This window comes from Leiobunum rupestre, chromosome 1 (genome assembly GCF_980474605.1).
Source record: "Leiobunum rupestre chromosome 1, qqLeiRupe1.1.hap1, whole genome shotgun sequence".
In the NCBI taxonomy this organism is placed as follows: domain Eukaryota; kingdom Metazoa; phylum Arthropoda; class Arachnida; order Opiliones; family Sclerosomatidae; genus Leiobunum; species Leiobunum rupestre.
Genome location: NC_143384.1, coordinates 39974740 through 40046828, shown reverse-complemented (window position 1 = coordinate 40046828; position 72089 = coordinate 39974740). Strand labels below are relative to the sequence as shown.

At 35.1% G+C, this 72089-nt stretch overlaps 2 protein-coding genes and 1 long non-coding RNA gene across 3 annotated transcripts; 1 reads left to right on the top strand and 2 right to left on the bottom strand.

The window, feature by feature from the left end:
• Positions 1 to 20199: 20199 nt before the first annotated feature.
• LOC149962886 (uncharacterized) lies at positions 20200 to 37624 on the bottom strand. The gene is made up of 16 exons (XR_016481640.1): positions 37532 to 37624; positions 37427 to 37445; positions 36887 to 36937; positions 29344 to 29417; positions 29036 to 29069; positions 28809 to 28970; positions 28593 to 28710; positions 26175 to 26643; positions 25991 to 26107; positions 25789 to 25914; positions 25664 to 25705; positions 25077 to 25584; positions 24962 to 25010; positions 24694 to 24897; positions 24497 to 24620; positions 20200 to 21406 (listed from the first exon to the last, which is right to left on the bottom strand). It is a non-coding gene; the product is annotated as an uncharacterized LOC149962886 (long non-coding RNA).
• On the top strand, positions 30674 to 34871 carry LOC149962887 (uncharacterized). The gene is made up of 5 exons (XM_090180233.1): positions 30674 to 30754; positions 31321 to 31364; positions 32028 to 32117; positions 34432 to 34530; positions 34746 to 34871. The coding sequence occupies exons 1-5, from the start codon at positions 30700 to 30702 to the stop codon at positions 34800 to 34802; spliced, it is 345 nt and encodes a 114-aa protein (XP_090036359.1). The 5' UTR covers positions 30674 to 30699; the 3' UTR covers positions 34803 to 34871.
• Positions 37625 to 37750: 126 nt separating the features above from the next.
• Positions 37751 to 52006, bottom strand: LOC149962885 (THAP domain-containing protein 1-like). Its single transcript, XM_090180232.1, has 5 exons — positions 51853 to 52006; positions 43087 to 43219; positions 38010 to 41781; positions 37851 to 37941; positions 37751 to 37782 (listed from the first exon to the last, which is right to left on the bottom strand). The coding sequence occupies exons 3-4, from the start codon at positions 38448 to 38450 to the stop codon at positions 37936 to 37938; spliced, it is 447 nt and encodes a 148-aa protein (XP_090036358.1). The 5' UTR covers positions 38451 to 41781; positions 43087 to 43219; positions 51853 to 52006; the 3' UTR covers positions 37751 to 37782; positions 37851 to 37935.
• Between the last annotated feature and the right edge of the window lie 20083 nt (positions 52007 to 72089).

Here is a 72089-nt window from a genome sequence, read left to right as displayed (position 1 = left end):
TAGACTGCGGGGAAGGAATTCTTTCTTTTCCGATTGACTCATAGATAGGCAACGAACTAGTAACAAATGGTTTCTGGCCTCATTAAGGCGATTAGACTTCTTTAGCCTTAACACATTTTTCACTACAGAATGTATCCTTTTTAGAGAAGCGCCTCCCAACTGTAACATGCGAGAATCCACAATATTGTCAGCAGCATTAGAAAACTCAGGTTGACTAGGTGCAATTTTAGGCTGGGTTTTTTTACGTCATCTGTCCAAAGCCTTGATATAAGAGCAGAAAGAACTCCCTTGGCAATTGTGATAATTAACGTGGAGAATATATCCAGTTTGTTCTATAAATTATAAATAAAAACAGTTAATTATGTTTGTATTTAAGTAGGATAAATATATATATATTTACCATAGATAATCCCTTATTTTCTATTTCCAAAGAATGTAGCCACATATCACTCATCAATGACTGCCTTTCAAATATTTATGAGCCTACGTTAACTATATCTTCACACTCATTCTCGTGTAAATACTATTATCAGTTCCCTCCATGAATCCCTAAGATTTAAATTATTAACTTCAGAACCCTTTTTTTCGATGTAACTCTGTCCAAATAGTGAAATGCATTCTCGCCATAAGGAAAAAGCAAAAGAATTGAAAAACGATTCAGGTACAATATCACCATCACAGCTAAGCCTTCTCGTTTCACGCCAACTTATCAAAATATCTTTATAACCATTAAAATCTAGAAACTTTTCTTCAACAAAAAACTCATTTAACTGACTTAGTATATCTTGTTCTTTAATTTCTCGCAGCTGTCTCACGGTATTTTCAATAATATCTTTAGATTTATTATTTTTCTTCACGAACCGACCATTTCCATCATAGAGACCCTCCATTTTTAAAATCACCAATAATTAAATCGCATGAATGACCGTTAGATGGCGAGCGCTAGTGTGCTTAAAGTTTGCCACGCCTTTCAAAAGCTAGGAAGTCGTCGAAGACGTTGAGAGAATTCACCTCCCTCAAAGTTCTTAGAGGCGTCAATTAGTTCTTGGTAACACCTTTTACTTTTAAATTTATCCTTTAGCCATTTTGGCGTTTAAAAACGTATTTAGCCCCTCTGCTTGAAAGATGGTTGAACTGCTTACCCTCTAAGTACCCTAGATACATCTAGAGATACAAATATGATACCGGAAACGAAGGTTTCGGGGGTCCAAATCCGTTTTAATCATTAGACTCAGGCGCCATCTAGCTATTGCAACAAATGAAATTTTATTGATCCCTTCATAGTGAAATCTTTCCGCTAAACCAGATTTCCACACCCGAGACGTAGCCTGGAACTCTAGTGGTGAGACTCTATACTACATCTATAATCTATAATATATTTCGCAAGCTTTGTCCTTCTGTCTGTTTGTATGTTTTTCCCATTAATAACTTTTATACTCCGCTAGGTAGCATGTCGAAATTTTGACCGCGTGCTCAGCTTCCTTTTTACACACAATCCTTAGGGATTTGTGTGTATTACGTTTACCTACTGTGTAGCCGCCGCCACCGCCGCCGCCGCCGCTGCCGTACACACGATTGCTCGCGGTACGTTAGTGGTACAAAGGCGATTGATATCTCAATCGATAGGCACTATTATAGCCACGACGGGATTTTCGTAATTTTAACGCCCTTTTTACGCACGTCGTACGACAGGAAGTAGGTAAGTAAGATTTGATCAAAAATCACCAGTTTTGTTACTTCTAGGCCTATTCCAGCTTAGGTTGCAGCCGCGTTGGAAAAAGTTAATTTTAAGTGAGTTAATTAGCCATTTCGCGTCATACCTGAATTCTTTACGCGCTGAAGCTATATTCGCATTCCATTGAAAGCCTGCTTACAATAAGAATAACGTATGAACAGGCACGTAAAAAATAAGTGTGACCCTAAATATTTGTTAAGCCCAGAAGTTAAGCATAAGTTTGCCACTAAATATTTTTTTGACCAGCTGCCGTACACACGATTGCTCGCGGTACGTTAGTGGTACAAAGGCGATTGATATCTCAATCGGTAGGCACTATTATAGCCTCGATGGGATTTTCGTAATTTTTGGGATCGGAGCCCGAGAAGTGGGGAATTTGCCCACTTTAGTGTTTTTGGTCGATTTTCAATTAAATGTACCCCACCACCCGCGTAGGCACTATTGCCATATTTGAATTTCGTGCCAATTGATACAGGTGCCATCTAACTCGTTCGCGTTTCACCACCTTATTTCCAAAACCAGGTAACTCGAAAAACTTGGTTTTTATAAAAAATTAATTTAAATGAACGTGTTCGCGTTTCGCCACCTTATTTCCAAAACCAGGTAACTCGAAAAACTTGGTTTTTATAAAAATTAATTTAAATGAACGTGTTCGTGTTTCACCACCTTATTTCCAAAACCAGGTAACTCGAAAAACTTGGTTTTTATAAAAATTAATTTAATTGAACGTGTTCGTGTTTCACCACCTTATTTCCAAAACCAGGTAACTCGAAAAACTTGGTTTTTATAAAAATTAATTTAAATGATCGTGTTCGTGTTTCACCACCTTATTTCCAAAACCAGGTAACTCGAAAAACTTGGTTTTTATAAAAATTAATTTAAATAAACGTGTTCACGTTTCGCCACCTTATTTCCAAAACCAGGTAACTCGAAAAACTTGGTTTTTATAAAAATTAATTTACATTAAAGTGTTCGCTTTCGCCACCTTATTTTCAAAACCAGGTATCTCGAATAATTCTTTTCCGATAACATTCCTCTTGGGTTTATTAAGTTAATACATCAGTGCGATTGTGTGTACTTAAATGTCCGTGACATCTTGTTCTAGCTCAACGGCCCTATTATGACAGCGCTGTGGCCTTCTGTGCCCAGGCTGCAAGTTACTTTTTACCGTTACAACGTCCACAATTTAAATTACACGAGACTCTCCCCGAAACCAGGTACAAAAGCCTAGTAATACATATTTAATGAAATATTTGTTAAAAACATTATATGAATAACATAAGTATATAATAAAGAACCCTCTAAGTTAGAATCCACCCATAGGCTAATGTTATCGGTGATTTCCCCCAAGTCGTCGATTGCGCCATCTGATAGCGGGGAAACGAAATACTGGGTTTACCGCTTATGAGCGCGGGCCGGGGTTTTGAAATCGTTAAAACTCTCGAAGCTCGTTCAGCCTAATAGGGGACTTAGCGCTTTAATATATCAGTTTAAAACTTCAAGAATTACCATCATAGACTTTCGGTCAAATTTTTAACTGAAAGCATAAGGAACACACGTCTCATTTCAGGGTAAATAAAGAAAGCGTAGTGAATGTCGGTTGTTAGTGTTGCTTCAATTACAAACTAGCTTGTAATTTCTTTTTAATTATTAGATTTAATGGTCCATCCCTTAACCATTATACCCCAAAATTGAACGATTCTATATTATTCTATATTCAATAGTCGCTATCCATCGAAATCGCTTCTTCCTTCGCGTCGCGTTCGCTTCTGCTTTCGAAGGGAAGCTAAGCTATGTAAAAATTGCTTTTCATAGCGAAGTGGTATTTCCTTCGTCTTACGATCGCATTTACAGTCAACAAAGACCTCAGATATAAAGTAATCGCTTTCCATCGCGAAGCGCTACGTCGTCCACGTCGCGATAGTTTCTACACTCACTAAAGATCTAAAATATGCACAAATCGCTTTGCACCACGAAGCAGTATCTCCTTCATCTCGCGATCGCTTCTTCCTTGGAAGTAGAGCCAACATACTCTACAATCGCCTTTGGTGGCGAATCCATCCCTCCTTCGGCTTACGATCGCTTCTTCGTTCCAAGTCAACCTCCAATTGCTTTAAATCGCTTTCTTTTATAAACACAGAGCCCTGTCTCGCGATAAAGCATTCGACAATTGAAATAAGCAATTGTTTTCTACGTAAAACATTTTATGATTAAATAATTTTTTCGTTAGTTTCCTTAATCATGAACTGCGATCTTTAACGAAAAAGATAGCTTCACTATGCGAAAATATTCAAAAAGGCGAAGATGCGATAAGTCCCACCACTGCGTAGATGTCAGCAAGGGGAGACCAAAAGGTACGATTTCGGTCACCACGCCGTGGTTGATGGAAATCGGGGTTCGAGGTCTCCCCGGTGGGTGTTGAAGGAGTTTCGGATACGTAACCCCCAACCTAAAGTATACTAACAGCTGACAGATCAAATCTAAGTTTTAAAGATTTTTTCGAAGAATCTTTATAGGTTTGAGACGATTGATTCATCCATTACGAATCAAAACATTTGTTTCGTTATATTGTTTCTTATTTAAATTTATGTAGCAATACCAATTGGCGCGGTAAAGCCACACACTGCGCACGGTATAATATTAGTTGACTTGATTGTATAATGGGGTAATTAGTTAAAACACATGTGAAATAACACAATGTTAGGTATTTGTTAGAATGTGCTCGAAGCACATTTCTAAATTAGATCCAGAAATTGCCACATAAGGTTAAACGATAAGGTAAATGCCTAATTCACATGATGGAAGAGCTTTAGTTAAAAACTAAAATTAAAACAATAATTTTATAAATCAACAAGGAAATAGTTTTGTGCACACGCGTTAAAAAGTTTATTAAAAACAACTAATTCGTTGTAGATTTTTAAAATTTTCAATTTAACTTTCAGTTATAAACTATAATTAGCGCAAGATAAACGATTGATTTTAAACAAAACGATCATCTACTGAATGAAATTAGGGTTTTAAGTCAAAACAATAAATTAGGTTTCTATATAATATATGAACTTTCAACACTTGAAAAAGTTTTTAAAGTATATAGATTCTTATTTTCCTTTTATTAAAGATAATTTAATTAATCTTAACTTCTCAATATAGCCATAAGTAAATAAATATTCATAGGGTTTTAAACGAGGGGCAGATCACTTTTTGACAGGGTGTCCTAATAATCCTGATTAAAAATGTAATCATGATTTACTCATTTTTAATCTTTGTACAGCCAAAGCTACAGATTCAATTTTAATCTAATCTAATCATGATTTAATCATACGAGGGTGTCCTAATAATCATTGGAGTGAGCTGCCCCTCGGTTTTACCTTAAGAAGAACTGACTCAAACTTAATTTTATTTAATAAGTTGACGATAACGGACAACCAATGGTGCTAAAAACATACGAAAACTTGCTTGTCGATGAAGCCACTGCACCAACACGACGTCAGAGCGATGATACCTCCGAAGTCAAACAAGTTCGAAAGTCTCCCCAGAATAAAGACGCTAAATCCGAAGTTTTACGAGGAGAAAGGTCGCAACTGCAAGATGAAAGCCCCTCCGAAGTTCCAAAAGGAAAAGGGTTTATTTCGTACGACAACACTACACCCGAGGTTCAACCAGGAAAAAAGTCTTCTCTGCACGACGACGCTACATCCGAAGTTCAAGATGGTAGAAAGTCTCCTCTGCACGACGACACTATATCCAAAGTTCAAGATGGTAGAAAGTCTTATCTGCACGACGACACTATATCCAAAGTTCAAGATGGTAGAAAGTCTTATCTGCACGACGACACTATATCCAAAGTTCAAGATGGTAGAAAGTCTTATCTGCACGACGACACTATATCCAAAGTTCAAGATGGTAGAAAGTCTTATCTGCACGACGACACTATATCCAAAGTTCAAGATGGTAGAAAGTCTTATCTGCACGACGACACTATATCCAAAGTTCAAGATGGTAGAAAGTCTTATCTGCACGACGACACTATATCCAAAGTTCAAGATGGTAGAAGATCTCCTCTGCACAGCCAAGTTACGTCAGAAGCTCAACAAGGAAGAAAATTGCATCTGCTTGATGGCGCTACTTACGTTGTTCAACAACTAAAAAGTTCACCTCTGCACGATGACGATAGATCCGAAGTTCAACAAGGAAAAAGGTCTCATCTGCACGATGAAAGCACACCGGAAGGCCAACAAGGAGGAAGATCTACACAGCTCGACAAACTCACCTCCGAAGATGAATGTTGGGTATGGTCTCCTCTGCACGAAAACTTTACGTCCTATTTCCCGCCTGAAGAAAGGTCTCCTCTGCACGATGACGCTACATCCGAATTTCAACAAGGTAGTAGGTCTCCTCTGCACGTCTACGCTGCGTCCGAAGTCCAACATGAAGAAAGGCCTACTCCTCACAACGACGCTGTATCCGAAGTTCAACAAAGAAGAGACTATCCTCTGCAGGACGTCGTTGAGTCTGAAGTCCGACAAGAAGAAACCCTTACCAAAATCGAAGCTGTATTTTTTAACATAAAATCAAAATCTTTTTAAACTGCCACAGTCCCAAATACATTCTTGATTCAGACATAATTAATTCTTGTTTGGAGTGAAAATCGAGACTTATTCAAGGTTGCTATATTTTGGTTTGTTTGAGTTTCAAATAAGTTAGCAAAATAAAACTTGTCTATGACTTTTTGAAACTGCTACAGGCAGTGATGGTGATACCGTGGGGGCTCAGGGGCTCGGGCCCCCACAGGGAAAACCAAACGAGGGCAGAGAAGTAAAATTGAGGAAAAATAGCATTCAGGGGAAAATTTATAATCTCACGGCCTTTATTTGGGTCCGAATGCAGTCTTTTTACAGAAGTGATTTTGAGATTGCAGATGCGAGTTGCATTAAGATAATATAACCGTAAAATGATTTCGATAGATTCGTCCAAACAGATAATCGCCTCGTCGTGTACCCTGTTTTACCTAAAATGCCTTCGTAAAGTATGTGGCCAATAAAGGCTTAATTATCTAGCCATGTACGGAGATATTTTTCTAAAGATATCGACTTAACTTATGTTATCAATGTATTCATTGACGGATGAGATATAAGAAAGTACACTTAAAAAAATATATATATTAATAAAAATTTTGAGCTGAACATTTTTACCTCTCCGAGGGGACTTTGTACCCTAGGAGAGGTTATACAACCAGCGTGTCAGTCTGTGTGTGTGTGTGTGTGTGTGTGTGTGTGTGTGTGGCCTGCGAACGCGTTCGCATATTCGGGGCAAAGGGTAATCACTGCGTACGCAGTCGAACAACCGTTTTAGCAGTTTAAAGGTTGGCAAAACCACCGTGTGACGGTAAGCGTTAACGGATAAATTGGCGATTGCGTTGAGTTTTTTTTTCGTTAACGCCCAATGTTTGTTATGCGTTCGTATTCTCCAACTCCTTCTTATTGACTTTTGGGACGGACCAAGTACTGAGTGTTATGGCAACCTCTCAACTTCCAATGGCAGGGTTCCCACCAATTGTTTACGGTATTCGTCTTAGTATCAATTTGCGATCGCTACGGGCGGGATTTGAACCCGAGACCTTCGGCTTGACAGGCGGACGTTCTACCACAGAACCACCAGGTCTTGTTACACTTTATTGAAAATTAGACCTTCAGCTTTATCGGAACCGTATTTAATACAGTACGAAATTTTGGTTTAATTGAAATAGAATTGAAATGAAATTATTGCATCGAAGAAATTCTAATTTAGCGTTATCTCTATTGATTAAAAACAAATACGCCACCCAGGTTTCGAACCCAGGCCATTCGGCTTGGCAGTCGAGCGCTCTATCTCAGAACCACCGATAGCTGCTTAGCTATACTGAAAATAAGACACTCATTTATGAATTAATTTACGAAGGCCTTATCTGTTTTTTTTTTACGAATGAAATTATGTTGATTTAATCTTGTTAAAGTCTACATTTTTTATGTATGAAAACCTAAAGGTCAAATCTTGTTTTAGCGCAGTCAGCAGATAAGATGGTAAAAGGGTAGAACCCGTTAGTTTTTTGTAATTTATTTCGTTTTTTCAGTCATATATTATTATGTTTTGCGTAATTGTTCATTTATGAAGACAATATCGAGTTGTATGCATCGTGCGCTTACACTTTTGTTGGTCTGGTTTTTAACTGTGTCGTCATTACTTCGTAATTTATTTTAAACGTTTTCTCGACTGATTAAGATGTTTAATGCAGTGCATCAATTGGGTTTGTTTGTTTTTATTTATAAAGAGCCCTAACTATTCCGTCTACGGCCATTAATTGATATACGATCTGTCGTTTAGTCAAGTGGCTTTCTGCGCTTTGTGAATGGTAAGTTTTTCGCTTCTTGTTAATACATTTTTTATTGGTGTGGATATTGGACATCTACGATTCCTAATGCAGTCATTGATTTCCTGGGTGTGCAAGTCAATATATGATATTGGAAATTCGACGGTATTGGTCCTTTTCATGCGGTATGTGTCACAACGTCAACTGGAAGTCTACGAATCATCCATTACCAGATGTCGAATATGGCGAGTGTTGAAATAAAATGAGCGTTAAAGATGCGGCAAGTATTTCGTAAGCGAGAAAATACAAATACCCTCTGTAGATATTTCTTTCATTACTAGGGCGTCACAAAACCCCAACGGGTATTTTTGACCAAAACCTGAGCGGAACGAGCTAGCGACAATATAAATAATTCAAATATTGAACACACATTTAAAGAAATTAAGGTAATAACTTTTATTTTTATGACATACATATCATAGTAGTTTCAGCCTCTCCAGTTCTTTTTTTTTGAAAGCTAGCCCGGTCCTACTATTGACTTTCAAAAGTCGTTCTACGTTAAATCCGGGATCGAAAATTATGCCGTCCAATGTTTTTACGCGCGAAACGGCAACGTATGCCATGCCGAGAGCGAATTCGTTGGGTCCGAGATCAACAACTGCTTGCTCAAGTGTTAAGCCCTGGGAACGATGAATGCTGATTGCGTAAGCAAGTTGCAGTGGGAATTGCTTACGAGTAGAAGTGGCCGCCCCCTTTTTAAACGAAACGGTGACTGGTGGGACGGGATCAGATTGTTGTATAACGACGGATCTGAGTATGTTGGAAAATTAACAAGCACACAAAGTGGCAACTCGTTTAAATACTCGCGAGTATCGGTGGAAATATAGATAATGTCAATGACTTTGCCTATAGTACCTTTTCCAGTTTCCCTATCTCTTAATTTAAAAAACCCTCGAAGGGATTCCCCTCATCAATTACTGTTTTCGAGATATTGCGAAATTTCTGAGAATTATCAGAGCCCCCATCCCCCTCCACTTCTCTACAAAACGTTCCCGTACAAAACGCTCCTTTCCCCCCCGATCGCCCCCCCTCTACCCTCTCGCTCTCTCTCGCAACCCGTGGCTCATACCATTCCTCTTTCTCTTCTGCCCCCCCCTCCTTTGAAACTTAATAACGGACGACCGTTCCTATCCCCGTCTAGCACCCCCATACCCTCTCGCTTTATCTCTCTCTCGCAACCCGTGGCTCATACCGTGCCTCTTTATCTTGCGCCCCCCCCCTCTCCTTTGAAACTTACTAACGGACGGACGGACGGACAGACGGACAAAACTTTCCCATTGAACTCGCTGCTAAGAGAGCTACGCTCGCTCCGCTCAAAAATTTGCTTCGTATCAAAAGGGACGGTAGTCCCTACGCAAGGTCCGGTAGAGTAGAGCACCTACCCGGGCACTTTCTATATTATCTCGAGTCAGAATGAAGCCAATTTTACCCCCTCGTATCTCAAAAACTATAGGTCGTATCAAAACAAGTGATGTATCGTTTGAAAGGTTACAAGCACGCGACAAAAATATACGAATTCCATCGAACAGGGTTAAGGCGACGTTTTTGTAGTAATGGGGCAAAGTAAGGCTTAATTTTTCTTCTTCTGCTTCTTCTTCTTCCATCTTCTCCTTGCAGACCGCTCTACAGCAAAAACTACTGAATCGATTTAAATTAAATTTAATATACAGTTTCCAATTAAGCTCCCATTGTGTTCTGCCAAAGGAGAAGGTCATATCTAGTATAGTTCTTGAGCTATGGTGACAAATGTACAGTTCAGCGAGTCGGTAACGAAACCATGAAGTAATAAACACATAAGAAGTACTAAACCGGAGCGACCAGCGATTTAAAAAAAAATAATGCAAAAGGTTTGATGGTTGACTCTAGGTGAAAAAGTGGCGCTGTGTTAGAAAAAATATTCTTAAAGGTTAAAATGCCCGCTATGACGGATATACTTGGAAACTATGTATGCAACATATTTATAGGTGGATTGTAGGTAGAAAGGGGCGCCAAATGTTCACGGTCCACGTATTAGTATCATTTCGTTATTGCATCGGGCGGGTTTCGAACCCGAGCTCTCCTGCATGGCGGGCGAGTGTTCTACCACAGAACCACCGATACATGTTATACCGCATTGAAAATTAAAAACTCAGCTTGATAAAGCGTGCATTTTCGTTCTTTTTTGAGAATTACGGGATTTCGTATATGATTTAAATTTTGACATTGAAGCAAATACACTAATAATTAGTAACTATACTTATAGAAATCGATCTACCGTCCGGGATTTGAACCAGAGTCCGTCTGCGTGGAAAGCGAGTATTTTGCCACTGAACCAGTTGATACACACGTCAGATGATCGAAATTGAGATAAATAGCCTTGGAGGTTCCGCTCAAATCGCAACGTTATTTTTTTCGGATACGCATATTTTGGTTTTAAAATAATAATTTTTACCTCTCCGAGGGGACTTTGTACCCTAGGAGGGGTTATACAACCACCGTGTCTGTCTGTCAGTCGGTCAGTCTGTCTGTCTGTCTGTCAGGCCTGCGAACGCGTTCGCATTTTCGGGGCAAAGGGTAATCACTGCGAACCCAGTTTCTTAGAATCAGGGAAAAGGTTTTTCCAAAAGCGCCCTCTTTTTGTCATTGGGTGTAGTATAATTTTTTAATCGGCCGGGATTCGAACCCGAGCCCTCTTGCACGACATGTGAGCGTTCGACTTGTTTTAATCTAATATTGGTATTGTTGGTATTTTTCCGTCGTAAATTTCTATCTTTATTATTTAAGCGTATTTACTTCTTCCACGAAATGGTTCATTTTTGGAGTAAACTTTAAATTGTATACGTCGTGTCTTGAAGCTTACCCGGTTTGATTATAACTACGTCGAAAGTTCGTAATTTATTTACGGGGTTTCTAATCGACTTAAAATGTGTGATATAGTTGCAATATTCAGTCAAGTGTGTTTTTGTGCTTTGTTAATTGTAAGGTGTGTTTCGCTTCTTGCTATTACATTTTCTATTGGTGTGGGTGATTGGATAGACTTTTGCTTGATTTGAATTAATTTGTTGCTTGTTTGCGTAATTATATTTTTCGATTGGTTATTTTTGCTCTGAAGCCTGATTGATTGGGTTACTATTGTAATATTTTTCTATTCGTTAGTCATTATGTAAGTTAATGTCAGAAGTCGGACGTCTGCCGGACAGGGTTCGAGTGTTAAATGAATGGTAATTAATTTGCAAAATTAATGGTCCAGGCCTCTACATTAAGTAGAATTGTTTTAAGTATGAACGTTTGAATTGCGTGTGCGTGAATGTGAATGATTGAAAGACTTACAGTGCTTGTTTGTGTTGACTGTTTTGAGCGACGTACTGGAAGAGAGGACGTATTTGTATTTTTCTAATTTGAATTTATTGTGGTCTTGGTAAAGTAATTCTGAATTTTTTTTAAATTACTAACTTAATCTAAAGAAGAATAAACTTTTGTCTTTGTGTTTTCTATTTTTTCCACCCTTTACATACAGTTTTGGCAACGGGAATAAATTCTCGTACATTTATCGTGCGGGTATTGGTGAAATATATAAACTTGAAATTAAATACTTAGTTTTTCGGCCCGTTTTCTTTATTTTTTTCATTTAAAAAAGAATCGCCGTTATCAGTTTTAATAATTTATTTAATTATAATAAAGAATATTCTACCGGTCGGGATTGAACTGGGATTACGTTTTCAGGCCGGTGTTCTAAATTGCGGGGGTATCTCGTAAAGTGCCGTGTTCAATAGTTAATACGCCCAAGGGCAAACTCTTCCGAGGAGAGGTATATTTTGGCTGGCCAACTTGTTTTTCATTTACTGTTTTCAAGAGCTCTGGAATCGTTGGAACTAAATTTTCTGATTTCCAAAGAAGAGATAAGCAAGGTTTTACACTTGGTTAGCTCTAAGCAACGTTTCTAAGCTTGTTTGTGCTCAGCTCGAGAATAACACGGGTAATCTAAGCTGAATTTAGATAGCAACTTTATTTCAGAAACGTTTCAAATTTCTGAGGTACGCTTGTGATTTAAGAAAATTATCCGAACTAATTCATTACGCTTATAAATTGTAGTTTGGTAGCAAGTGAGTAAAATATCAAGTCATCCTGTAAAGGCTATAGTTTCGGAGGTTTTGTGTATAGTAATATTTTCTTTTGATATGGCCTACGTTGTGATAACATTTTCATTATACTAAAATATATTCTTCATTAGATATGCGAAATAATAAAAGGGACATAATTAACGAATGTGAGAGTTCCTATAGTTTCGAGTGCTGAAGATTTACTGAACGTAGAAATGTGGTTGTAGCGTTGCTGGTGAGTGACCAAAAGTTAATGAGCCTGCTAGCTTTCTCCAGTGCTTCATAAGTTCTCGAAGCTCTCACCAGGTGACACTTTTCTTTATGGAACCATCTTTCTAACACTTTCGGTTATCGAGTTAGTTTTTGGATGACCTTGAAGACATGGTTCAAGGTCATCGACATTTTAGCAGTAGGTTTCCTCCTACATCTTGAAAACGACTTGAAAATTTCCAAATCGTACCTAAAACAGATTTTGAGATATTCGCCCTGGTTCATTATTTTGTGGACACCCGGTATAATTTTAAATGAAATTCTCTATTAATATATAAAAGTAAATGAATTCTCTTGGAATATATAATAGTAAATGAAATGCTCTTGGGAGGTTTAATATTAAATGAAATGCTTTGGGATATATAATTTTAAATTAAATGCTCTTGTTATATATAATTTTAAATAAAATGCTCTTGTTATATAGAATTTAAAATTAAATACTCTTGTTATATACAATTTTAAATAAAATGCTCTTGATATATATAATTTGAAATTAAATACTTTTGTTATATATAATTTGAAATTAAATGCTCGTGTTATATATAATTTTAAATTAAATGCTGTTGTTATACATAATTTTAAATTAAATACTCTTGTTATATATAATTTTAATTATAACCTGCTCTTGGAAGGTGTGTGGCATACATCATGGTAGGAGGAAATGTACCATGGAAGCATTTGTAGTCTTCCTTTTGGTCTAGCGGTTGGAAATATAGTAGGGAAAATTATATAGTGTTTTTATACTAAAGGATAGTGAGACTTGTGAGAACAGTCAGATATATAGTGGTCCGAGTCTCAAGCTATGGGCTGACTTCTATTTCGGAGCATGCTGCTCTTGCATGGTTGGGTACTGATAATCCTAAGCGATGTCTGCCACGACTCTTCCTCAACGAGACTACCTTTATTATACTGATAGTGAGTTGTGGATTTATCTAGTACATTAGTACGGGCCTTTATTAATAACCCTTTGGGATATCTAGGTAGCACTCTTTGGTTGTTTCTAAATGAAACCTAGGGAGAAAAGCTTCACAGGTGTACTTTTAAATGTAATGCTTTTGTGAGACAATAGTTAATAAAATGCTCTAGGGATACATAATTTTTAATTAATTGCGCTTGGGAGATATAATTTTTAAATGAATGCTTTTGGGAGATATCATATTTAAATGAATGCTTTTAGGAAAAATAATAGTAAAAACCATGCTCTTGTGAGGTACTATTTGAAATGAAATGTTTTTGGGGAATACAATTTTAAACGGAATGCTCCTGGGATATATAGCAGTATATAAAATGCTCTTGGGAGAGATTATTTTAAATGATATGCTTTTGGGCGATTTAATTTTAAATTAAATACTTTTTAGGTATAGTTTTCAATGAAATTAATTTGAGAATACAAATTTAAACGGAATGCTCTTGGGAGAGGTATAATAGTAAATAAAATGATCTTGGGAGATATAATTTTAAAATAAATGCTCTTGTTACATATATTTTTAAATAAAATGTTCTTTTATAACATAAATTTTTAAATAAAATGTTCTTTTATAACGTATATATTTTTAAATAAAATGCTCTTGTTACATATATTTTTAAATAAAATGCTCTTGGAGATATTTTTAAATAAAATCCTCTTGGAGATATTTTTAAATGTTATGCTTTTGGGATTTATCATTTTCGGACAGCTTTTGAGACATATCATTTTTAATGGAATTCTCTTCGGAGGTATATTAGTAAAAAATGCTTTTGGGAGGTATAATTTTAAATTTAATGCTCTTGGGAGATATTACTTTTACTACATAAAACTTAAAAGTTGTTTAGCAAATCTACGTAATATAAATCGGAATTGATAGGACGGTTTGAATACCAAATGCATACAGAGTCATGGCCATGCATATGCTTTGTGCACCCTACCTCGCAAAAATCCAAACCCGCTCTACTTAGCAACGTCAAAATTATCTTAACATTATCCCTAATTATATGCGAAATAAAACTCTTCGACATTTAAAAAAAATACATATGGTTTAATATTCTCAAATGAAAAATATAATTCTTTTAATGGGTTTAAAATATAAACATTTCGAGGCTTAGAAATCGGGTACAAAAATATTAAGATCTGTTTTTAACGTCACGAGCCCAAAAAAAATCACATACTAAGAAATTTGTTTGAAAATCTCTGTGACATTCTATACGAAAGAATTTCCTCTAGACGCGTCACTTAAGTGACAAGACATAATAACGAAAATGGACAAAACGAACAAAAGATCGAGACCGTACATGATCGAGAACTCGGCCTCGTAGGGACTGAACTCAAATTTGAAGACAGCGAAGGAAAGTCCGACCGTTGACATGACCAATCCTATTGCCGTTACAGCGATACTCAGGTAAGACCAGCACTTTTTCGGTGACTTCCTCCTCGGATCTTGTCCATCATTGCACAAACGTATTGCGTAACCCAACGCCAACAATTCTGCGAAATCGAACAACTCCAAAGCGCGATTCACTATCACCCACGTCGGCTTCTTTTCCAGTTTTGACGTGTAGATCCAAAGAAAAACCATAACTGTGATATGTGAAATAGCCAGAATTACGGCACAAACGATTCTGCACGACATGATGGATTTGAACGCCTAATTCGGTCAGATAATCAATAAATTTTACAGAGCTTATGGCTGAAGCTATATTAGCGGATTGTTTCCTAGCTGTCTCGAGGAAAGTTTTAGTTTTACTTATTTCAGGGTTGGTTTCAATTAGCAGGAATTTCTATACGTGACACATGATATCGCGAACTTTAATTTGTTCTACAAAATTGGAAGTGGGAGAAACTTCCTCCTGTTTTCGAGAGTAATATATAAATAAGGGATACAGGTATGGTAAAAGTCGTATTCAAGTGTCGGCTTACACTAATTGAACTAAATGAACTTTAATCTGGGAAAAGGATCCGATTTGCTTCTACGGGGATTCAAGAGGGTGTTTCAATTTGCTACAGACAATTTTACTCGAAAAATCTATAAAAGGTAAAATTTCGTTAATTTCTGGTTAATTTAGTTAAAAGGAATGTAACTTCCAACGCATTCTTAGATAATTAAAATAACATTGCTTTTATCAAAGCAGTTCAAAGAGAGAATTAAGTTGGGATCTACCAATGCATAGATATTGAAAAGGTTTTATAATTAAAGAAATATTTATTTGGAATAATTTAAAAAAACTTTAAAGCAACTGTCGACTCTATCATTTCCACCTGCATTATGAGATGGCCATGAATCCTTCCGATTCTTCGAAAGGAAAGCGACTTTACTGGGGAACGTGGTGCCATCTATTAATAGCAAAGGAAATTAAAATTCAAAATAGCCAAATGACACCGTCGTCAGAGAGCCTTTGTAGAGTATTATATTTTGGGTCAAAACGTATCTTAAAGTGTTGGTTGCACGAAATTTTAGCTATGGCTAATTAATGATTCATTAAGGCTAGTTCCCACTTAGCAAAAAATGCAGTTTTTGCGAAGCGAATTGACACGTGCGAGTGAAATTTAGTGAAGCTCAAAGCTACGACGAAAATTAAATTCGTCGCGAAAGTCTCGAAAATTCGTCAAGTGGGAACTCGGATTTAGAAAGAGCAAACATTTTATAGCAAGTACATAAAATTTCATCAAAATCGGTTAAGTGGTCTTTGAATTATTATAAAAAGAAGTCGAAATAGTGGAAATCGAGTTTTTCGGATAATTTCCAGATTTCTCGGCACCCATGACGTCAGAAAATACTAATTGTCTGTAATACATTTCTTTACATCTGGGATTAAAAGCGGGTTGATTTAACACCCAGGAAAAAGCCCTAAGCAGTAGTAATTGAAATAGGCATACACAAGCCTACGTAGTATAAAAACGATATGAAACCGAAGGCTTCTCGTAAATTTTTTGTTAAACGTCGGGTCGCGCGCGCCGCTTAGCGCGTGCGTAAAAAAAATATTTTTTATTTCGATAATAAGCCTAATATTATGATTAAAAACTTCTGGTTTGAAAACTTCTACAAGTAAACAAAATCCCTCCACTTCAGTTCCTTCTATTTTAGCACGGCCAACTTAGATCTGTACTCGCTGTACTCGCACAAGAAGGCCCGCCAGCTTGAAACGACTCATATGTTAACGAGCGTATGAGAAATTCACGTTTTACGCGAAAATATTCCGCTTGGGGCGCCAAAATACGGGAGTACCTTCCTAATGCTTTCCTATGGGAAAATATTTTGTAAAGTGGATCGCTTTTCCGAATCTTTTTCGTAACTTTACCGATTTACGTCATTGCCGATTTTCTTATATGATTTCAAGTAAGTTTCATTAATAACCAAACAATTTAAACTTTAAAATAAAATTTAATAACTTTTATATTACATTAAATCTCCTAGTTATGTTATATATTAAATCACCTAGTTATGTTATATATTAAATCTCCTTGTTGGGTTAAATACTAAATCTCCTTGTTGGGTTAAATACTAAATCTCCTTGTTGGGTTAAATACTAAATCTCCTTGTGGGTTAAATACTAAATCTCCTTGTTGGGTTAAATACTAAATCTCCTTGTTAGGTTAAATACTAAATCTCCTTGTTGGGTTAAATACTAAATCTCCTTGTTGGGTTAAATACTAAATCTCCTTGTTGGGTTAAATACTAAATCTCCTTGTTAGGTTAAATACTAAATCTTCTTCTTGGGTTAAATACTAAATCTCCTTGTTGGGTTAAATACTAAATCTCCTTATGTAATATATTAAATTTCACCTAATATATAATATATTTAAAGTTTCAAGACTTTTCGTCTAATTGGTTTGTATTCGATTTGTTTAACCTTTTCAAATTATTTAGAGATGTTGTGCATCAAATTGTCCAAAAGAGGGGGAACTAACTGATTTACAATATTTCTAGCCAATATTTCGGTGTGTTGGTGAATTTTGGAACTCTTCTACAATTTCAGGATTGTGTCTTGCCAATTTTTCATCCAAAAACTGGGTCGTATCTTTTATATATATATATATATATATATATATATATATATATATATATATATATATATATAAGTTGGCTATTCAACGACATCTCATCAATTGCGATTGATACCACTTCCTCGTGATGGTTTAATTTTTCCGCTTCAAGAGTTAACCTTGCTTTAATTAGATCTGTTATTCCACTCTCTCCATCTATCTTGCCCATATAAGTCTTTAAAGTTGAATTGTATGGTAGCTTTAGCAATGTTCTAACATCTGTATCCCTTCGGAGAACAATAACTCCACAGAACAAAAGTTTTGAATTAAGTCTAATAAAAATTTCAGGATTTTGAGGAGCGAAAAAGGTCAGTTTCGGACTCAAAGTTAATACACTTAGGCTTGGAAATTTGTTTCGACAATGACATTTTTGGAAAGAGAACGTCCTGGGCTTCAAAACAAGCCCGCATTCATTCGTTTTCGATTTTTCGTGCAACCAACACTTTAACTATGTTGCTTTTATTTCGACGCTAGCGACATCTGTTGAAAAAAGCTACCTGACGTCGAGTAGCTGACACTTGCTTTAAAACATTTTGTTGTATTTCATCAATGTTTTAAAGCAAGTGGCGGCTCTATCATTGCCACCTGTATTATGAAAAGGCCCCTGTTATTAAAGATGGCCACGAATCTATCCGATTCTTCGAAAAACGCGACTTTACTGGAGAGCGTGTTGCCATCTATTTATGTCAAAGGAAGCTAAAATTTAAAATAGTCAAATGATAACGGCGTCACAGAGCCATTGTAGAGTATTATAGTTAGACAATTATAATCTATTTAGTGGGATTTAACCTAAATTATATATAACAGGTAAAAATATGGTTTATTATGGCTGTGATTTATTTTTTTTACCAATTTACAAACGATCCAATCAACGCGAGGAGTACCTATAAGTACCGCCTATTGAAAAAAGAGCTACTTCACGTCGAGCCGCCACTTGCTTTAAACTAGGAGCAACAAACACAACACCCCACACAAGGAGAACGCAACCCGTCAAAAGTCGTGGATTTTCTTGTGTACATTTTTCATTGGCTAGACGCTTTAGCGCCTGCTGCCGTCGGAAGGGGAAAATTCGGAAATTGTCTTCCACCCCCGCCCGTAAAACGTTCAGCGTAAAGGCTCGTGACGCTCGTCCAATGAAATTCGTACACAACCCTTCGTTAGCGTGTTTAAAGGCTAGCTGCGTTCTCCTTGTGTTTGTTGCTCCTAGCTTTAAAATATTTTCGCTAACGCTATACGTATTTCTCACACGGAAATCTGTATACAGTATTTTAAAACATTTTTAATTAGAGCCTTGAAACTTGTAACTGCATGGAAAATATTTAAAGGGCCAATAACCTCTATCACCTTTTTTTACGGAAGACCGCAACACTTTTGTGGTATTCCTCCACAACAAGCCACTAAGCGGCGCCGAAAATGTCGAAAGTAATAAGAGGGAGCTCTACGGCAAAGGACATAGGTAAAAATAATAGTATTATTTACTTTTGTAGTACAGTTTGCTGGCGGGCAGGTGGCGCTACTTATTTGAGTCTTATATTATTCCTATTAAGATGCCAATCCTTATGGCTGTATGTATTACACGCCATGTTACTTTCTTCCATGTTATTATGGGAAATTTTAAAAGCGAGAAATGAGATAAGTACGTAGAAAGCTTATTCGAATGACTGACCGTCACCCGCTTACAAGCTCTAGCTTTGCACGCGATTTTCAAACAGCGGAATACAGACCTGTATTTTATAACATGTGGACCAGACATAAGCCGCCCAAGAATACCGCATTGGGGTCCCCAGTATACGCAAAATCGTCGGGCCAATGGCCTTAAATAAAGGTTGGCCCGATTGGCGGCGTACTGTTGGGTCGACCAGGTTAAATGTCACAGCCGCAGACATTCGGCAATATAAGTCGATCGGCCGGGTAGAATTTTAAATGTTCGGGCCAGCCCATTGCCGACTGTTGGGTAATAAGTATGCCATAAAAGCATTTTCGTTAATGAAACCTTGTTCACGGGATATGACGTAAATTACGTCACTTACAATTCCGTGACGAAATACGCGTCATCAACTTTACTGATGGGAAACGGAAGTTAGTGAGAAATCGTCGCGCTTTTCTGCATCGCCCATGTCAAGTTTAGTTCGTGCCTCGCGATCACGTGATTTCATTTCCATGGTAACCTTTTCAATAGCGCAAGGATTATAAGCATTTTCGCCTTTTTGGGTCCGCTTAATGTATGTTCCGCGGGAAACAAGGTCTCATTGAATTGTTTCCATGGAAATGTTATACAGAGGCATACTTATGAGTAATTATGTTACATATGGTAATACGATGGGCCGACGTTTCATTTACCTTTGTTATAATAGTATGCCCAACGTATGCATCTGTCGGTGTATACGTAGATACAAATGTCGCCCCGACTGTTTTTGACGTTGAACCAATGTTACATTTACCAGCGCAACATTGATAGGTCCGACATATACCACCGTTGCTACGCATTGAATACCTGGCCAAAAATTCCTAGTTGAAAGTACAGGTATGTAAGTAAAAACACCTATTTTTATTGGTATTGAACTTTATTACTATTTTTATAAACATATTAACGAAAATAAATGATGGTATTTGCTTTAGTAGAATACAATTGGAACTTTGAAACATACAGCATAAAACGAGTATTTTAAGGTTTTAATTCTTTCTTACTTAAAAGGATAAAATATTTACTTAGGGGAATTGCATATATTTTTATATTAGAGATAAAATCTACAGATTTTTAAATGAAAATTAGTTTTAAAAAAACTAAAGTCCAATTTATTTACAATAAATAAACGGTTTTATTGTAAATAAATTTGACTTTACATACGCAATAATGGTCGTGGGTTTTTTTAAACTTATTTTCATTACATATACGCGTAAGTAGATTTACACTGACAAGGAGAATACCCGAGGTGAAACTCATCGATTTTGTTTAAATTCAGTGATTAAGTAGACCTTCATGTAACTTAAAAAACCCCAAAGGGAAAAAATGCGATGGCCTTTAATTTTACCTTGGCAACCGAAAATGTTTTTGACAACTAAAATATTAAATTTCTCTATGTAAATTAACATGGGAAAATCCAAGATTCTAAGGGTCCCCTCCCCCCTCATGAAATTGTTAAAAAAATTAAACAAAGTTGGTTAAATTTGTTTAAATATCTAATTTTGGGTAAATATAAAGGTGGTTTAATTTGGGCAAATATCTAATTTTGGGTAATTATAAAGGTGGTTAAATTTGGATAATATCTAATTAAGGGTAAATATCTAATTTTGGGTAAATATCTAATTTTGGGTAAATATCTAATTTTGGGTAAATATCTAATTTTGGGTAAATATCTAATTTTGGGTAAATGTCTAATTTTGGGTAAATATCTAATTTTAATTAGAAAAACCAAGTTTTTTTGACGTGTGATTGTTCTCATCACTTTCTGGCGATTTGCTTCCTCCTTTTTACTACTGTCCGAAGTACTGATAAGAGCTGTGTTATCCTTCGATTCATAATTTTCTTAATGATAATACCCAACAGCTAAATGAGTAACGTCAAAAACATTTGCTCTCTCATGATAGGCTCCATCACTCGTAGTTTCTTCCGTCATATCCTCATAAATATTTTCAACGTTTCCAACATCAGAAATAACTCGTGCCTCATCCTCTTTACTAGAAGCACAACGTTCACCAAGTTTTACATTTTCTAGCACACTCTTTAAGTAAGAATTATTTCTTCGAATAAACTGCCCTTTGCTAATTACATTGGTGTCTTTTATTTGAAAACTCATACCGTATTTCGTCTCCTGTATAGGCGTGAGGGATAATCGTTCAAAATAATTATTTTTGAAAGTAAAGTTAACATCAGCTGTAATGATTTCGGGATCCAGAACCTTAAATGAGGAAAAAATAAATTACTTTTACTATAAATATATATGCGATATTTTAGGCAGACGACTGTATCCGGTGACGCCACTGTGGGCTGGGTTTAAAAGCTCAGCTTTTTTTTAAGGTTATGGCGCCAGTATCATAGGAGATATTCATGGTTGAATATGAATAAATTCATGGTTTAAATGATAAAGAAAAACCAAAATTGGCAAAAACACTCAATGTTTTGGGATAAATCGCTACTACGAATAAACCTCACCAGCAATACACTACAAGATATCCATCTAATGTTCTTCAAGGATCAAATTGATTAACATCACTGTAACATTTGTCATGATCTTTAAAAGAATAAGAAATATCTTAGGACACGCTGATTTAATTGATTTGTTAAGTTTCGTCGGTTGACGAACATATACTAGAAGTTCACATTCTTTAGAAGATTTCGTCGCCCCCATTTTGAATAATGGCGTCCATTTAAACTATTTTTTTAAATTTTGTATCTGGAGAACGGAAAGGGTTAACGAGAGTATCTAACCTTTGACCCTCTGAAATAAAAACGAGATACGTAAATTTATTCAGTTACAGCAATATTTAACGGAATCGGGCTGATTTTAATTAAACGATAGTTTATCGAAATTTTGTGAAAAGGATATTCCCTAAGGCCGCGCGATAAATTTACGAGAATAATTTCCCGTCGCCGTTATATTGAAAATTTATTTGATTCGGGATTGCCAGAACTGTAATGTTGTGGGCGAGTGATTAGAAAATAAAATGGCAACCAGAATTATACAAAATTATAAATGTTTATTTTTATTCAGAACAGTCTATGGAACGTTCTTGATTTAACTTTCATCAATAGCCCAACAATATATATCCCTTCTACGTAATTGTACAGAACTGGTACTTAAGTGTCTAAGACTAGATTTGTCTTAGTTCATCGTGATTGAAACATAAACCAAAACACACTTACACTTAAGTAAATATTATAAATTATACTGAGTAATTTTAACTAAATTCAAACTACCTTACTATAAACTCCGTCTTAATTAACAGCTGCGAGCTCTTCGCTACTAATTACTTCCAATCTACTTAATTAGCCTCACAGGTTGAGTTGACAATTTCAAGGGTATAATTAGGTGATTCCAATTAAAAAAAAATAACAATCAATTTTATCTTACAGCTGACTTGAGTTAGTTCACAATTACTTTAACACTTTCAGTCTTAAGCACGCACTGTTCATACACTTAAGTCCATTCACTCACGTTCCAAACGCGAAACACAATTTCACTCTTTTCTTGACCGAAGACCGAACATACTAATTAAAACCGCAAAGTTACCTCATAACTTTTGACCGACACCAGGACCCCGTCCTGTAGTATTTCGTCTGACAGCCAAGAACTAAGAAAGAATATATCTTCTAAATTGACGGCAACGGCCTTATATACCTTTATTTAGTGTTTTTTTTTACCCCTCGAGATTTGACTAAAGTTCGAAAAATTGAAGATATTATATTTTTTACCCGGTTTGATTGATAGTTCTCCACACGGTGGCGCTATATTATTACTTTTATATAGTTTCCGCGGGAGTTTTGAATAATTATCCTTTTTCTAAGCGTTATTAAAAGGTAAAAAAACCCGCCTTATCATAATGGTTTCTTTACCTTTGATTTTCTTAAAGGAAGTCAATGGCTTGGCGGTAAACTATCTACATTGTAGCGATGCGACCGGAGTTCAATTCCTGAACACAATCAAATAAATTAAAATACTCAGATATTTAATTAAATATAAGATTAATATAATTTATTAATATTTAATTAAATATAAGATTAATATAATTTATAAATATTTAATTAAATATAAGATTAATATAATTTATAAATATTTCATTAAATATAAGATTAATATAATTTATAAATATTTCATTAAATATAAGATTAATATAATTTATAAATATTTAAAATGATGTAAAATAAATTATAGTACCTAACGTTATAACTTTGTAAATTCGACAAAGCTGTTTTTTAGAAAAACACGGTAACTTAACAAACGTTGGTGGCTGAGTGGTTAGAGTAAATCTCTTGCACGAGGCAGACCCGGGTTCGATTCCCGGCTGGCGCCAATAAATCGCAAATTGATACTAAGACGAATACCGTGAACAATTGGTGGAAACCCTGCCATAGGACGTTGAGAGGTTGCATAACACTCAGCATTCGGTGCGTCCCAAAGTCATTAAGTAGAAACTGGAGAGAAATCACACGTACAAACACAACATACTCAACCTCTACAACCATCATAACACAGACACACCACAATCTCTACACCCACAACCGACATAACATGCACAACCATCAAAACACAAACACAACAAACTCAACACTCACAACCGTCATAACACGAACTCAGCATTCACAACCTACGCATAAACATTACAAAAACGTAATACAACAAACCGTCACGACGGTGAGCGAAAAAACCCCATCCAAACCAAACCGCAAATGAATCCGTTAACGCTCACCGTCACACGGTAGTTTTGCTAACCCTTCGAGAAACTGCGAACGCAGAGATTTTGAGAAACTGCGTACGCAATGATTAACCTTTGCACGGAAAATGCGTTCGCAGGGCAGACAGACACACAGACAGACAGACAGACAGACACACAGACAGACACGGTGATTGTATAATCCCTCCTAGGGGACTTTGTCCCCTCGGAGAGGTAAAAACCACGACGCGTAAGGTGATTTACACTCACAATGTCAGTATTCAGTGCTTAATATACCGATTTTTAAATCTGTGTTTTCTAGAAATTAAGAGTGCACTATTAGCACTACAATTAAAATATTTAATTTCAAATTGACGATTTAAAGACGAGGTTCATTTAAGTCAAAAATAAATTTAAACATTATTTATGTAAAAAAAATGGGAAGTGGCTATAAAATTTTACGAAGTATAGGAGGTACTTAAATTGCATATTTCTTAATGCTTCATTTCTGTTATATACTGAAAAACGCACCACCCACCTACATAATCAAACATATATATTCCTTTCAAATAAACATATTCCTTTTTTAACCGAAATAAATAAAAACAAACGCTTGCATTTCGCTTCAATTTTTCCAGTCCAGTTGAATTGAAGGGTCACATCATGAGTCATCAATTTCTTTAAACTTCTTCTCATCGAATTGATTACCGTTTTCCCAGCGAATGAAGAAAGTTTCAGCACCTTGATGATTAAAAATACTGGTAACTAATTAAGAGTTAAATGGAAAAACGTATTCGGTATTCCAGTGACGTACTGCAGCTTTTCTTATGTTACTTATGTAGTCTTCTTTGAGCTTTTCTTCCAGTTCCATTAACTGCTCAAATGATATTATGGAAAATGAAATCACTGAATCCAGATCATTCCATTCCACCGCGTCATTTTTTTGACATTCTCATTTTTGACTTTATATCACAAAGCATAGAGAGAACAGTTTATTTGAAAATTTCATCACTCATCCCTTTAAAAATATTAAATTATTATTAGTGGCTTAAAATGTATAAATATATAATTTCCGTACGTACCTTGAGCTTTTTATATTAGAAAATGAAAGTTAAGGTGATATTCTGTTTACTGCGTATAAATAGACGATTAGCAAACAAAATATGAAAAGTTATGAAACTTCAAATTTGTGAGTACCAATTGTTTCTCTGGAATTCGTAAAAAAATGAAGGGTCTTTGTTCAAATTGGAAGACACTTGTTTTAGCTGTTGAAGTTAAGTTCGTATTTGGTGAAAAAATATTTATTCCAGCTGTTGACATATTTATTATATTAAGGGGGAAGAATACGGTAAAAGCCTCTTTATCGTTCAAGCTGAACGTTTTTGTTTTCACAAATACAGAATTTAATTATATTTTTATTAGTGCTTAAAATAATTTTGATAATTCTAATATTAATAGTTAACGAGATATAAGGTCCTAACTAAAGGGTAGTTTGGGCGCTTGCCCAACTTGTTTAGCTCCGGGGATCCAAATTAAAACGTAATAACTTACTTTTTTTTAAATTTAAATTTGTCAAAATTATTTTAGTCACCAAACAACAGGCTGTTCTACACTTAAATATTAATTTTATAAGTTAAAATACAAAATTAAAAGCGTTCAGCTTGAAATAGCGCGAAAGTAGACAATGGCCACTGTAGTCTTCCCCCTTAAAATCAAATAAATAAATAATTAATTTAAACTTTATAAATAATTTGTGTTCTATTAACTGAAATTTTTTTACTTACTTGTTGAACTACTGGAAGAGTAATTTTCGGAATTAATTTTATCTATCAAGATCAAATCATCTACATTGACATTAATTGAAATGACACGATTTTAAATAATTCAGTGGAACATATATTTTTCTTACCATTCGAACTGCTTTGTCTGTCTCGGAGATTTTTAGTTAGAAATGAGCTTAAATGTTGTTCTAAGTCAGTGTCATTATAAATATGAGAAAAGAGAGGTAACGTGTTGCTTGAAGATTCTACTGTCGCTATTTTATGGTACAATGCACATATATAAAAAAATTTAAATTACTTATCGCTGCATAGTTTATATGTATTATTTACCATTATTGGAAATCGTTGAGACATTTTTTTTAAACACAGGCAGAGGTGATTGTGATTTTTCCACTAGCAAAGAACTTTCTATTGGAGCTGGCACATTCTTGGTTATATTGTAAGAAACTTCAAAAATGAAAAAGGGTGACAGATAATTATTCGAATTTCTTATTTGTTAAATAATTAGAAATACCAAGTTTTTTGGCGTGTGATTGTTCTCATCACTTTCTGGCGATTTGCTTCCTTCTTTTTAATGCTGTCCGAAGTACTGACAAGAGCTGTGTTATCCTTCGATTCATAATTTTTTGAATGAGAATACCCAACAGCTAAATGAGTAACGTCAAAAACATTTGCTCTCTAGTGATAGGTTCCATAACTCGTAGTTTCTTCCGTCATATCCTCATCAATATTTTCAACGTTTCACACATCAGAAATAACTCGTGCCTCATCCTCTTTACTAGAAGCACAACGTTCACCAATTTCTACATTTTCTAGCACACTCATTAAGTAAGAATTCTTTCTTCGAATATTACATAGGTGTCTTTTTTTTGAAAACTCATACTGTATTTCGTCTCCTGTATAGGCGTGAGGGATAATCGTTCAAAATAATTATTTTTGAAAGTAAAGTTAACATCAGCTGTAATGATTTCGGGATCCAGAACCTTAAATGAGGAAAAAATAAATTACTTTTACTATAAATATATATGCGATATTTTAGGCAGACGAATGTATCCGGTGACGCCACTGTGGGCTGGGTTTAAAAGCTCAGCTTTTTTTTTAAGGTTATGGCGCCAGTATCATAGGAGATATTCATGGTTGAATATGAATAAATTCATGGTTTAAATGATAAAGAAAAACCAAAATTGGCAAAAACACTCGATGTTTTGGGATAAATCGCTACTACGAATAAACCTCACCAGCAATACACTACAAGATATCCATCTAATGTTCTTCAAGGATCAAATTGATTAACATCACTGTAACATTTGTCATGATCTTTAAAAGAATAAGAAATATCTTAGGACACGCTGATTTAATTGATTTGTTAAGTTTCGTCGGTTGACGAACATATACTAGAAGTTCACATTCTTTAGAAGATTTCGTCGCCCCCATTTTGAATAATGGCGTCCATTTAAACTATTTTTTTAAATTTTGTATCTGGAGAACGGAAAGGGTTAACGAGAGTATCTAACCTTTGACCCTCTGAAATAAAAACGAGATACGTAAATTTATTCAGTTACAGCAATATCATCGTGTGACGCGTTGGTTTCATTGACTATTGAAAATAATCTTTACTTCTTTATTTATTTGAAAACTTATCAGCACCACATTCTTGCGCCTTCCATACAGTGTCAAAGTGGTATGGTTGTAAAGCTCCACCAATTCCTTTTCGAGGAATGCAATTTTATAAGTGCTTTTTCCCATTTATTCATGTAGTTTTAAAAGACATTTTATTACATAATAAAATTTAACCTCGAATATGTCAGAGCCTAGATGAATGGTTCTATGCCCGATTGATCTTTACCAATGGGTTATCTTTTACCCTGCCTACGACGATGATAAACATTTCGCCATTTCAGTCAGTGTAACATATTTTGTAAATATTTATGCACGTTCTTTAAACATTTTAAAGAACCATCGTTGCGGTATTCTCTTTGGGTTTTACAAGCGTGACAACTCATTTCCCAGACATTGCTGCCTATGGTGCACGGGTCAGAGATGCTGGAAATTCCCACTCCGGACACGTGACCTCCTTTTGTCCATCCTTGGGGTAAAACGGCTTGCTGGAGCGAGATTCGGCAGAATTGAGAAAATCGTTATGAACGTCAAGATGTCTTAAAAAGTGATCCTGTCGCGAGTTCTCGGACGCTATGTGCGCGGTGGAAAACTGACCGTTGTGGCCTTTTGGTGAATTGTCTAAATATAGATTTTTATTTCATGAAAGCCGAACAAGGTGAATCTTGTAGTATATGATTATATTTATATTTACTTGTTTACTATATCATTTTGCCACCTTAATATTATATCTTAATTAAAGAAAACGTGTTGTATATAATGTAACTATTTCATTTTATTCCAATGTAACACTTTTGAATACGCTAATCACATACTAATTATCTAAATGCCTCTAGACAACGCATAATGTTTTTAAAAAGGTTACATTTTGGGGGCCCGTCCAGGATTGAACCGGTGGTCTGTAAATTTAATCTTCCTCCAGTGTATGTTTGATTAATTTTCCGATTAAATTTTCATCAGTAAGTTGGATTTTTTCATGTTTAATGAACTTAAACCCACCTAACCTTTCAAACGCTGTTTTCTGTAGCATTAATTTCCGTATTTTTTAAATAGTTTGTTATTATGAATATATTGTTACGTTCCTTATGAATAAAGTCCTTGCTTACTTGGTCGCTTTAACTTTCAATTTTTTTTTCTAATTCGTATGAGTTTATTATTTTAATTGAGTATATTTCTCACATGATTTCTTATTTGATAGCTACTAATTTTTGGCCGTTATTGTTTATTTTATGATGGGTGGTTGATCATTTAGCCCCTATTTAATTCAGTAATGATATTATCTCGCCCTATTAATGTTGAAATTTAAGAAACGTACCCTTCGAATGTCATGTTCTTCACAGCCGTCATGACGGGCATGGTCGTGTCCATGTTCATGGTTGTGATAAATATGGCAAAGTCCTCCGTTTTCGCTGATAGTCGCATTGGCATTCTTCCTATAAATGCAGTCAAAAGTCAATAAGATTATTAAGTAAGTATTGCCCTTGTCAATTTTACTTAGAGCTTTCCTCGACACAGGCTAAAATTTAACTACCATTTAATGTCCGCTCGCTCTCGCGTCTTAAGTAGCCTTTGACAGCGTTTCGCCAGAGGGCTCTTGCCTTTCCGTGATGACGTCAACTTTTTGACGCTCTAATAGAAAGTTCGCTCCCACCAAAAAAATTCAAACCATCATAGATGGCCGTGGATCGTCTCCCTATGTTGAGATAAATATATTCTTGGTACAGCTTTGGTGGTTTTCATTTCGAAGTAGCAACTCACGGCGCATACATTTATTATCGTCACTGTTTGTTCCCTATGGTCAATAAAAATTTGTTGCAAATTAAATAAAAAAATTGTTTGCTAAATTCAAAACGTTCATACGTTTGTGGATAAAGACGATAATTAATATTAAATATTAAAAATAATATTGAAAGTACAGCTTGCGATTAACCAGGTATTGTCGAGAGTAATTTTATCGAAAACGTCAAATTAAGATAAAAATACTTGTTTACTGAAAGGATGACATGATAAAATACCGATTATTACGAAAACAATACGGCCTTACATCCCAAATGAAACACACTCACTTTTGTAAATTTTCTATTTGAAATAGAATGGGGTAAACATAGGCAGTCCAAAGCGAAGTCAGTTGTTTTGTATCCTGTTAAAAAGACATCTGATCTTATTGCATTGGCGTTGTAGGAACAGTTTTAAAACAACATTTTATTTTAGGTTTACTTACAACTAATTCATTTTTTGCGCCAAAACATCTTTAATATCTTAGACTTCAGCATATAGCTACAGTGATATACTGTTATACCTACGCCCCACCCCATTTCGGGCTCCATTTTCATTATAGGTCTAGAGCACCATCTCTTGGAAGGAAAATTTAACATTACGCATAAGTATTAATATTTGAATAATTATAAATATTTTATTTTAAAAATACGTTAAATTTTGTATTGTTTATATATAATCAGCTATGATAATACCCAAGGCACAATTTTTCAGAGGAAGGTTAATGATTTGGCTTCTTCCAAAGGGAATATTTGTATTTGTTATTTTCGTCTGCTATATTGTTTCCTGCATGAAATTGAAAAAAATATTCTTAGCCCGTTAAAATTATTGATGTCTGCTATTTCGATAACCACAATACTAGATTGTAAGCTGACGACGAGTCAACGATTTCAACAATTCCGCGTCATTGACGTTAATTAATAGCTTAATTTCATTGGTTGGATTTCAAATACTTGTACATCTTAAATTGTCAGCCAAAAATCAGTCACCTACCAAAGCAAAGTTGCATGTTGGTCCTTCAAAAGGTGTACCGAGGTTTACTGTTGACACTGCTTAATTCGCAGCCGATTAGCTGGATAAATTTCCTTACCAAACTAATTAACCTTTAAAATTTTTAATGTCTGAACCCTCCTTTCTTTGCATCGAATAAGTGTATTTTACAATAAATGTGCTATTCGGGAAAACTTATTTATAATTTACACCAGGTGATGGTTCGAAAAAGATTATACTTTTTTCCTTGTATCGTATTTCGTTCTATCACTCTTAAGAAACTAACAGAGCTCACTTTGGTAACTGGAATAGACCCCTTAATGTACCCCAGCTCAAGTGTTTCATATAGAGTTAATATTTCTCTATTTTAATGGGTCGACTTCATTGGTTGCGGCTTAAACGGAATCTACCAAAGCGCAGTCTAATCATTGGAAATTTCGAGGGCCAAGGGTACTTCAATTAATTACGGCCGACAGTAACGATGTTCACAAGTGCGCTGTCCATTCGGGATGACATATTTCCATTCCGAATAGTATTGAATACACATTTGAAAATTAATAGACCGATTGTGTACGTTCAGGTATTTATAGAGTAGCCATGGACAGTAAGCAACACTAAACCACAGCGATTCAATACTTGTAAAGCAAAGCAAAACGATGAAGAACTTTTTCTCGGCAGTAATTGCCATTTCAATCCTGGCTGTCTCATACGGTAAGACATTGGAAATTCTTTGGCACTCTTCAGCGATAGATACAATTATATAATATCTGACGTATAACGATACGATTTTAGGTATACATTTTCAGATAATAGCTAAATCTTTTAAATACGAGTAGTACTAATATCTTAATTTTTAAATGTATTATTTCAGTATCCATAGATTTTTGGACGTTTTATCTGTGGATGTTTATATATCTAGACCCTATAATTTCTTAAATATTTTTCTACAATTTTTGAATATAAATGATAATAATTAATATTTATCAAAAGATAAATTATAAATATTAACGGATCAGTTAAAAAGTAAATTCCAACACCCAGTGCTAGATACTTTCGATACTTCTATCTTCTGTACATATCTCGTACCCTATATCATTTACCTAAAATACCAAATCCCCGAAACCTGCTACAGTGCACATGAATACATGTTGCTAGATGACTTCGGAATATTGTGATACCTTGGGTATTATTATGTTAATCTATTAGATTTTGTTTACGCAATTTGCAATCAGACATGTTCAAATGTGAGAAATATTAATGTTTGTTGACCGTTATAGGGCAAGACAGCAACAAATGTTCGCCAGAGTGCACCAGTTCCCAGGTATCTTATTCAATACAAAATATGTATATATTACGGAAGTCCCTTTGGGTGGACAAATTAGTCTGTCTTAAATGTTATCTGCATCATCTTCGTATTTACATTTCTCGGGCTGTTATCGCAATTGAGAGATTAGGTCCTTGATTTAAAACAGCTTGACCATAAAATTAATACTCGTTCTCCCTATACGTTAATTAGTAGGGCTTAATATCTCTGTCAAAATTAGTCTAAATAGGCGATTCAATTTCATCGATTCAGCCATTCACTTGCAAGAAATAATGCGCGGAACAAGATACTTTTCATAATGTTTGGTCTTAAAACAATGTCAGAAATAACGTTCAAAAGATTGTGTTAAGCCAAGCGGAGATTTTGGCATCGACTTTCGTTGTTTTGGCGTTTTTGTACTTTTAAAATACGAACCAGTCTAAATAATCAAAAAATCACCTGCTAGCAGACGCTACCACACGGTTTTAAAATTTCTATTGCAAATATACTCTAGTTTATGTTAAACCTGGTTAAACCAACGCCTTTATTTAGGGCCGTGTTCAAGATCGGGCGGTATATGTGTCCAAGGCTTAGTTACAAATACTTAAATCTAATAATTTTCATATACATTATTTTGATTACGCAAAATTAAATAATAATTTCAAAATAAAATACCTTTAGACATGCCTGAGTGGGGGAGAATGTGCTGAGACGGAATATGTCAAGCAGTGCTCCGAAAAATTGGGAAAAACGCCAACCAAGATTACAAAGGTGAGTAACAGAATTAAAGAAAGATTATTTGGGAAAGGTCCGTCATTCAAGGAAACGGACACCAACGAGACATAGATTTTGTCCCTCTTAGTATAAACGTTTTAAGAAAAAAGATATGCACTTTGTGTAAAGGTACCTTAATACAAAATGTAGTAATTCTAAACAAGTACCACCACGATAGTGTGACATTTAAAAACAACTAACTAATATCAGACTCGTTCAAATCTAGGGCTCGGAAATCGGCATTAACCAATCGTTATCCGTTATATACACAGTTATTTGTGGCTAACCGAAAATTATCTTAGTTTTAACCGCATTTTTACCGTCCTGCTTAGGGAATGGTTATTTTTTTATAAATAATATCATTGCAATTTGATTAGAAAAAAATAATTGATAAAGAAATTATGGTTTTTCTTATCTTAAATTTAACCGTTTCGTTTAGGGAAAACATAATTGTATTAATAAATAATTTCATAAAAAATTTATTGAAAAAAATAATCGTTAAAGATATTACGTTTTTAAAACAATATTTACCGTTATGTTTAGAGAACAGATAATTGTTTTTCTAAATAATTTCATTATAATTGCCAATTGGATTTCAAAAAATTATCGTTGAACATATAATGTCGTTTTTTAACTTAATGTTTTCCGTTATGTTTATTGAACAGATAATGGGCTATAATGCTATATAAATAATTGCGTTACAATTTGATTTGGAAATAATAATCGTAAATTATTCAATGCAGTTTTATCTTTATTATAATCTATTTGAACCTATTATTACATAAAAAAATGGTATTGAAATGTCATAAGAAATTAGTGAGTTGTAATAATGTGAAGCGAAAAAGCAGACCATGAAGGCGCTGTTCGAATTATCGACAATAAGCCCTATTTAGCGCATACCGCGTAAATATTTTCTTCCCTAAACATTCTCACAATATATCAAATATACGACTACTTCGGTCTGATATTGGTATTCAAATGTCTCAATTCTAGTTTATATAACCCATTTACTTTTAATATACCTTCCCGCCGTCATAATCTAAGAATGGCTCAAATGTTGAAGTTGGAATTTGTCCGAACATCTCTTAAACTTAATTCAATTTTTTATAAAACAATTATTTTATTTAACCAAATTAGTCCTCCCCCAAATATTGGCTTAGTTATTTTTAAAAAGTTAGCGAGGAATTTTATCTGTAACTTTTTTTACAATTAATATCAATATGTTTATCTTTAATCTGTATCTATAGCCTTTTTTGTTGTTGTCTGTTGTTTGTTTATTGCAATTCAATATCGTAAAGTTTACTGTTAACTTATCGCTGAAGGCCTAAGAGTCGCTTTTCGACTTGGCCTATCCCAAGATCTGTGTTGTATTTTTTTTTTCTACATAAAATAAAAATATTATTATTATTATTATTATTATTAGGATGGTATTTTGACTTCACGCATTAACGTAAACTCTATGACCTATGACGTCAACTTAGGTTCCCTTTTGTTGTGAAAGGTAACATCCTAATAGTAATATTTAAAGTTGATAGATGGCTGTGCGGTTATTGAAACTCGCTTTCTATATTTCAATAACACCACCAATAATTTAACATACTTTTGCTAAATTGCTCCTATGCAATATCGGAATGAACCTAATGGAAATTAATTGACAAGTGAGGCTTAGATTAAATAACAACGCACCCAATCGCTGTACTACGTTAACTGACGTAATGAGGGGTGGCGGAGTGGTTAGCACTTTCGCCTCGCAGCAAGAGGAGCCGGGTTTGATCCCAAATTGCGTAGAGTTCTAGTTGAAGCGGTTTTCCCCCTTTCATAAGGTTAAAGGCAATAGTAAGCTTGCCACCACCCTCCTAAGCATTGTAACCCGGCACCCTGAATTAAAGGCATTAAAAGTTGGTAGATGACTTGGGCCTAGGGTGGTGCTTTGGGTATTAACCTCGTCGATTATTATTCCGATTTCATCACATAAGTTGGTGATATATGACCCATTTAATGATAAAGCAATCATTAATTTTTACACCTAAGCCAGAATGTATTAATTTATACTAAGGGATAATTAATATGTTGAGAAGATTCTCAAGCACAATGCTCTTGTTTTCCCCATCAAGAAAAGGGCGGGAACAATATCATACGCGTCTGTTTCAAATACTTTGGTATTTAGAAAATTTTGTAACTACTGAGATACTGATTGGTGGATCACACTATAGCTGATTATATTTGAAGAAACAATGAGAATCATCTCAAAATAATCAGTCTGCCCAAGTAAATACATTCTTGATCAAAGGCTTTTACGTAAATGTTTCAGGAATCATGCAAATGCACATGTGTGGCGGAAAACATGCAAATGCAAGTTAACGATAAAGATGGCACAGCTTGTGAATCTCAGTCTCAATTCACTAAAATGGTAAGTCTCTTTTTGATATTTATTATATTACATTTGGAGAAAATAACTCAACGGAAAATGTACTCAATGAGAGCTCGATTCAAACATGAATTAATAGGGGATATATTATTCGATCTCTTTTGAGTTCGGCTCATTTTCATGTTTCGTAAAGCGTTGTAAATTCATTAACTATTTATCAAAAAAAGTTTAAATCTTATTTATTTGTATCGTTACAGATTCCTAAGGAGGGAAAATGCCAATATGGGTTATGTATGCCGAACATGTCTGGTTAACTTAAATCCTTTAATTTCAAAAGTACACAGAGAATGAACCAATTTTGAAAATAATAAATTGAAAATACAGCATTGATAAAAGTGTTTTTTTTTTAATTTATGTTTAAGGATAAGCTAAAAATAATTTGGATGGCCCAATCAGACGCTTATCTCGCCAATAGATTTAACAAGCCCCGATTTCATTGTCAATATTCACGTTCAGAAAGACATGTTGTACCAAATTTTTATGATATTTCAATATTGATTGTAGGTAGCTGGCAGCTCGCGAGGCATGAAGGGCTGGTTTTCATCTAGGAGCAACAAACACAGCACCCCACACAAGGACAACGCAACCCGTTAAAAGTCCTGCATTTTCTTGCGTACATTTTTCATTGGTTAGACGCGCTTTAGCGCCTGCGGCCGTCGTAAGGGGAAAAATTGGAAATTATCTCCCCCCTGCCCGTAAAACGTTCAGCGTAAAGGCTCGTCCAATGAAATTTGTACACAACACTGCGTTATCGTCTTTTAAGGCTAGCTGCGTTCTCCTTGTGTTTGTTGCTCCTAGCTTCCACCCTCTTACGCTCCAGAATTAATGGCATTAAAAGTCTGTAGCTGCCTTGGGAATTTTTTGGTGGATTGGATATTAGTCGAGGTGATTATTAGTTGAACAAGACCTCAATTAATTTCGGTGAAATCTGAATCGCTTTAAAATCAGAGCCATTTTCTCAATTTGAATACCCGATGCACCCTACTGACTGAGACACTTGACGGACCGAAGATGCTTAAGAAAACTTATATATATTTATCTTGAAGCGCGCGAGACTGCCGAGTTGCCATAGTTACAGACGGCACTTAGATTACGTTAGTCGTTGTTCGTCATTAACGAGGTTAAGCAGAGTGCTCTAGAAGTTTGAACACAGGTATCGTTTAGTTTCGTTGTTCCATTTTCAAAAAAATATTAAATGAGGCTAAGTTTCAATGGTGTCAATTTAAACGTTTCAATGGTGTCACTTTAAAAGTTTCAATGATGTCAATTTAAACGTTTCAATGGTGTCACTTAAACCTTTCAATGGTGTCACTTTAAACCTTTCAATGGTGTCACTTTAAACCTTTCAATGGTGTCACTTTAAACCTTTCAAAGGTGTCACTTTAAACCTTTCAATGGTGTCACTTTAAACCTTTCAAAGGTGTCACTTTAAACCTTTCAATGGTGTCACTTTAAACCTTTCAATGGTGTCACTTTAAACCTTTCAATGGTGTCAATTTAAACGTTTCAATGGTGTCAATTTAAACGTTTCAATGGTGTCATTTAACCAAATATGAGATAAGAAGAAACTTCAGTATTGTTTGGACAATACTCTTAGGAAAATTGTGAATTTTTCTGGCTAGAAATAGGGTGAAATAGTAAAAGATGAGATTTATTTAAATCTCTAAAAGTAGAAAATTTTTAAAACTGACTTAGTTTTCATTTAAAAAAAAGTTTTATCACAAAAATGACTTAGTTTTAATTTTTTTTAATTTGAATCGGAACAATTCTGGTTCAATATAATTAGGCCAATGGTACCACTTGTCACCAAATTTACTAGAAATAGGTTGATCTAGGGACTAAACCCCGATTTTTTGGTGGCTTAGGGACCTTGAAAAAAGTAGGGGCTTTTTGGTATTTTAAGGACCTGGTGGATGCCTTGGAAGAAACAAGAGTCCCTCTTCCAGTGGCATAGCCAGAATTTCATCAAGGGGTGGGGTTGATCAGTGTGAAGTTAAAGGGGGGAGAAATTTAGTAGAGTTAAAGTCGGATTTTTGTACACGGAACCCCCCTCCTTGCCTATGCCACTACCCGTCCACAGTGTATAGAGCGCTTTCGTTTGATACGTTTTTGAAAACGTGTGACGTCACAGCTGTAGTGTTCACCATGACCGCCATGACAGTTACAGCTTTTTCTCAATAGGCGAATAACATTGGTGACGTCATGAGTTTCAAACTGAAAGCATTCTATTTAAGGTGTTATTCCTGTTTCCCTCACTCACTTCGGCCAAGATAAGGGGGGGGGGGGTGATATTCTAGCCTCAAAATATTGCATTATTTTATAGTTTATCTATAAATACCTTTTCGATAATAGGATGAAACATTAGTTGGTAGTAAAAATACATCCGTAGCTAAAGGTTGAGTAAACAAGAAGAAAAAACTATAAATTTTTCTTGTTGACGTGGAGGTGTATCATCTATCTTAAAATCATCTCTAAAAATTAAAAATTATATTTAATATATATCTATTGAAATGGAGTATGACCTTCCTAGTTCGGTATGGTGCTAAAATATACACACGAGGCGCTACAGTTATATAGTAGAAGTAATTCCCCATAGAACTTCTACTATAAGGTTGTTGATGACCTATTAGAACAGCCAGTTGCCTGGTTAATTTTGTTGATTTTAATTCAAAACCCTACTGATTTTACGGTTATTTTTTAAACAAAACCATTGTAACTAGTTATTATGTAAATAGTTAAGTTATAAACGAGCTATATTTTGAAATACAGTCTCATCGTGTATGCTACCTTAGCTTTATGTTAAAAATCAACTTTAACCGCATATAAAAAGAAAATGATCTGTAGAAAAATCCTATTAATTCTTCCAAAAAACACCTACATTTTCTCTTCTTTCACACCTGAGGGGAATAAAAGACTTCTTTCAGTAATTACCGACAAAGGTTATACTCCCTTTAAATATATGGCTTTAAATATCAATACTCACTCTTCAGTTTCCGGCGCTTCACTTTCTTGACTAAACTCCGTACTTTCATTTGGATCGTACGATGAGTCAAAGTCATGGTCACGGTCAATTTCACTTAAACTTGATAATTATAACAATGGAGACCCAATTGGTTCTGCCACTGGTGTAGAAGGAGTGGCCTTAATTTCATCATCATATTCCTCATCTGAGTTGTAGAAAATGTCTTCAGTGCAACCAGATTTTTAAGGTTTAATAGGAGACGGTGTTGGACTCTGAACATTCAAAATCTCGCAATGAACACTTTGAGAAAGTATTTTTTGATAATTTAATTATTTCTTACTTATTCACTTGCACTCCAATACTTTTATACGATGGTTTTGCTTGGGATGCAGTAGACACAGATAATTTCTATTACATAATATTAATTAAGCCTTCCAACATTAAATTCAAAGGTTATCATTATCACCATCACTTATCAGCTAATTGAATATTAACTTACTTTAGAAGAGTACGTATGGAACTGTGTCGGATCTTCTCTAAAAACTAATTGGGACGCATCTGTTATTTTTAATGATGGTTCACCTAGCTCCTTATTTTTCACTGTCGGATTGGTTTCATCTTCAGACATTGTAGGACATCTTATTCTTGCCTTTTTAAAACCATTTGGGTCTAATACACTTGGAACAGCATTTCTTTTCAAGGAGTGTTGCTTAGTGCCCTTTTGAAAAGTAATCAGATTAAAGTTATCGGTTGTGAAGTGAGCTGAGCATACTCTCCAATTTGAAGGGGGATTATAATCTTCTGATTTTCCTAATGCTTTAATCCATGTCATTATCTTCTGTGGATCTTTTGGAAATGAATGAAACCAAATATCTGATCCTCGGCAATTGGTATAATTATTATCACAGTGTGCTACTACACAAACTGCGCTGCTCGACATTTTCAATCACGCCTCAACTCTCAAATCTCAATATAGTTATTCTCCAAAATTTTCAAACAAACCAAATATGTCGAATTCTAGGTTATCAGTAAATACAGTGAAAAAATTGAGGATTTTTACCTAATAAGAATGGTTAACTTCCAGCTGGCCGACAGAAACGAAATTTGTGAATAATTTACGAAATATAGTCGCGCGAAAAATGAATTTGTGTACTTGAATAAACTTTAAAACCCTAATTTTTTACGAAGCAAACGCTTTAAGAGTGAAAACGGAACTAAATCAAGTAATGAAACAACGGACGGACCAGTTTCACTGAAAAAAATTAAGCAAATGTGTCTGTGATCGGAAAGTGATGGTTCACTGGACACAGGCCACTCTTTATTTGCAGTTGCGACATTTCAGAGTTTTTAGGTACGGGTACAATAACAGGTGTGAGATTAACGTCACACTCTTCAATACTTACAGATTGAGCTTGGTTTGATAATGAAGTATCTTGAAGATACCCCGATTCAGACTTGTTACGGCAACAAAAACTGCCTCTCTATTCATTTGGAAAATCCCACGGATAACAGCCGGTTCCTACGTCGTGCTAAGAACCTTCCAACAGTTGGTGTTGAGGGCCCCGTTCAAGGTTTGAAGACGCTTTAGAAGGACTTTAGGATCCTTTGTCTAGACGTCCATTAGTACGGAGAGTGACCTTCAAAGGTTTCGGCAAGTCACTAGTTTTTTCGAGGGGCTGATCACTCCGCGTAATCGGTGTACAGAGCCGTACCATTGACTGTACTAATGGGATTACGCGTAATCTTTGAAGTCCCTGCCTTTGGCAGTGCTAATCTAAGCGTAATCCGGTGTACAGACTTTCTTAGAGTGGTTAGCCCCTTGTAGTGATGTAAGTCGGGTAAAAACCCAGTGGGTAGGGTATTTTTAAATAGGTATTTACCCGGGTATTTACCCCATGCACGGGTAAATACCCAAAACTAGGATTTTTATGATTAGGACGTTAGTTAGTATCGGGTCGAGTGGAGCTATATGTTATCCTCCTTGTCTACATCTTTTTCTTGGTTTGGGCTTATTAGGTAGGGAAATTTGGGCAAACTACATTTTTAAAAGCAGTTTTATATTAGTCAATTTTATTTCTAGCCTGGGAGTTATTCAAAGATAAAAATAAAGGTGTTGCTTTCATATATAGTGCTGTAAGGAATACAAACATTCTAATGTCAACAAAATGACAAAGTATACCAGGAAATGTTTTAATGGCCCACATGAAATGAATAAAATCCTTAATTGCTCATGTTACTGTTAGTGTTAAGCCTGGTAATAAAATAGTCATGATGAGGAGTCTGAGGAGAGCCAGGGGCAGCAGAGACTGAACTTTCAAGTGATCATCCAGATAATGAATAAATAATATTTAATAGTTATCTCATATGTAATGTTACTATGTAAAATTTGCAAAAAAAGTAAAAAAAAACAATAATTAATATGTAATATGATAATAACTTGATGTGTTTGTGGGTTTTTCAATTGCCGTATTCTTAATTGAATAAATTAAAAAATATTTAACAAAGAAATTAAAGGTGTTTATAAACACCTGGGTATTTATGTATTTTGGGTATTTACCCGGGTAAGTACCTAAGGTATTTACCCTGCGTTATAAATACCCGGGTATTTTACATCACTAGCCCCTTGAGGTTTTTTTTACAAAATGTCTCGTTTCCTGAAGCAACTGTTCGTTAAAGTCAAACTCATTGCGTAACAAATTACCTACAAGCCACACCCCCCAATTTGGAAATTTCAGAATTGAGGTAGAGGGTGTCCCATCTATCCTCTCAAGAAACTCGCAGTGGATGGTTCCCATCTGCTCCTCAGGGAAAACCATCTTTTTTTGGCCCATCTACTTCCTCGTCAATCTACCGTGGCCTCTTGTAGGAAGAGGAGTTACCCTTTGCAGAGTCCTACAATCATCACGTTTGGCATTCTACAGTAAAATTCTTCGTTAATCGTTACACTATTTTCTGCCGATAGGTGTCATTCGATTTCAAGAGTTAAGTTGTTTTCATAATTTGTTCATTATTTTCTTACAAAGAGACGAGCTTCTGAAATATACGTTACCCGCATAGCTTGCCATTTAAAATTTAATAATCGATATGGCAGACCCGTTCGTGAAATTTTTAAAGCCAACATTAGATGTTCAATTAACACGGCAGCAATACTTTGAGACATCCTGTATCTTGAGACAATCATACTTAATCAATAAATATATGGTGGAAATTTTTTATTTATACGATTAAAATAATTATTTAAGCTTCAATGCAATGAATATCTTTTATTGGCCCATGATTGAGGGTGACCCTTAAACAATAGGAAGTCTTCTTTTAGGAAGGAACTAGTATAAATAAGGTTCCAGTCTTAGACTAGATATTTCTGAGTTACGAAAATCTGACACATTTAAGACTATAACAAATCTCACGATTATATACTATTTAATATATCATTCATTACTTATATTTTAAATGTCTATATTGCTACGACACATTTTGATTTATATAAAGTCCTAAATAAGTATTAATTTGACTTAAATAAAGGGAAAATATGAATGCAAATTTCCATCTTTTCGAAGACTTGAATAAGGTTTAAAGTTAAATCCTATACTCTTTGTCGATAAAAATTCCTGCAAGTTAGAAAAATCCTTGTTTCAACCATGCTAAAGTCAGTTGATTTCTGGAATTTAAAAGTATGCTCGAGTATGTATTTTTAATACTAAATAAAGTGTAATTCAAGTTAAAATTATGGATAAGTAATTTGGAAATTTTTTAACAGTCTGTATTTTGAAAACCGCTTAATTTAAAATATATGAAGGTCTTTTTAGTATTTTCTGAAAATCAGAAATTATAATATTCTCGACGATATACGTATACCCTTAAAATTTCAAAACTATACCCATAATAGTTTTTGAGAAAAATACGATATCAGAACGAAAATAGACACTGCAGAGTGGAAACATTATGTTACATTGCAAAGTGTTTTATCCTACGCCACGGTATAGCCTAAGGCCAGCTGTAGAACTTCCATTGCCTTATTGAGATTTTGGATAACATGTAAGAAAAAATTTGTTTCGCTTTCAAAAAAATTATTTCGTAATACTTCACTGTATTTAATCATTGATGGTAAATTATCATATGGGGAACAGCAGAAAAAATGAAAAGCTACTACATCACCCGCGGTTCATCGAACGGGATATTCTTACACGTGCACTTGTCACTTGTATCTCTACAGTTACAGTCATAGTCCTCTGGGCACAGTTTGTCGCCCTTCTTCGGGTAGTATTTGCATACTGGAAATAAAAGGATGAAAATTTCACAGGATCTGAGTTTGAGTTGATTATCCTATTCTCATTTCGCTAATTGTTTGATTATAGTCTGTTAACCAAAGATCATTTAAATAATTATATGATCAGGTATTGAGAACACTCCATGAGCAGTTACCAGATTACCCTACTGTCAGGTAAACGTAAACGAAAAATCACCGATAACGACTTATTTGAAGTAAATTGTAGAAATGTTTACACTTGTAAATTAAATAATTGAATCTGAAAATCAAATATTGGCCATTAAAGCATGCCTTTCTTTTCTGAGGGTAATTAATTTCGAAATTGAGGAAAAAACGAGTTTCCGGTCGTGTTTATTGCCATCACACTGACCTGGCTGAAATTATGTTAACCAAGAAAGTGGAGTCTGACGAGTAAACCCTTTCGACAATTACGTAATAACTATCAATAACCGAAATCAATTAGTGTCCTATGTAATGTTCTTTAAACCACCGTTAATTTTAGAGAAATAATATCAGCGCTCAAATAAATATGGCTAATTTTATTTTATCAATAACAATCCTCTACAGTACGTACAATATATCAGTTACCCTCTAATCCTCTATATTAACTTCAATATCGAAAGTGCACAACTACCCTTTATATTAAGTGGCGGAGTGGTTAGCACTTTCGCCTCGCAGCAAGAGGAGCCGGGTTCAATCCCAGCTTGTGGCACTGGGTGAAAACTCGGAACAACTCCTTCCGCGTTGAGTTTGCAAGTTCTCTCCCCACTGGTTTAAGGGGTTTTTCCCCCGAGTTCTTCGGTTTCCCCTTCCATAAAAACTTGTCTAGGTTAACGGTAATAGTTAGTGTAGGGAGCTGTTGGCTTGATCTCGTGGCATGCAGGGCTTGCCACTACCCTCCTACACATTGTAGCCCGGCCACCTGAATTAAGGGCTTCAAAAGTCACATGATGACTTAGGCCTAAGGTGGTGCCTTGGGTATTAGCCTAGCTAGCTGATTATTAGTCTAATCTCGCAACTACCTTCTATTTTAATTACAACATCTCATATACTGTCTATATTATGTACACTATCACAACTACCCTCTATATTAAGAACAATATCTCAACTACCCTCTATAATCTATACAATATCTCAACTACCCTCTATATTAAGTACATGTTCTCAATAACCCTAGCATTAAGTACAACATATCCATCACCCATTTCACTAAATAATTCGGCAAAAAAAGAATTAATAACCTAAGAGTTTCTTCAGTTCCCAATCCATTGGTCTTCAACATTTATAAAATAACTCTTAATATGCTCACCATCATAAGGTTTGAGAAAGTCATTCGCTTGCGCCAAGCGAGTGCACACGCTAGCCATCATCAGAGCCACTGCCATCGCGAAATACACCAGGCCAAATTTCATCGCTGCTGTCGAGACTGATTTCTTTCGAACCTTTGTAACGATTTTGATGGTTACTTACATGGTCAAGACCCTTATTGCAACCAGATCTCTCAATTCGTTGAAAAAAATAGTTAAACCAATTTTGAAAATTCTGATTTAGGATATTCTTATTAAGATATAGTTAAAGTTCATATGCACAGCCCCCTATCAAGGAGATGCTTCCCTGCAAAGCAAAGGCGCCCCTGACTTATATCCGGTTTTGTCATTGCGCATGCTCGGGAAATTTTATCGTTTGACGTCATCGAAGTGAATGTTCCCGCATTTTTTCGTCGTTTTGCCGAGTTTCGCATAAGCCTCTGAGCAGTTCGTTTTTGTCTATATTATTATTATATAATTATATGTATATTTATTTTATTCTATTTTCGTATATTTATTTATAATTGATTTACATTCTTTATTTTACCACATTTACGTGGACACCCGAGTTTCTTAAATGTAATCGTTGGCCTAAGCTCGCGTAAGCCTCGCCCTATTATAAAAATGGGTTATTGTTCCGTGTATGGCTGCACATCTTCAAGCGCAACACCTGGAAATAGTTTTTTTCGGTTTCCCCTTGCTAATGAAGTATTATTAAAGAAATGGATTGTGAAAATTAAACGGAAAAACTTTAAACCAACCAAGTTTTCAAGATTATGTCAACTGCACTTTGAAAAGGAATGTTTTGAACCAGGTAGTAGCGATGAATTTTTGTTATCCATTGGATTCACTGGCAAAAAGCTTCCTAAGTTAAAATCAGACGCTGTGCCCACGATTTTTTCGTATAATCAAACCAAGTCGAGTAAAGATGCCCAAGAAACAATTAAAAGGCCAGCCGCTGAAAAACGAAGACGTAAAAATGTTGTTAATCAGTTGCTCAGTGAACATGTAACAAGCGAACCGGAGGTTAGCTGTGGGGAAAAGATTTTCGAAGCTTCAGCTACTACTGTGGATTATGAATCTGTCTCTAATTTTCTTGACACAAAAGAAGACTCAAGAGTGCATACTGCTTGTTAAACTGACCCGTGGATTATTAACCTTAAAACCCAAGGCCCCCGAACTAATGACTCCGAGAAAAAAACATTTAAATCTTGTTACACACAAACAAGTACCACAAAGAAAGTCAAGACTCTTAGAAAATGTAACTTTACTTAAATTTTTATTTTATTATAAATAATTTATAACTATATCTAATTTGCTCGGAATTATGTTGTAGGTATTCAAACTGATGATAAAAAACCTCTGCTTCAGCAACCCAATGTAATATTGTATTCGCCAACGACAATTTAGATGCCCCAGAGAATGATAGTTTTTAAACTCAGAGCAGTGATGAAAATATGCCAGAACGTAATCCTAGTCAACCTAATAATGACCCAGACTTTCTACCAGATACTTTTTCCAAGTAAGAAAATCTTTTAAATAAAACCTTTCCATATAAATAAATGTGGTTGTTTTATAGGTCTGAATCAGGATCGGATGACGAAGAGAAACCACAATCGTTTGAACGCAAATATATTGTCTTTGAAAGCTGCTTGTGACTCTTTTTTCAACTTGTTTCATTTGCAACCTCCCTTGCATCGCAAGAATCAAACGTACAGTTGGATCTATGGTTACGGTGGAGTCTGAATGTCCGAGACGTCACGTAAGAACTTGGAACAGTCAACCTATGAGTGGAATAATGCCTTTTGGAAATTTATTTGCCGCTGCTTCAATATTATTTTCTAGAAGTCTCTCCTCTACTGTGATAAACATGTTTAAATTTATGCAAATACCATTCATTTCTCTGCGAACTTTCTTTAAAATTCAAAAGTGTTATCTCTACCCAAGTATTCTTTTACGGTGGAAAAAAGAGGAAAATGAAATTATGTCAAAGTGTAAAATGAACGGAGAAAGACATAACTTTGGAGGCGACGCGAGAATGGACAGCCCTGGTGAGGATTAAATGAACTGGTTGTGTGTCAAAAGTCCTAATTATTATTCTTCATTTAGGTCACAATGCAAAGTTTGGATCCTACACTATAATGAACCTAACCAATGGAGAGATAGTAACATTTCAACTTGTGCAATGTAACGAAGTGAAATCATCAAATGCAATGGAACTTGAAGGACTTAAAAGATGCATGGGTTTTGGAAGAACAAGAAGTTTACCTACAAACACTCGTTACATATAGGCATGTACAAGTTCGAAAGTATCTTAGAGAGAATTATCCGGAGGTAGAGCATCAATTCGACGCTTGGCATATAACGAAAGCCATAGGTAAAAAGTTAACACAAGCTTCTAAATATACCGATTGCGACCGAATTGGAGAGTGGAATCAAAGTATCCAGAATCATCTCCACTGGTCGGCTTGTAGTAGTCCTGGAAGACCGTTTGATAAGAGGGGCAAGTGGTTAAGTTTGCTTAATCACGTTTCAAATAAGCATGAAAATCATGATTTGCCATACTTGCACGCATCAACCGATTGATGAAAGTAGGAGAAAAAAGAAATGGATACACGAAGGTATGGAACTAGAGCCTTCTAGCGGACAAAGCTAGAACTTCGCGAACTCCTGTATTTCCAGCAGGTAACCACACTAAGGCTCGGCGAGGCAACCTTAGCAGACGAATTCCAGCAGTTTCGCGAAGTTCTCGTTTTGTCCTCTAGAACTTCTAGAAAGCTCTATGGGAAACTAAATGGCTTTAGTTTACTGTATGCTAATTTTCTACAACTAGGTTCATTGGCCCATGTACAGCTCTCCAAGATTGTCAGAAATACACGACTGTGTAATGATATCAAAATGGTATCTAGTGAAGGCCAAACTAGTAGCTTAGAAGGATATCACTCGCAGCTATCAAAAAAAGCCCCCAAAAATGTACATTTCTTTTACGAAGGAATGTTATGCAGGTAAAATTTAATTACTTCTAAACCAAAGTTGAAATAATTTTAAATATATTATTAATTTTTTTAAATTTAGATTAAGTCTTGCTGCACTACATAACAATGAAAATTGTAAGAGGGTACAAAAAGAAACTGCAGAGGGAAACCCACAGTACAGAATGCGCTTTCCAAAGGCCAAAAAAGGAGAATGTGTAGTATCAATTATTAAAGAGGATGCTACTTATGGTAGTTTGCTATTAATTTATAAAACTCGCTAATTGACCTACTCACTTATTTTTTTAATTTGTTGTTCTTTTACAGATTATGTAAATGAATTATTACAAATGGTTTTGGAAAGGAGGAGAGTGGCACCAACCTACAAAGCTGCTGAAAAGCTACTCGAATTAGAACCAAAAATACCTGTAACACCTCCAATGTCTAGCACCTATAACCATCCTGAAAAATCGGAGTTAATAGCGAAACATGTTTCAAGGTTTGGTAAAAAATAAAATAGAACCATATGAATTTTTATCTATATAACACCAATGTGTTTTTTTAATAAAATTTTGCTTATAAATGAGACTAGGCTTTTACAATATTTAAAATAGTTACATATTAAAAATGACTTAAAATTCAATTTAATCATTTAATCACAAAATGCTTCATGCTTCAATATTAAAAATGTCTAAAATGCTTTAAAGTATTATTAAATGCCTAGGAAACAACTAACTAGAAATTGGCTAATTTAAAAAAAGAATTACACCCAAATAGAAAAATTACCACCTTACGCATACATAAAGTTAGTATACACGAAATTTGGATTGGGAAATGTTTCTCTTATCTTGCGAACGACACATGCCGGGATTACAACCCTATTTCTGAAACCAATAGTTGTATACATCCATCGTATAAATTGACGATAGGCTGTATATCGGAATTTCCTAATAAAAAAATTAGAAACTGCGGGCAAAAAATATCCAGCCAAAAGAATGGACGCTGTAGCACCCTCTATTAGCCTCTTAGTGTAATTTAGTAACCTTCAAAATAGTAATCTTACTCATTTTGGTTTAAATTTCTGGCATTCACCCCCAGTCTACTCATTTCTTGGCTAACATAAGCTGTGTAAGCTGTGCGTAACACCTCCACTTCCAAACAATTTCATTGAAAACCTCTATGATAAATTATGCAAATAAAATTTGACTCAATCGCTCTATTATTGACAGTGGCTTGTTCAACGCAGCAAACACACTCCAAAGCACTGGGCATAATTTCGCAATTCTTGCACATACACCTAAACAATAACATAAAAATTTAATTTAGAAAGTTACATACTATATATATATAAAAAATTAAATAACTTGCCAAGAGTTATCTATGAGCCTGTCTTCTAGGTTCAAACTATCATCAGATGAACTACCATCATTTATATGATCATCCTCATTTTCACTTTCATCCAAAAAGAGCTTGTAGTAGGCTTGGTAACATTTCATTTAAACCATGTGTTTATGATGGGACTCTCGCCGATGACGTCAGTGAATAGATGCGCGCGCGTACTTCCGTTTTGTGATTTCCCCGCGAATTTAGAAACTTTTCGTCTGCTGCTATTCGCGTTTTATTTAATTCATAACTTATTTTAATAATATTTTTGATTATATTTAAAGTATATCTACCTATAAAAAAGTTTTATTTAGTTGTGCATATGAACTTTAAGACGAAGGATTTCAATGTTTGAAATTGATTAACTTATTAGAATTAATAAAAATAAACGTGAACTTTGAAATATAAATTAAAATGGTACCATGGTATTACTAGAATAAATGATAAGCTAGTGCACTGCTTTCCTAGTGGGATTACCTTAAGGGTGATCTAGAGAAAGTTACTGCCAATAACGGCTAATTACAGAATAATCTTTAAAACCAAATATAATACTAAATTATTTTTCCAAACTTCCAGACATCTTAAATATAACCGCAATTGTAACCGTTCGACAAATTGAACTAATACAGCCGATAAAAATTCTAATTGAAAGTTTAAATTGACCGGTTTAAACTAATTTTGGATACCTTAGCGGAAATACTACACACAGGTCCCGACGACTCTGTGGCAACCTTAGCAGAACGAACCCGTTGCTCTTTCCGTACCCTTAATTAGTTATTGTTTTTAACTTCAGTACTCCTACACTCTTAAAAAAACGGGTGCTTCATAACACCTTTTTCTTCGCCACAAATATGACAACTTCCAGATACTTAATGTACACCCTTTCGCGATACAAAGTACACCTTTTGAAACGAAAATACTCCTGTTTGTAACAGAAACTACACCTTTAAATGTATGCAATTGCACCCTTTTTCGGCAGTAACTACACCTTTAAAATTATACAATTACAATGTATACCTTTTGGTGGCATAAAATACACCTTTAAAGAGTCATTTTGTACCTTTAAGCATTAAATCATGCCTTTAAAGGTGGCAATACGCGTATTAAAAGGAAAAATCAAACCCGTGAAGGAGTTCAAAACCCTTTTAAAGAGTTATAGAACACCTTTAAATAATAAATGCACACTCTTAAAGGTGTAATTTGCACCTGGTGAGAGTTACATCTCACCTTTAAAGTGTACAATCACAATTCAAAAGGTGTAGATACACAATTTAAAAGATAAAAATTGCACCTGATAAGAGTTGAATCGCAAATACAGAGTTGTAATTAGGTTCTTTTAAAACGTAAAATCACTCTTTTAAAGGTGTAAATGCTCACTTTAAAACAGAGAAATTGCACTTGGTAAGAGATAAATAACACCTACAGAGGTGTAAATACGTCTTTTTAAAGAGTAAAATCACACTTTCAATGGTGTAAATACACACTTTAAAACAGTTTAGTTGCACCTGGTAAGACTTTAATCACACCTTTAGATTTATAAATATGCCCATTTAAGGAGTAAAATCACTGTTTTAAGGGTATAAATATGCCCCTTGCAAAGTAAAATCACACCTTTAATAAATAAATTAACCTATAAATCTGTTTAAATGACCTTTTAAAAGGTACATTGCACCTAATAGCTCACACACAATTGTAAAAGTTTTAGTATGCCATATGAAAGTGTTCAAGAACCCCTTTTGTCGGTTTGAAAAACACCCTTGAAAGATTGTTAAAGGAATTGTGTTTCTAATAAATACTATTTTACCAATAGAAACAGTGAAAACACAAAAAACTAATGTAGTTGAATACAAATTGATATTTATTTTTAAATTAATATATATTTTTTCATTTCACATCGTTTCAATTAAACCAATTCGAAGAAGTTGTTTTTCAATGAAGAAAGTGTAAAAGCTTAAAGCACGGCAAAGTGATCGAGACAGTTTTTAAAAATTTCAGTATTACCAAAGCAACACAACAACGAACCGGCTACACCTAAGACGTAAATAAAACTGCGACAAGGAACAATAATGCCCGGGGTGTTTTATACCGAAAACCAAACGTGTAAAAAAAGTATTATTATCTGTTAAAAAACCGAATGACGGAGAGATAAAATATGTATAAAAACTTATTGATAGCTTAAGCACGAAAAAATATCTTTATCGTATTTTATTTAAAGGAAAAGTCCAGGTTGGGTAAAACTTGGGTCTATTTCAAAGATTATGTTTAAAAATGCTCAAAAATACCAGTCGTAAAATTGTATATTTTTTTAATGACGAGAAATTAATTTTTAAACGAGCAAAATTTACCCGCCAAGTGAGCTGCCATTTTCTTTCGTCTTCCCTCAGACAGGCCGCACGCGGAGCAAGCGCGCGCTGGGAACAGAGCGCTGTTATAGCGCGAACAGCGCCTGATTAAAGTCCTAAAACGTCACCGCGAAACAAAATGGCAGATCGCTTGGCGGGGAAATTTGGCTCGTTTAAAAATTTATTTCTCGTCATTAAAAAAAGATACAATTTTACGACTGATATTTTTGAGTATATTTAAACATGATCTTTGAAAGAGATCCAAGTTTTACCCAACCTGGACTTTTCCTTTAACTAATCACCCTCGATTAAGATATTACTTGAGGCGTAATTTCTGATCATCTCGGACCAGCTCTGTTACGTAGAATTCACGGATGTTGATACGCTTTGCGCAGTGGGGAAATTTGGGGTTGTGGATCATTTCATTGGCCCAGGCGTTGTAGATTTTCAAGCCAGAAGTCAAAAATTGACACTAAAGCCCAGGTTGGACTGAAACTTTCGACTTAACATGATAATAGGTGTCACTATCAATCAAAAACATGATATTTATTGGTCATTATTTCTTCTTTAATTCGCATTTTATAGAAATTTTAACACTTCTTGCTTAAACCAATAAGTAAATTAAACAATAAGATATAAATTCCAATAACATTTAAAAACAGATAATTATTCACAAATATTTACAAACTATATATATGCAATTATTTGATTTTTGATTGTCATTTAATAATACGATGTGCATAAACCTGTAGTATTAAATGTGTGATTTAACCCTACAAATGGGCGTATTAACACGTTTAAAGGTGTGATTTAACTCTTAAAAAGGCGTATTAACACTTTGGCAAATCGGTGTTAATTTGGATCCCGAGAGGTGTTAATTCAGATCTTAAAAGGTGCTAATTAGAACATAAAAAGTGTAATCTAATCATTTATGGGTGTCACTTCGATCTTCAAAAGGGTGTTTTTAACAGTATAAAAAGAGTAACTACACCTTCCTAAAAGGTGCTTCTAATACCATTTATGTTTCAATATTCGTAGTATATGGTGTAGAGGTAATCCTTGACAAGGGCGCTTTTAAGGTTTCCCTAAACACCTTTTTTGTAAGATAAAACCTCTTTATTATATGCTCTTTTAACACCTTACTTTTGCCCTAAAGGGTGTGGTGTAACTCCCACAAAAGGTGTAATAATGGTGTTTAAACCTATCTCACTCCTTTATAACACCCATTGGAGACTTTTTTCATTCCTTAACAAGAGGCTATACACCATTTTCACACCCCTTTCAAACCATTATAACACCCTTAAACACCTTTATAACGCCTTTATTTTTAAGAGTGTATCTCATTCTCCGTCGTCGTGGCTTCAATGATGGCTCGCAACAGGTTACGTTGGGGTTCACGAACTTCATTCACTCTTTAAATGTATCATTGGATTTTTACCCTGATTCCGGCCTAATGGCGCCTTCTTAACAAAGAACGAACTTGAGCCCCAAAACTCGGTGGCCGCACACTTTCTGGAGAACAGGTCCACTAGTCTAAGAATGGACGTTCTTCTCCAGTTCGAGAAGACGACTCTCTTTTCCCGCGCGCAACACTTGCGTGACACGTGCTTGTCCCGTCCTTCTTGGATTAAATAAATAAAAGCCCCACAGTGTCCTTGGTACATTGGAAGAATACCAGCGGAACCGCGAACACAAATATGTACATACTAATACTAGAGGTATAGGCCTACATTCTAAACATTGCACTGGGTTTCGAAATACTTCGAGGCCTGTCACTCGATCGAGTCTGAATATTAGAGAGCAGGAATGCCAGGCTGGGCCCTTTCCAAAGATCCTTCTTCGGCGAAATAGGCCTTCAACCTCTGCAACTATTTAAATAATTTCAGAAAAACTTTTCGCCACAAAATTTAATTAACACAAGTACCAAAACATTGGTTACACTTTCGATGGAAACAGTTGAGTTGCGTTTATATTAAAAACCTTTAAGCTCCCAGCAACAAAAAATTGGTATTTATAGGTCGTTATGAACCGAGATTTGGTAAAATGTATTGAAAAAGGGAAGGCAGCTTACCAAAGGTGAACCAAAGAATTGCGCTGGATGAAAAGGTAGTGTGAAACCTGACCGTTATCAGGAGCCAAGAGTGTACGGTGCCAAAGACAGTCGAATAATGCCAGACTAAACCAAGTCCGATTTTTAGTTTTAGCGCTGGTACAAGTAACTTTAGCAATTCTAATAAATTGTTATTCAAAATTATAACCTATTCAAAAAAGACCCGATTTTTTACTAAATTCGTGGATAGCATTTAGTCGTATTTTATTTTGGGTAATCTTTCAGACGTTAATTATTGTTGACATTTTAAAAACAATTGCTAGTTCACAAATCATCAACTTTTCTTTCAACGTTTTATATTTAGTTAAAACAATTGTAATATTAATTTAAATTTAAAATACAAGTCATACTTATACAGAAAAACTAGATTATAACAATAATGCATTATTTCAACGTAAAAAAAGGACTGTAATGAAACGATTTCAAGTTCATCTTAAAGCAGCACAGGATCTAAGAATATGAACCTACCCTGTTAAATAAATCATACCAGAAAATTTCGTCTTCCGAATTGGTTATTTTATACGCTGGTGACGTGTAAAATTACGTTTGGGCTCCTTTCCAATCACGGCAAGGATATTAGACTATTGTGCCCACTAATCATCTTACCAATTTCACTTTCCTTAAATATACATTAACTATTTCCACAAAAAACTATCACGATCAGAAATGTCGTTATCGCAATATCCGAAAAATTATCACAAATGAAACTAAATTTTTCTTTATAAATGTTTTTTGTTCAACTTTTCTTTTTTGATTTTGATCAATTGCATCATTCGCGCGATTAGTATGGATTGGGCGTAAAATTTTGCCCAACATAATTTCCAGTAGCGTTATATCGCCATATTCGCATGATAGTGCTATTTTAAAATGTGGTAGTATTAACGGCGTATTCCTGGAGAACAGATGGAGGGATGCGCTATTACAGATATTACACCCTTAATATACCATTAAAACACCCTTTTTTAAGAGTGTGGTTAGTTTTGTTACCTCCTTTCCAGTAATAGTAAAGTATGTTCAATACTTTATAAACAAGAGCGCACATCCATTTCGTCATTAAAACCACAAGCTCCTCTGATATGGGCTACACTGAGAGAACAATTTTCTGTTAAAAATACGGAAAATCTCTGGAGTCCAAATACTCCAGAAATGTGCTATATTTTATACAGGTCTGTATGTATTACAAGTTTGCAGACCAAACCTGTATTTTATAAAGAAAATAATATTTGTATAATCACCGATACTACATTGCAAAATTTACAAAAGTGATGTAATAAAAACAGATAATCATATTTATGTTATACAGAAAAACATAAAATTCGTTTTAAAGATTTACATAACTTAGTGTTATTTATTAAAATTCTTCTGTAATAAAAACAGTAAATTATGTATTACAAACACAAAATAGGGTTTAACAATATACAAAAGACTTTGGTATAAATAACAGTAAATTATGTATTAAAACATAAAATTCGTTTAAACGTTTTACACAACTTACTGTTATTTATAAAAATTCTTCAGTAATAAAAACCGAACATTCGTATTAACGATAAACAGAAAACCTGTATAAATAACAGTAAATTATGTATTAAAAACACAAAACACGTTTTAACGATTCACATAACTTAGTGTTTTTATAAAGAAGTCTTATGTAATAACAACTGAAAATTTGTTTCAACGATTTACACAAGACTTCTGCATAAATATCAGTAAGTTAAATAATAAAAACAGAAGTTGCTTTAACAATTTAGAGATGACTTCTTTATAAGAGGAAATTGCTGACTTTACAGCAAAATACGCAACACAAACAAAAATCATTAACCATTTACAGAAGAATCCAACTAAAAAGATGCCAAACAGTATGCAGTGTCCAATTGTGCCTATCCGTGTAATTAGTAATATTAAAAAAGACAATGTGATAAGATGAGTTCATAGAAAAAACCAGATAAAATTTATAAAAAGTATTTAATGAAACCCACATTTACAGCCAATCGTATTGCGACAGTTTATTTATCAAAAACATAATTTTGACATTCACCTAATCACCTCGTCTTTAGGATTTTCAGATGGGATTTTTGCAACGCATCTATAAAGAACAGTTTTTACCTCTCCGAGGGGACTATGTCCCCTAGGAGGGGTTATACAACCACCGTGTCTGTCTGTGGGTCTGTCTGTCAGGCCTGCGAACGCGTTCGCATTTTCGGTGCAAAGTGTAATCACTGCGTACGCAGTTCCTCGAAGGATTGGCAAAACCATCGTGTGACGTTGAGCGTTAACGTTCACCGGATATTTCGCTATCGTTATGTGGTAGATCGTGATTGTTGAGTTCGTGTTGTGACTGTTGTGGGGGTTGAGTTTGTGTTATGATTGTTGTGGATGTTGAGTTCGTGTTATGACGATTGCGGATGTTGAGTCTGTTGTGTTTGTATGGGCGTTTTCTCTCCAACTTCTTCTTAATGACTTTGGGACGGACCGAGTGCTGAGTTCACCGCCGAGCCATTGACTTCCTTAGGGAAAATATTCAAGTAAAGGAACAATTATGATAAGGCGGGTTTTTTTACTAAACGGATTAATACAATCACTGTATATATTGTTTATTGAATGATAATTATTCAAAACTCCCGCGGAAACTATATCAAAGTAATAATATAGCGCCACCGTGTGGAGAACTATCAATCAAACCGGGTAAAAAATATAATCTCTTAAATTTTTCGAACTTTAGTCAAATCTTGACGGGTCTAAAAAATGCCAAATAAACGTATATAAAGCCGTTGCCGCCAAAATGGAAGATTTAGTCTTTCTTAGTTCTTGGCTGTCAGACGAACTACTACAGGACGGGGTCCTGGTGTCGGTCAAAAGTTATGAGGTTACTTTGCGGTTTTAATTAGTATTTTCGGTCTTCGGTCAAGGAAAGAGTTAAATTGTGTTTCGCGTTTGGAACGTGAGCGAATGGACTTAAGTGTATGAACAGTGCGTGTTTAAGACTGAAAGTATTAAAGTAATTGTGAACTAACTCAAGGCAGCTGTAAGATAAAATTGATTGTTTTATTTTTTGAATTGGAATAACCTAATTATACCCTTGAAATTATCAACTCAACCTGTGAGGCTAATTAAGTAGATTGGAAGTAATTAGTAGCGAACAGCTCTCAGCTGTTAATTAAGACAAGAGTTTATAGTAAGGTAGTTTGAATTTAGTTAAAATTACTCAGTATAATTTATAATATTTACTTAAGTGTAAGTGTGTTTTGGATTATGTTTCAATCACGATGAACTAAGACAAATCTAGTCTTAGACACTTAAGTACCAGTTCTGTACAATTACGTATTAGGGATATATATTGTTGGGTTATTGATGAAAGTTAAATCTAGAACGTTCCATAGACTGTTCTGAATAAAAATAAACATTTATAATTTTGCATAATTCTGGTTGCCATTTGATTTTCTAATCACTCGCCCACAACATTACAGTTCTGGCAATCCCGAATCAACTAAATTGTCGATATAATGGCGACGGGAAATAATTCTCGTAAATTTATCGCGCGGCCTTAGTGAATATTCTTTTAACAATATATCGATAAACTATCGTTTAATTAAAATCAGCCCGATTCCGTTAAAATTATAAACCAAAAAGCGAACGGTCGTTATAATACCCTCTGTAGATATATCTTTCATTAAAATTTGCTTTGTATTATATTCAACTGACAAACTTGTACCGTAAATAGGGTTAAATTCAATTGTACATTGTTATAGTACGTCTAACTCACTGTTGTAACTACTTAACTTATGATATTCTGAATAAATTAAAATTGGTCGTTTCATCTCAATTATTTTAATTATAATTAAAATTTTATACCGGGCGGGATAGAACTGGGATAACATTTTTAACAAGTAACTCTTAATTGCGGAGATATATCTTTAAGGGTTATCTCAAGAAATTAATAGCACTAGGGACAATTCTTCCGAGGAGAGGTATATTTTGGCTTGCCAACTTGTTAGTTTTTACGATTTCTTCAATTAAAAGAATTTCCATCTAATAGGCTCGCAATATGAGGGTTTATATCTGTAGTAAGGTTTAGGTAACACGGCTGCAATGACGGTATTTAGCACCTGGATAAAAATTATGTTTTAAACTCTCCCCAAAGAAAAAAAAATTATACAGCAAATATATCAGATATAAAAACCTAACTCAAATATCATAAATAATTTACTATAATATCTCGCCTAAAGCTGATTTTATGTGAATCATTAAAAAAAACCTTGTAGCAATTGCTATGCCTGTGAAGCTTTCCACTAAACCAAACTCTGGAATTGTTTGTCGTATTCTCAAAATATTAGAGCGGACAGGTTAAGCGAGCACCTGAAAAAGTATAGGCGTCACTTTAAGAACAGATCGAAACAATTACAATTGTTAATTAAACATAAGTCTTCATTTAGAAATATAAGTATTGCATATTCTCGGTAAGCCCTGGCTGCAAGCTGCCTTTAATAAACTAAAATTTGAGACAAGATTGTATTGGGGTAAGACTTTGGGACAGACACTACCCTCCCTGGTCTACAGTTAGAGAACAAGAATCTAGCAAAAGTGTCTGCTGAAGCTATGGCTCTGTTTCACGTGATCTTACTTTTGAAATATTTAGGTGGGTGTAAGCCAATAACAAACACTATCGCACTAAAAATACCACTCTAGCAAAAGCATTTAAATTGAGACTAAAAACATTATAACTCTAAGGAAACACTGCGAATTTTAAGTACAGTAAAAAAATGCTAGAAGGAGATAAATTAATTTTCCCTAAGCTTCTTGCTTTACAGTCTTTAATATACAGGTGGATTATTTTCCACTCTCGAGGTTAATAAATATCCAGAACAGTACCAATATTAAATTTCGGCTCATTCATATCTTTACCATGACGTCAACTAAATTAGTTTTAACATGCTCAGAAGTCTACGAAATTTGATGGGAATGTAAGTACTTAAATTATTGGGAGATACGATTTTTTTTTAAATAATTGAGGGTCTAAATTGGAAAATGTACCCTGAAGAGATTTTAAGTTATGGGCAACACATGTGACGTAGGCGGAATTAACGAAACTGTGGAATGATTTAGTTCAAAACAGTCCACCGTGGCGCTTGTAAACAACGCCCAAGGTATGAATCCTTGTGCAGTTTGTGCGCAGTATGCCATGTAGATTCCACCACCCCATTTTTGTTGCCCTTTAAAACCCATTTAACCAAATAAAACCAACCCCATCCATTTATATTCATTCATAAAAAAGGTACTAAACATTGGCAAACTGAACAACACAAATTTAGCGATTGAGGATTTTCTATAAATATTACTGAAGGGTTATCAAAAAATATTCTGAACAGATTTGAGAATATACTTTGAATATTATGTTATGATGTTCTTAACAGTTTCAAATAAATTACGGATTAGAACAAAATGATAGCCTCCATCCCGTAAATATTTAATTAAAGCAACGGTAGATTAAGTAGTAAATAGTAACCAGCTTCGAATGTTTCATCTGTTAGTTTTTCATTTTTACCTCGCCGAGGGGACAAAGTCCCCTAGGAGGGGTATTACAATAACCATGTCTGTATGTCTGTGTGTGTGCTGCGAACGCGTTACCGGGGCAAAGTCCAAAACGCGTTACCGGGGCAAGTCGAAAAACATGTTTACAGTTTAAAGGGTGGTACATTTTAAAGGAGCTATCCTAAGACATATCCTTATTAGAGTGTACTTCGCAGTTTTACTTTTCACATTCTAATTGAAATTCTCTTGCGGCACCCCTTGACCTATGACCTATATTTTCACGAAATGACGAATATTTCATTTATATTTTCACGCACCTACTTAACTATTATTGGAAGAGCACTATATTGTTGGTGTATCAAATGTTTGATTCTAGCTATTAATTGGTGAGCCACGAAATATTATTTAACTATTACCAACCTATTTTATAAAATTGCAAAAATATATAATTCGTAGGAAAAACACTTAAGAAACATCTACATTGTTTTATATAATAACATTAAATAACTCTTTACAATTTGAGCTGTCACAAACAATTTTAAATATAATTTAAAAAACTGTATATTTAATTTAACTCGATACTTTACGAATTGGTGTTATTCTTTCTACCAGAGGGCGCAAGGGGCTGTCAATGGAATTCTTTTAAAACTTACAACTATTTAAACCCTTAATAAATAAAACTTTAAGACGGTAGGTTTTCATGGAATTCTAACTTTATTGAAAGAAATGTCGTGCATATGTTGGATCGAACATTTTGCGAGATTCACCTACGGGATATGTGACGTTTGGGTGCATTTTTTAAATATATCACCTTGTAATAAATAAATTGAGTTCATTTTTTCCAACACACTTTAGCAGTATAATAAAAATACTGGGAACAATCCCTTTTAATAAGTTTATTGGTTTGAAACACTTAATGAATCGATTCTCATTTTATCTACTTAATTTATCTTGTGTCAAGAATGAACCAAGGCACCTTTAATGGTTTCTATTTCAGCATAACTGATTAAGGAAAGTAACAACGTTTAAGAAATCGGACATCGAAAAAAAACCCAAAATGCGGAACCCTGTTTTTTTGTGGTATTTTGGAGAAAGTTCCTCGAATAATTATCAACTCTCGAATTGGAGAATTTGATCTTAAAATAAAAATTTAATATTCAGGTGTAATCTAAGGTCGTAACTCGTGAACCATAATTTAGCAATCTTAAAATTTAGCTGACACTTAAAAGAGACCATTTAATGAATGTAAAAAACTCAATATTATTCAAATTCGTTTCGTTTTTTTTAAAAGCATGATATTTTTGTTAAAAAGTCCTTTTTTATAATCAAAGCTTTGCTTTTAATTGAGGAGCTGGTTGAAAATAAAATAAACTACACCACTTGAAATAAGCTTGGTAATAAGGATGGCTTCCTTTCAACGATATCATACGCGTCCATTTTGTATTACGCAGCACTTCCTTAGAAATAATTAGAAATAATTTTACGTTGTTAAGTTTTTCTTGGCCAGTGGATACACGGTTTGACCGTTATGTGTTTAAAGTTATTTCTTATACTTACAATTTTCAATTTTTAAAATTAATATCATTTATACGAAAGAAAATAGTATTCTTGGCGTTTCACGCGAACAAACGACATGTATGCTAAATTAATTAAAGGATTGGATGATGGCAATGTTGTACTTAATGTTAGGGTGATTGATATATTATTCTTAATATAGAGGGTAGGTGATATATTGTACTTAATGTTAGGGTGATTGAGATATTATTCTTAATATAGAGGGTAGGTGATATATTGTACTTAATGTTAGGGTGATTGAGATATTATTATTAATATAGAGGGTAGGTGATATATTGTACTTAATGTTAGGGTGATTGAGATATTATTCTTAATATAGAGGGTAGGTGATATATTGTACTTAATGTTAGGGTGATTGATATATTATTCTTAATATAGAGGGTAGGTGATATATTGTACTTAATGTTAGGGTGATTGAGATATTATTCTTAATATAGAGGGTAGGTGATATATTGTACTTAATATAGAGGGTAGTGGTGATATTAGACTTAATACAAAGGGTAGATGTGATATTGGAGTTAATATAGAGGATTAGAGGATAGTTGAAATATTGTACTTACAACCTTAATGTAGGGGGTTGTTAGGATATGGTACTTTAGGATGATTGAGGTTCTATACTAAAAATATATGGTTATTGCGTTACTGTTCTTTGTGAAGAGGTGGTTGATAAACTTTTATAATTACACTGCGGTTGATAAAATTATTTGATTTTTGGATATACTTCTTAACTTATTAAATAAATGTACCTCGTTATCCGACCAATCATAATCAAACATTACATTTAGTTAAACTGATAATTTTCAGAAATTACAATATTTAGATAATTTCTCAATCAAAAAGCCACAGGCAACTTTCATTGCAATGTAAAACTAGACTGAAGATTGCAAATATAGAATGCAATAAACTTGACCCCAAAACCATCACGATTACGACGAGTGCTTAAGGAATTAAGGTGCTGAGCCATCACAAACGTTATTTTTATAATTTAGCACGTGTCAAATAAAATTGTTTACGAGAAAAAAAAGTCTCCAAAATGCTAATTAGGGGTTCGAAGAAAGAAAAATTGGAGCCCCATTTATTTGAGCGCTGATATTATTACTCCAAAATTAACGGTGGTTTCGAAAATCATTACATAGGACACGGATTGATTTCGGTTATTGACATTCAGTCGAGAAGTTATTGCGTAATTGTCAAAAGTGGAAACTCGCCATACCCTACTTTCATGGTTAACATAATTTTAGCCAGGTTAATGTGATGGCGATAATTACCTTCACAAACGAAAGGGATATTTTAGTGGCCCAGATTCAATAATTTAATTTTCTGAGGTAAAAATATTTACCATTTTCTTCAAATAATCTGTTATCGGTGATTTTCCGTTTACCTTTACCTGACATTTGGGTTCTCAGTTCCTTGCCACATAAATACTTAATTGGGCTTTGGTAAACAAACTATCCCTAAACAATTAGCGAAAGGAGAATAGGAGAATTAACTTAAGCCCAGATCCTGTGAAATTTTCATTCTTTTATATCCAGATTGTAGATACTACCCGAAAAAGGGAGATAAGCGGTGTCCAAATGAATATCACTGTGACTGTAGCGGTTAATGTGACAAGTGTCAGTTTACGAAGATTGTTAATTCAGCTGAAGTTTCATATGAACTATATGATTATCCAAAAAGCAAGCATTAACCTACGTCATAATATAATATTAATGATGTAACCGTTTAATAAAAGGAGTTAAGCTAACTTTAAATAAATGTAGATTCGAAGAAATACTTTATTATTATTATTGCGTGTGCGATGTTTCGAGTACTTAATAGCACGTACAAAATGGCTAAAAGTTTTATTTTTAATTCACGACGAACAAATAGTATTTCCTTATAATTAAGAATGATTATAATTAAATTGGAGTATTACGCAAGATTATTTTGCTCCAAAATTATAAAACTTAACATAATAATAACATTATAATTTCTAATTTTCAGAAAATTCCAAAAAGATTTTGTATTTTAAATTAAGCTGTTTCGGCTTTATTTTTGAACTGTCATCAAGTTATGTTCTCAAAATACAAACGAAGTTAAAAAAATTAAAAATTACTAATCCATAATTGCAACTTGAAGTACACTTTATTTAGGATTTATAATTCATACTCGAATAAACGTTTAATCTCTTTTATTCAACTGACTTTAGCACTCTAATATTCTTAAAATAAGGATATTTTTAACCTTATTTAAGTGTTTTTCAACTCTTCGAAAATATCAAAATTTGCAGCCATATTTTCCCTTATTTCAGTCAAATTAATGTCTTATTAAGGACATAATATAAATCGCTCAAAAACAATTATTGATGCGTCCACATCTTTAACAATTTAATCTATATAATTATAATTTTAATTTTAATTGATCGAATATGATTGTAGTAGTAAGATGTCTAATAGTATTTTGCTACCTTGTTATTTTAACATCTTATCTTGGCTATGAATATTTCACGAAATGGCGTGCATTTCGCCCTGGGCCGCGAGACCTCTAAGCACGGCCCTGGTTTCACTCAGCGAGGATTTTTTTTCGGTGCTGAAGGAATGGATGAGTATCCCCCAGATGCTCGAGTGTGGCCCATTTTCCCTTACTTGCGAGTTAAACGTCTTAAGGGATATAGAACTTAATCATCAGGCTTATTCGAAAAATGCCTTACATATTTCTTAAATATATTAATTCGCTCAAAAACAATTATTGGTGCGTCCACACTGTTAACAAATTAATCTATATAGTTTATATATTCATTGATCGAATATCATTTTCTAAAAATACAGGATGTCTAATAGTATTTTGCTACCTTGTTATTTTAACATCTTATCTTGGCTATGAATATTTCACGAAATGGCGTGCATTTCGCCCTGGGCCGCGAGACCTCTAAGCACGGCCCTGGTTTCACTCAGCGAGGATTTTTTTTCGGTGCTGAAGGAATGGATGAGTATCCCCCAGATGCTCGAGTGTGGCCCATTTTCCCTTACTTGCGAGTTAAACTTCTTAAGGGATATAGAACTTAATCATCAGGCTTATTCGAAAAATGCCTTACATATTTCTTAAATATATTAATTCGCTCAAAAACAATTATTGGTGCGTCCACACTGTTAACAAATTAATCTATATAGTTTATATATTCATTGATCGAATATCATTTTCTAAAAATACAGGATGTCTAATAGTATTTTGCTACCTTGTTATTTTAACATCTTATCTTGGCTATGAATATTTCACGAAATGGCTCACCGCCTCAACAACTGTTATTAAATTTTTATTGCAATCTATACGGGTAACGTATATTTCAGAAGCTCGTCTCTTTGTAAAAAATAAGGTATTCGGTGACACAAATTGAACCCCCAAAAGGGTTTTTACTGTTGAATCGAGTAGCATACACTAAGTTTCGAGACCTTTTGAGACACTTAACCTAACGGTTTCCGAAATAATTTCTCAATGACCTTAACAATCTGGAATTTTTTTTCGAGAACTGTTAGGTTAATTTGTTCAATTCCAATTCCAAAATGTCTTAAATATTGACAGTCAAACTTTTCTCGTCGTTGATACTTAAAAATAAGCTACATGAAAACATATTACACATCAAAATTGACACCACTGGAGATATTTAGGGGTCAAATGAACGCACCGAATACCTTAATATTATCTATATATATTTGGAAATCGGATTTGGGTTTTCAGTCAAAGTTCTAATTACTTGGCCAATATTACAGGGGCGTAGGAACGTTCTAGAAGTTGGAGGGGGCAAAGAGAAACGAAAAGGGGTCTAAAGAATGGTTTTGAATTTTTAATGGAGTGTAGCTTCTCCGAGTGCATGTGTACTTTTTACTACTATGTAAATTGGCGGGTAAAGACTGAAATTTAAACACAGTTGTGGTTCTATAAGCTTTATATGCGTTTAAAATGAGCATTTGAGCCTTTTGAAGATTTCAACAGGCCAAAAAGTTGGAGGGGGCAATAAAATTAGTTGCCCCTCCCAGCAAAATTCTAGGTAGGGGCATTGCCCCCCTGCCCCCCGGGTTCCTACGCCCCTGGGTCATTCCAATGGACGCTGAGGTCGAATATAAGGCCACTGCAGTAAAGATGATAAGATAGTTTTAGCGCGTAAGTATTGCTCTAAAGACACGAAAGGAGCGAAAGGAAATAATTCATTTAATTTCCGTGGACATTTTGAAGTACGCTATTTTACCTTTAATTATTAACCTTTAGAGCCTAGGCTTTTTAAGCTATAATCTTGGTTATAGATAATTCATAAAATCAAGGAAGACATCCCGTCCAAGAATCGCAGATTTAATAGCCTGTTTCCGTCCAATATATGTACCAAAGCATTAATTCCCACTAAAAGTTAAACAAGACCTATATGCCTGTTGAACCAAAGTCTGCCACAATTGCTGATGTTGATAACGAGGACTACGAAACAGAGTTGAAAGTCTTGCATGAAGTTAATATTGAAGAGGATGACGTCTATGTATTATTAAATTAATTTTGATTTAAACCGTCTTTTAATAATATAGATCTTGGTGAAGAATATATTGAAAAATATTCTCAGTTTAGAATGAAAAAGGCTCACTCTTTACAGCTTGCAGGAAACAAATCGTTAAAAGCAGACGATGCAGCACAACGAATAATACTATACGTAACCAAAGGGATTAAGTTCTTCATGAAATCGGCGTATTGAACAACACAACTAAAAAGAAAGCTGGTAAAGACCTGGTCAAACCAGTTGTTACAAGGTGGAATTCCACATACCTAGAACCACTTGTTACAAGGTGGAATTCCACATACCTAGAACCACTTGTTACAAGGTGGAATTCCACATACCTAGAACCACTTGTTACAAGGTGGAATTCCACATACCTAGAACCACTTGTTACAAGGTGGAATTCCACATACCTAGAACCACTTGTTACAAGGTGGAATTCCACATACCTAGAACCACTTGTTACAAGGTGGAATTCCACATACCTAGAACCACTTGTTACAAGGTGGAATTCCACATACCTAGAACCACTTGTTACAAGGGGGAATTCCACATACCTAGAACCACTTGTTACAAGGTGGAATTCCACATACCTAGAACCACTTGTTACAAGGTGGAATTCCACATACCTAGAACCACTTGTTACAAGGTGGAATTCCACATACCTAGAACCACTTGTTACAAGGTGGAATTCCACATACCTAGAACCACTTGTTACAAGGTGGAATTCCACATACCTAGAACCACTTGTTACAAGGTGGAATTCCACATACCTAGAACCACTTGTTACAAGGTGGAATTCCACATACCTAGAACCACTTGTTACAAGGTGGAATTCCACATACCTAGAACCACTTGTTACAAGGTGGAATTCCACATACCTAGAACCACTTGTTACAAGGTGGAATTCCACATACCTAGAACCACTTGTTACAAGGTGGAATTCCACATACCTAGAACCACTTGTTACAAGGTGGAATTCCACATACCTAGAACCACTTGTTACAAGGTGGAATTCCACATACCTAGAACCACTTGTTACAAGGTGGAATTCCACATACCTAGAACCACTTGTTACAAGGTGGAATTCCACATACCTAGAACCACTTGTTACAAGGTGGAATTCCACATACCTAGAACCACTTGTTACAAGGTGGAATTCCACATACCTAGAACCACTTGTTACAAGGTGGAATTCCACATACCTAGAACCACTTGTTACAAGGTGGAATTCCACATACCTAGAACCACTTGTTACAAGGTGGAATTCCACATACCTAGAACCACTTGTTACAAGGTGGAATTCCACATACCTAGAACCACTTGTTACAAGGTGGAATTCCACATACCTAGAACCACTTGTTACAAGGTGGAATTCCACATACCTAGAACCACTTGTTACAAGGTGGAATTCCACATACCTAGAACCACTTGTTACAAGGTGGAATTCCACATACCTAGAACCACTTGTTACAAGGTGGAATTCCACATACCTAGAACCACTTGTTACAAGGTGGAATTCCACATACCTAGAACCACTTGTTACAAGGTGGAATTCCACATACCTAGAACCACTTGTTACAAGGTGGAATTCCACATACCTAGAACCACTTGTTACAAGGTGGAATTCCACATACCTAGAACCACTTGTTACAAGGTGGAATTCCACATACCTAGAACCACTTGTTACAAGGTGGAATTCCACATACCTAGAACCACTTGTTACAAGGTGGAATTCCACATACCTAGAACCACTTGTTACAAGGTGGAATTCCACATACCTAGAACCACTTGTTACAAGGTGGAATTCCACATACCTAGAACCACTTGTTACAAGGTGGAATTCCACATACCTAGAACCACTTGTTACAAGGTGGAATTCCACATACCTAGAACCACTTGTTACAAGGTGGAATTCCACATACCTAGAACCACTTGTTACAAGGTGGAATTCCACATACCTAGAACCACTTGTTACAAGGTGGAATTCCACATACCTAGAACCACTTGTTACAAGGTGGAATTCCACATACCTAGAACCACTTGTTACAAGGTGGAATTCCACATACCTAGAACCACTTGTTACAAGGTGGAATTCCACATACCTAGAACCACTTGTTACAAGGTGGAATTCCACATACCTAGAACCACTTGTTACAAGGTGGAATTCCACAAACCTAGAACCACTTGTTACAAGGTGGAATTCTACATACCTAGAACCACTTGTTACAAGGTGGAATTCTACATACCTAGAACCACTTGTTACAAGGTGGAATTCCACATACCTAGAACCACTTGTTACAAGGTGGAATTCCACATACCTAGAACCACTTGTTACAAGGTGGAATTCCACATACCTAGAACCACTTGTTACAAGGTGGAATTCCACATACCTAGAACCACTTGTTACAAGGTGGAATTCCACATACCTAGAACCACTTGTTACAAGGTGGAATTCCACATACCTAGAACCACTTGTTACAAGGTGGAATTCCACATACCTAGAACCACTTGTTACAAGGTGGAATTCTACATACCTAGATCTTAACAGAATGCAGGGCTGGCGCCAGGTAATTTTTACTTTAAAATTTGTTTTTTTTGGAAATAGTCAGATAGTTTTAGTTAGGCACCCGTTCCGGCGGCCCCTTTCGGAGGCCCGGGCCCGGGGTACTTTTGCCCCGCTTACCCCCCCCCTAACGCCGGCCCTGACAGAATGTGAAAAGTAAATTAGAAAATATTTTGGTAAGCTGTTACGAAAAATAAAAGAATTTTATCTTAAAGGGATAGGTTTTCTTGGATTGCAGTAAGTTGTTTTGGAGGCAAGTAGCAAAACAATCGGTAGGATTTGAAATAACCAAACATTGGACCAAGTACGGAGGTATAACTTATTAAGGTTTAGTGTATTTTTTAAAGATTTTATCTATTTATGGGTCAAATAATTGAGCGGTTAAATTTGCAAAGACCAGTTGCTGATGCATCAGATTAACTTTAGCGTTGTAATACAACAACTTCACCAATAGGCCGATAAAAATATTTCGCCTACGTTGTTCTCTTTCCCTAACTACTAGAGGATTTCGGAAAGGGGGTAGGAAGGGGAAGTAAGTCTGTGACGTATTTTCAACAGCAGCGCCATCTATGTACAGATATCAAAACTATAAAAAAAGTTAATAACAAATTTCGTCTGCTGCAGTATTTTTGTGGGAAACATAAGCCTTAGCAAGAATCGTGGAATTACGCGAACGTTTCTTATGATTACCACGTCAATTATAAGTTAAAAATATAAAATGAATCGTCTAATTGGAATTGGAGGATCTTTTTGCTGTTTTATTTAAATGCTATTTAATTTACATTTATCAAAAACATTAACAAACCTTTTCTTTGGATAATGCATCGCTTCAAACTTGCCGATTCGCGAATTGCGAATTCGTTAGACAGCAAAACAAATCTACGAAGTTGGCCGTAAATTCCGACCAATCAGAGAAATCCTCTCTTTCGCAGGTTTACGCTTCGGAAGTACTGATGGGAAGTCTCCTTGTAGGATAATATATTTATCGGCCTATTGCCCCTTCCACAGTGGCTTTTGCACATTATAACAGCAGCTACTGGAGGCACGTTTACGAAATTAAAATCTGCTCTGCTTAGAAATATTAGGGAATAAATGTGTATAATTAAGAATATTTTCTATTTAACGAGACTATTTAATATATTTTCTAAGTCAAAGTGGCAAAGGTCTTCTGATGCCAGATGAGTTGAGTTCTAGGGACTGCCTAGAAGCAGTGGCGTAGTGAGGTTATTTGGCGCCCAGGGCCAAACTCCAAAATGTACGCCCCCCCCCCCCCACCTACGCCGGCCCCAATTTCCGCCATAAAATTCCTTGTTTTTAAACGAAACCTAATCATTATCAATACCAAAATAAATATTAATATATTACAATTTAATCGATTTATTAAAATATTTCCAGTTTCCAATATCCGCTTTAATACTTTATCCGCCTTTTTGGCACCCCCCTGACCGTCGGCGCCCGGGGCGTATGCCCCCCTGCCCCCCTCACTACGCCTCTGCCTAGAAGTACAAATAAAGAAGCTCCTTACTGAGATTGAAGAAGAAATGGAGGAATTCAAAAGTATTGTCAGCCATGAGACAAGCTCCGAATCATCTGAGGAAGCGATTCTAAGCATGTTATCTGTTGTTTCCGTAAACTCTACAGTAATTAATGATCCTTTCTAAAAGTTGATCTGAGAGTATATCGGGAGGATTGTGTGCTATTTGAAAGAAGGAGTGTCCAATGAAGCCTCGCTTTTCTTTTGGGAGATAAATTTTGCCAAGGAAAGTTGTTTTCCCAAATAATTTCGGGAAAACGAATGTGCTCCGTGCGATTGCGATTTTTTCGTTTGAAATCCGAGGCCTGGTTATTCATGGCGTTGAGACGGTAACCCAAAGGTCTTAGGTTCGATTCTTGCCCGAGGTGATATGATTTTTCTCAATCACTCTGGTATGGCACCACACGCAGAGGTATTCCTTGGTTTAAATGAAACTTCTAAAATGTCTGTTTATGACATTAATGATGGTTGACTGAGAATTTTATCCCTTTTCTCGAAACCATACAAGTAAACTCAACGTTGAAATATGATAAACTAACAGATGAAACATTCGAAGCTGTTTACTATATACTACTTAATCTACCGTTGCTTTTATGAAAAATTTACTGGATGGAGGCTATCATTTTGTTCTAACCCGTAAACTCTCAAGTGATGCGGTGGAACAATCATTAGCCCATATCAGAGGAGCTTGTGGTTTTAATAACCAAATGAATGTGCGCTCCTGTTTATTAAGTATTGAACAAACTTTACTATTACTGCTTTACTGGAAAGGAGGTAACATCACTAACCAGGAAATCAAATCTGTTAACTGAAACATTGTTGGATTCGAAAAGTATCAACCTTACACCCTTAGGGCAGTCATTACTAAATCAAATGGAAAAACTGTTGCCAAAGGGAAATAGAGATGTTGTTAAAAATTTATATTGCATATTTAAGTTACTTAATTTAAAACACCGCTCTATCAGATAAAAGTTTAAGTAACCCAATGCTATAACTGCCATGGAAATTTAGTGAAATTCACCAATTAAAAGCTCAAGACTTAGACTTAACAAGTAACCCGATATTTAACTAATAGACTTATAAGCATAAGTCTAAGATTTTGTTAGCGCATCCCTCCATCAGTTCCCCAGGAATACGCCGTTAAATGCTTATATGTCTGTAATACTTCCACATTTTCAAATAGCACTATCATGCGAATATGGTGAAATAAAGCTACTGGCAATTATGTTCGAAATTTTATTACGCCCAATCCTTACTAATCCCGAGAATGATGCAATGAATCAAAATCAAAATGATCATTTACACCTGGACTACAATGCCAACGTTATAACTCCGATTTCAGAGTGTCCGCTACATAACACCACCAAGTGGAGAAAATCCGCGAAAATAATCCACAAACATGCAACCCCCCGCCCCTTTTTTGATCCCGCTTCTTTATGAGGTGAACGGTTCGCTCCAGGGTTGCCAGATTCCAAGCGCTGGATTATCGTACCGAGTTTCGATTTGAATTGTACTAGATTAAGAAGGATCGTACGGCTGAAAACAAGCCACTTAAGCCCAAAAGATATTTAAAGAAAAAAAACAGTTTGTTAAACCTATTATGACGTATAATTTCGTTCACTTTTATGTTAGAAAAAAAAACGTGGGACAATATTTTGTGAATATTTCCGATTCGTGGCGACAATTATCACGCCCCCACCAAACCGCAAGAGCGTGTTTGGAAGTGGGAGTCTGGAATCTGGCAGATAACCTTTGCTAAAGATGCAATATTTAAAGATACATAAAGGTTTCCGCTCTAAAGAAAACAGTTTTTACACGGATCGTACTTTGGATCGTATTTTCTCGTAAGATCGTATTTTTGCCGTACGATCCAGGCTTCGGATCGTATATCGTACCGCGGGTTCAATTATCGTACAAATACGATCCGGATCGTACATCTGGCAACTCTGGTTCGCTCTCTCTTCCGCTTTTTTTCTCGGACTCGGGGCTCCTCTTCATTTCTAGCGGGTGTCTAAATAAATTTTGGGTGGTCTGCAACTTCTCGGCCGTTAAGTGGTTAAGCCTAGGGCCCTAGGCAACAATAATGCTGACTATTCGGTGCTCTTATGGTGCATGCAAAAACGATAAGCGGTATATTCTAAGAAATGGAAGTATCCACAATATAGTTACATTATAATTATCTTAGAAATAAGCTTTCCATTACATCTGTGTTTAAATCATCTCTGTGAACCAACATCTTAATTTGCTCTTCATAATTAGCTCATGAGAGATTTGTCATTAATGAGAAAGCGTAATTAACTTTTCTTGAATATTAAAAAAAATTCAAATTTATTTGTACTACATGTAGTTGCTTCATAATATTTGCAAGTTGCTCGTCCATTTGATAGGCCCGTGCACGCGAAATTTCTGGATTTTTTTCTGGCATTTTAGGTTGCCAATTTAAGGCCGCCAGATTCTCTCGTACTTGCACCTCGTTGCTAGGCAACGTTTTCAAACGTTCTGCTGTTCAAAACAAATATGGCGTGGCGTTATAGTTTTTTAACGATATAATTTAACTTTTTTCAAGAATATAAATTCCCAGATTTAATGGAAAAGAAAGGTAAGCACGTGTTTCATTAATATTAGTGATTTTAAATTAAAATGCTGATATTTGGATAAAAAAATTATGACTAACAATATACAGTTCAAGAGCAGTTCTTGATCTTGTGTGTTAAATTTTGGTACTAACTAATTAAATCATTTAAATAGGTGAAAGTTATATACAATGGTCGTCTGTTCAGTGCCCATTTGTAATGAAAGTGAAAAAAAGAGAAGAAAACGAAATATTCATCAACAAGAAAATGGGGTACTTGTCAGTTTTCATTTGTTTCCCACGGAAGAAAACATGAGAAGGAAATAGATAGAAGCCGTATTTGGTCAGGAAGACATTAATCAATCAATTGCGTTAATTGATTCGCAAGGAGAAGCCAAAGTATGCAGTAAGCACTTTAAGGAAAGTGATTTTAGCATATCATGTACAAGAAGACGTTTGAATCCCAACATTGTACCCCATGTTATAAATAATGTTACCCCAATTGTGATAAAATGTGATACATCTAGATCTGAAAGTGTGACAATACCTCAACAAGTTAAAATTTTTGATATTGATTACTATCATTCCCCCAGTGTTCTCCGTAAACAAAGTAAAGGTTCTCAACTTGAGTCAACCCCTAGAAAACGTTTATCACCTATTACATATAACAGTATTAACAAGGAAAAACAAACTGTGATTAATGAAATCTGTGATAGGGTTAATTCTCCCGATAGAGAAGTTCATCTCCAATGTAAACCCAAGGGAAATGGAATATCATTATCTCCAATAGTCAAATCAAAAGTTGCAATAGAACAATTGAAGGGATTAAAAAGAGCACTTCGTAAGAATGACAGGAAGTTAGTGATAAAGAAACGTTTATTTATACTGACCAACAGAAAGATCACAGTTCCTACAAAAAGTATTCCTCTAAACAAATTGATACAAAACACTCAAATGTCATCAGTTTCAAATGAAGTCCCTTCGCAACACATTCCTAATGTAGTGACTTCCAAGCGTGTTCCTAATGAAGAGCAACGAACTGATAAAAAGAGAATGAATCAACATGGAGAATATACATGTACTCAAAGTCAGGGCCGGACTTAGAGATCCTGGGCCCATAGGCAGATAAGGAGTCTGAGCCCACTTTTCACGCGCTGCATTTACTCTTATCTAGGAGGATTCAAGTAAACCTGGAGTGGTCGTCTCCCGTTTTAGGCGGGGCAGTAAAAAATTCACGGATATAACAAGTATCGCCATCTATCGTAGAACCTTTACACTTTTAATCGGCTTTCATCTGCTAGTTTTTCTATTCGCGTATTTCTAGTCCCGTGTTTTTAGTAGGAATAGACAATGAATTTTAATATTCGAAAACTAGCAGACGAATTTTTTTAAAACATGTAGAAGGTGGCGCTAAGCTCGTATGTCAGCGATTCTGGCTCGCGCTGCGTTGCCGTAGAGAGAGAGAGAGAGAGAGAGAGGGGAATACACTTTTCTATTCGAAGGTACCAAGTTTTCATATTCCTAGCTCTTATCCCTGGAACTATGATGTGCCTGAATTTCCCTGATTCAGCGTAGAAGTCTGAGCTCTACGGTTTTATTTTTTTTTAGTCGATTGTGACGTGTGGGACAATTCAGTCCTCTCGTCCATTTGATTAATCAGGGCGAGATATGTGTAACGGCCACGCCAACGGGGGGATACGTGGGGACAGGGGTGGGGACACCCGTGGCGGAAGTATTCCGACCACCCGTTGGGAGATTGGTGGTCGTCCTCACACGGCCATCCACAAATTCTGCCTCCCGGACGCTTGGGATTACAGGAGTACGCCACTACTCCCGGCCTACGGTCATATTACTAAATAAAAGCTCTTAACAATCGTTGACTAAATATGCGATAATTATGCAACAATGCGAT

What these genes read in the sequence shown, in the direction of transcription:
- LOC149962887 (XM_090180233.1), top strand. Translation starts at nt 30,700, where the DNA reads ATGAAGAACTTTTTCTCGGCAGTAATTGCCATTTCAATCCTGGCTGTC. An exon ending in AATCCTGGCTGTCTCATACG is followed by an intron (nt 30,755 to 31,320) that starts GTAAGACATTGG and finishes TGACCGTTATAG; the next exon opens with GGCAAGACAGCAACAAATGT. An exon ending in CGCCAACCAAGATTACAAAG is followed by an intron (nt 32,118 to 34,431) that starts GTGAGTAACAGA and finishes TAAATGTTTCAG; the next exon opens with GAATCATGCAAATGCACATG.
- LOC149962885 (XM_090180232.1), bottom strand. Translation starts at nt 38,450, where the DNA reads ATGTCGAGCAGCGCAGTTTGTGTAGTAGCACACTGTGATAATAATTAT.